The 70,565-nt window shown below is 49.0% G+C and overlaps 6 protein-coding genes across 6 annotated transcripts; 1 reads left to right on the forward strand and 5 right to left on the reverse strand.

Annotated features, from left to right (window-relative positions):
• Positions 1-1,542: 1,542 nt before the first annotated feature.
• LOC112118751 (interferon-inducible GTPase 5-like) lies at positions 1,543-2,983 on the forward strand. Its single transcript, XM_024217168.1, has one exon. It carries the CDS (start codon positions 1,543-1,545, stop codon positions 2,854-2,856), a length of 1,314 nt encoding a protein of 437 aa, XP_024072936.1. The 3' UTR covers positions 2,857-2,983.
• A 7,943-nt stretch (positions 2,984-10,926) lies between these two features.
• LOC112118747 (interferon-inducible GTPase 5-like) lies at positions 10,927-12,159 on the reverse strand. The gene has a single exon (XM_024217165.1). The coding sequence runs from the start codon at positions 12,157-12,159 to the stop codon at positions 10,927-10,929; it is 1,233 nt and encodes a 410-aa protein (XP_024072933.1).
• An 11,673-nt stretch (positions 12,160-23,832) lies between these two features.
• On the reverse strand, positions 23,833-25,074 carry LOC112118746 (interferon-inducible GTPase 5-like). The gene has a single exon (XM_026660414.2). It carries the CDS (start codon positions 25,072-25,074, stop codon positions 23,833-23,835), a length of 1,242 nt encoding a protein of 413 aa, XP_026516199.1.
• A 13,796-nt stretch (positions 25,075-38,870) lies between these two features.
• On the reverse strand, positions 38,871-40,103 carry LOC112118752 (interferon-inducible GTPase 5-like). The gene has a single exon (XM_024217169.2). It carries the CDS (start codon positions 40,101-40,103, stop codon positions 38,871-38,873), a length of 1,233 nt encoding a protein of 410 aa, XP_024072937.2.
• A 3,617-nt stretch (positions 40,104-43,720) lies between these two features.
• Positions 43,721-44,980, reverse strand: LOC112118748 (interferon-inducible GTPase 5-like). Its single transcript, XM_024217166.2, has one exon. It carries the CDS (start codon positions 44,978-44,980, stop codon positions 43,721-43,723), a length of 1,260 nt encoding a protein of 419 aa, XP_024072934.2.
• Positions 44,981-54,089: 9,109 nt separating this feature from the next.
• Positions 54,090-55,331, reverse strand: LOC112118757 (interferon-inducible GTPase 5-like). The gene has a single exon (XM_024217174.3). It carries the CDS (start codon positions 55,329-55,331, stop codon positions 54,090-54,092), a length of 1,242 nt encoding a protein of 413 aa, XP_024072942.2.
• Between the last annotated feature and the right edge of the window lie 15,234 nt (positions 55,332-70,565).

Below are 70,565 nucleotides of genomic sequence, written 5' to 3' on the forward strand. Positions count from 1 at the left end.
GTTGGAGTGGGGGAGGTGCTGGGGCAGAGCTTGGGGGTCAAGCACCCCAGCGCATTAGAAAGTCGGCGCTATGGTCTTGTGATTAATGAACGGGCCTGGAGCTCAGAGGATTCTCGTCTGATGGTGGGGAAAATCTATGGGTCAGAATCTCCAGCTGGTGTGAACGGGCCATGGCTCCATTGGAATCAATGGGGCCAGATCCCCTGCTGGGGTCAATGGGCTATAGCTCCATTGGAGTTAATGGGGCCAGATCCCCTGCTGGGGTCAATGGACTGTAGCTCCATTGGAGTTAATGGGGCACTCAAACATCGTAAGCATTATTAATAATTATTTTATTCTTTAAAATATCAGTTTAATGAGATCAGCAGAGTTTTACACCAGAGGTGAATCTGGGCGAATCATAAAACTAAGAAGAACTTAGTGTAACACCAACAGACCCCTGTCGTTGGTGGGCGGGATCGAACCTAGAATCTCTGAAGCTTAGTGCATGAGCCTCTAGTGCATGAGCTAAAAGCAACATGTCCCTTATCTAAGACTGTAGAGCAGACTCATTAATCTCTCTCTAAGTGGTCTCAGTGCCACTAGAGAGGACAGAGCACCGCACCCAGGATGTGTGTGGGTTACATAAGCAGGGTTTGAGATGAGGACATGGGTGCTGCATGCATCCCAGAATGCTCCAGCCTATGTTATCTCACCAGCTCTGTGGGCTTATGGGTGTGATGAAGGCTGAAACTCCTCGCTCATTGCTACTGACTGCAGCTTATCAATAACTATTACGGTGGTTGAAAATTTGTCATCCAATCTGGTTTTGATCATCTGCTGAAAGAGTCAGATTTTCTTTTCTTAAAAACATCCATAATTACAAAAAAAACCACCCAAAATATTTTGTCTTGGAAGGGCAGCTGCACTGCCTCATAGGCATGCGTCTGACAAAAGTGGGTATTCACCCACGAAAGCTTATGCTTCAATACATCTGTTAGTCTTAAAGGTGCCACATAGCAGTTGTAGTTCATTTCCCTCATGTCCTCATTCTCCTCTATGAGTGAGGATCCCCGGCTGAACTACATCCCCCATGATGCACTATGGTGAGAGGCTCCAGTGATGTTCTGCCTCTCTCTCTCTCTCTCTCTCTCCAAGAGGGGAAAGTGTGGTGCATTGTGGGAAATGTAGTCCAACCAGGGAGTCTGGTCTATAATGGTGAATGGGGGCATGAGTCACCTGAACTACAACTCCCATGAGACATCACAACAGGATTTCTAAATCAAAATATTTTGGTTCATGATTTCTTTTGCAGACCACTCCCATTTACTAACCATAGTTATTAATTATGTATATTACAGTGGCACATACATAGATTAAGTTTGCATTGCGCTAGATGCTGTAGAGGAAGAGTTATAGCCCTTGACCTAAATAGACAAAGGGTAGAAAGAGGAATAGAACCAACGTCTTCTAAATCACAGTCTGACCCACTGGGCCATGGAGGGCCTGGTGCAATGTGACAATGACTACAATCTTTCTCTTCTCTTCCCTTCCCCCAGAGAGATGGATGCTACTGGAGAAACTTCGTCTGGTTTATTTCAAGATCGGGATGTTAAACTCCCTGGTATGTCCGAGGAGGATGTTGAAGAGCTAAAGGCTTTCATTGAAACAGGGAACCTTTCAGAAGCAGCTCAAAAAGCACAGGAGGCCCTGGAGCTGTCAAAAAACACTGAGCTCAACATCGCCATCACGGGGGAGTCGGGATCTGGGAAATCGTCCTTCGTCAACGCCATGCTGGGTTTAGCCGACGATGATGAAGGAGCAGCAGAGGTTGGCATCACAGAAATGACAACAGAGCCAACCGCTTATCTGCATCCCATGCTCTCCAATGTGAAGATGTGGGACCTACCTGGGATCGGGACTCCAACTTTCCGGCCTGACTCCTACCTTCAGCAGGTCAGCTTTGCCCGCTATGACTTCTTCATCATAGTCACTTCGAAGCGCTTCAGATCCTGTAATGCAGACCTAGCCCAGGAGATCCAGAAGATGGGGAAGAAGTTCTACTTTGTGCGCTCCAAAGTAGACGAGGACTTGAGAAACGAAAGTAGAAAAAGAAACTACAATCAGGAGACCACCTTGCAGACAATCCGAGACGACTGTGTGGAGAAGCTGAGGAGAGAAGGGGTAAATTCCCCGCAGGTTTTCCTCATTTCCAGGTGGGAATTCAACCAATACGATTCTCCCCAACTGCAGGAAACTCTGGCCAGTGAATTGGACTCTCACAAGAGACACATTTTCCTCTTGGCGCTTCCCAACATCTCAAGGCCAATCCTGGTTATGAAAAAAGAAGCCCTGAAGAGGCAGATCTGGAAACGAGCCCTGAAGTCATGCGCCATCGCAGCTGTTCCCATCCCCCACCTCTCTGTCTCATGTGACGTTGACATCCTGGTGGAATCCATGACCGAGTACTGCAAAGTCTTCGGTTTGGATGAAGAATCCCTCATTAAACTCTCCACACAGGTCAGGAAACCCGTGTCTCAGTTGAAGGATGTGATCAAGACCCCATTGGCCAAGGAAATATCAAGAGAAGATGCTTTGGAGCTGCTGAGCAAGGTTACAGGTACAATATGTCCATTCTTCGATGATCTCTTCCCTTTTAGTATTCCCTCGTTCAGCCTATGCGGGCTGATGGGTGATTCCATGATACATGTTAAAAAGTACATAAGCCTCGTACCAGTCTATGGAACCCTCCTAGCTGCAGAGCTCTCATTCCGAGCTACATACAATACCCTGCATTCCTTTCTGGAAGGCGTTGCTGAGGATGCTCACCGGGTGCTCACCGAGGCTCTGGAGGTGGCAGAGAAAAAGTCCGTTTAGTGGCACCGGGGAGGATGGCATTGCAGTCAAAGTGTTGGAGTGTGACTCAGGAGACCTGCCTCCACCACAGCCTGCCTGTGGGACCTTCATCATGTCTAGTCATCTCTGTGCCTCAGTTTCCCCTGCCTATAACATGGAGAGAATAATCCTTTGTCTACTTAGACTGTAAGCTCATTGGGGGCAGAAACTGTGTCTCCCTCTGTGTCTGGGCAGCGCCCGGCACAACGGGGCCCTGATCTGGGTTGGGGTTGTAGAGAGATGTTTGTTGAAGATTAGAATTTAGAGACGCTCCCACATAATGAACTGTATTATGAATGCAGGAATTTAGTGATGTGCCCTGGAAGCTGGGTTGAGAACCCAGTACAGCTGTGCACAGCAATTCAAAAACAAACTAGAAGCTCTTTAGTTTGTTTTATTAAAGTTGTATTCCTGTGCGTCACAGACGCACAGGACTCATGCTCTCTCGGCTTCGTACGATCCCTGGGGGGAACCGGCTTCAGTGTGACAGCCCTACTCAGGGGTCCGCTCTCTCTCGGGGGTAAAGCCCTGGACTCCTGCGCCTCCTGGAACCACACCTCTCTGAGCCTTCAGCAAACCTGGTTCTGCCGTGGGCCCCCTCAGGGAGTCCCCTCGCTCTGGACCCCCCGGGCCTCCACTCCCAGAGGGAATAATGCCACCCTGTTCTCTAGCCCGGAGCGACTCTCAGCCAACGTAAAACAGGAGGTTTATTGAGCATTTGAACTCAGCACAGGAAACTCTCAGGGCCACAGTCCTGGCCTCCCTCAGCACCATACATCTAGATCTGTCCTGCCTCCAGGTGGGCTCTGCCTGCTCTCTCCTCCTAGCCCAGAAAACCCTCCTTCCAGCTGGGCATCCGATATCACCGTCCCCCAAGCCCCGCCTCTGTCCTTTGTCTTCTGTCCCAGGTAAAAGGCCTCCTGGGTCTCCTCTCCTCTCATCCATCCTTTGTTCCCCACTGGCTGAAACCGGCTGGTCGGGTCACCAGGGTCCTCTCCCTGCAGCCCATTGTCCTCCCACATGGACCGAACCAACTGTGACTCTATAGAGCAATATGTTACATGGCTTTTCCTTCACCCTCCCACTTCCCTGCATAGGCGCCAACTTTCTTTGGTGCCGGTGGGTGCTCGCGCCCCCCCGCCACTGGCCCCGCCCTGACTCCACCCTTTCCCCACCCCTGGCCCTGCCCCAACTTCAACCCCTTCCCCAAAGTCCCTGCCCCAACTCCGCCCCCTCCCTGCCCACGTTGGATCCCTTCCCCAAATCCCTGCCCCGGCCCCGCCTCTTCCCCCAGTGCGCCGCGTTCCCCCTCCTTCCCCCTCCCTCCCTGCCCCGCGAAACAGCTGTTTCGTGGCACAAGCGCTGGGAAGGATGGGGGAGAAGCAGGACCTGGCGGCGCGCTCGCGGAGGAGGCGAAGGCAGGCTGAGGTGAGCTGGAGCTGGGGGCGGGGGGCGGGGCGGGGAGCTGCCGGTGGATGCACAGCACCCACCAATTTTTCTCCGTGGGTGCTCCAGCCCTGGAGCACCCATGGAGTCGGCGCCTATGCTTCCCTGGTTCTTGTTACGCAGACAGCAAGCAGCAAAAAACCAGCAGTCCATAGTGCAGACAATGTGATGTTTATTGGGGTTAATGTCCAGCAAGCATGATTCCAATTTCCCTTCCCCCCACTTCCTGTTTGACCCCAGTTTATATAGTAATATTCTCAGCTACACCTTAACCAATCATTTTACTGAAATGTAACTAACCAATCCTAACATACTGTATCATAATTCTCTAACCAATTATATCTCATTACCCTAATTAATTTACATCTAGCAAAATTAATTATACAGCAGACAGAAACGATTACAGATCCAGACAGATTAAGAATAGAAAAGTGGGGGCCATAAAGATAAAACAGACAGAAATGAGGGTTTCACAACCACAACCATTGAGAAGTGATTTCTTGCCAGACCGGATGCTATCCAACTAAGGCCTTGTCTACACTGCCACTTTACAGCGTTGCAACTTTCTCACTCAGGGGTGTGAAAAAACACTTCCCCCCCTGAGCGCAGCAAGTTACAGCCCTGTAACGTGGCAGTATAGAGAGTGCCCCAGCGCTGGGAGCTACAGGGGGTGGGTTTTTTACAGTTCTGGGAGAGCTCTTTCCCAGCGCTGGTGCCGCGACTACACAAGCCACGTTGCTAGTGAAGACTAGTCCTGTTTTCTTTAACCATCTTAAGATCTGTTTCTTTATCTGGTGGTGATGGGCACTATCAGGACAGGATCGTCTTCCTAACAGCCTGTGATAAATGAAGGGGGGGAAGGGGGGATAGCTCCCTTTTGTGGACACCCAGCCAGCCAGTAGCTATAAAATCCCTCTTAGTAGCTGTTCTCTACTTGCTCTACCTGTAAAGGGTTAAAAAGTCTCACTGCTTGCATAGATAAAAGGAAGGGAGTGGACCCCTGGCCAAAAGAGCCAATGGGAAGGCTCGAATTTTTTAAAATTGAAAAAAGACCCCCCTTTTGTCTGTCTGTTGTTGTTCTCCGGGGAGAGGCGGACAGGGCAGAGCGATGCTGTAAGAAGCTTGGGCCAGGTAAGAAAAAGTCATCAGTCTCATACCGAGAAACTGCTCATTTGAAACCTGAGATATGTAAGTAGATCAGGAAATGTCTAGGACGACACGATTAGGTTTAGCCCTTTTATTTCTTTATGGCTTGTGGATTCCTCTGTGCTAACCCCAGGTGCTTTTGTTTTGCATGTAACCTTTAAGATGAACCTGAAGAAAGCTATTCTTGGTGCTTAATCCTTGTAGTTGTTTTTTTTAAACCTAGCAATAGCCTGAGTTCCCAGATGTATTTTCTTTCTTTTTTTTTATTAATAAAATTTACCTTTTTAAAGAACATAATTGGATTTTTGTGTCTAAGAGGTTTGTGCACATATTGTTTAATTAGCCGGTGGCAACAGCTGATTTCCTTTGTTTTTCTTTCTCAGCTCTTCCCTGGAGTGGGGGTGAAAGGGCTTGAGGGGACCCACAGGGAGGAATTCCCAAGTGCCCCTTCCAGGGCTCTCAAAGGGGTTCTGCTCTTGGGTGGTGGCAGCAAATACCAATCCAAGGTCAGAGAAGAGCTGCAAACTTGGGAGCTGAATACCAGCCCAGAGTGGCCAGTATTAATTGTTAGAATCCTTGTGGGCCCCACTTCCTGCACTCGAAGTGCCAGACTGGGGAATCAGCCCTGACACAGCCCAATACCCCCTTATTTCAGTGTGGCGGGTTTGGGATGTGAGGATGTGACCGTTTGCTTCCCAGCTTATGGCTGCCCCTGCTGCTGAGCCAAAGGCCTGAGCCTAAGAACCAGGCCTCAGACTGTCCTGGTGAGAGAAGGCCCAGACACAGGCAGACTGAGATTTTGATTCTTTGTTTTATACCCTTGTCACTAGCTAAGTGCTAAAAATACACCTAAGTTCTTAAAGTCTAGGCCTGTACAGGCAGGCCTGAATATCTATAGCCTAACACGTCACCCCTTTCTTTTCTTTTGGGATCCTGCTGCCCAGGTATCCCTGGGAAAGCATAGGACATACGGCGACACATTTCCTGATAGGGCCAGGCATCGAGGAGGAAGGTGTCAATGCTCCATCTGTCCCACTGCCCCTTGTGTAGTACAAAGCCCTGCACCTTCTCTGGTACGGGCATACCACACCTATTCCAATTAGTGTTCCAGACTTCCCATTATAGTGGGCCTGAGAAGGTTGGGTCTGGGTTCTCTAGTACACTAGGGGGAAGGGCCTATTACATCACTTATAGGTTATAATTAGTGGCCGTTCTTTAGAGGGTTGTGCCCCTCTTGACTGTTCCATATGCAACGTAACACAAGTATACTTAACAACACACCAGTTGCCATGATAATCCACAGCAACACCGAGAGTCCTGACCACTGTAGTATAGTCCAACATCCCGACCACCACCAAAACCACTGCTTCTCCTCCTTTGATAGGGCGAAAATTCTGTCAACGCCATCCTGACGTGTGTATTGTAAGTGTGTCCAACTATTGGTGGTCGCGGCGAGTTGCTCCTGCAATCTTTGTGTACTCTGGTCCATGTTGTGTGTCCATTGAATATCCACAATGAAATTCAGTGCTGTCCGCACCAGTTCGACTATTTGGTATGGGATGGTGTAACAGGTGCTGGTTCGATTGTGCGCAGCAATGGGTTCCACAGATCCATTCGTGCACCGTAGTCCCGATGGCAGTGTGTAGATGTGTGAAACTGTGCCAGATGCTGGTGCAATTGTGTCCCCAAGTGTTGTGTACATTCCCAGCAAACATCCCAGACCCCATATATATCACCCCTAATGGCCCCCATTTGTAACAGGCCAATAATTCTGCCCCTCCGTGGCCATTGAGGAGGGACACATTCAGATATTTTATCTGGACAAACAATTACTTAACTGAATTATTGTCCATTTTACACCATTCCATCCTCCCCATCTATCTCCCAGTGGGTCCCAGCGAGCTCCTCCCTTTCTCATTATTCCCATAGGGCTCATGGGGACCCCCTTAGTAGCTGTCCCATTCCAAGGCACCACAGTAACTATTACACAGGAGCTAGCCCCAGAGTTGAGCGTTTTGTATCCCCATGCACACCTCCCCCTCCCAAGTTAGCCTTTTGAAGCCACCCCCCACCCATGTCATGAGGTCTCCTGTCCATTGAGTTAGCCGCACGTTCACTTTTGTGGCCCTTTTCCATCCCATTGCGATTGCAGATCGTTGCTGTGCCAGTAGCTCATTGATTTGCTGCTGCAATTTTACATTCTGGCTTATCAGTTACTCAACAGTCCCTCAGATTTCATACACCCAGCCCTGTGTTTCCTGCTGCCCACAAACCCCTTTTCCAGTGACAATTCCATGAATGTCCCCTCACCCACCAATTAAATTGGTGCTTCAACCCTTCTCTGTATGTGCTGCAGTTGGGGTGTACCCGGTCCACCCACCATTCTCTGGGGTGCAACACCCATGTTATGGACTGGAAAGACATGTTGAAAAGCGCTGATTGAACCTGCTCCCATGGTGGCTCTCATACGTTCGTGGGTCAAGGGGTATTTTTGGCTCCAGGCTGCGGCCAGCTTAGATCAGGATTCTTCCAGCTTGGCATCCATATTACCTGTAGGGTTACATCCTGCCAAGTGCTTAAATTGTCGTACCCAGCATCCCGGGGAGACTGTATGCTGGGAGGGGTCCCTGGGGGGTGCTGGAGGGGTGTGTGTGTGTACTGGGAGGGATTTTGGGGGGTGCTGGAGGACGTACCTGGGGGGTACTGGGAGAGGGTACCTGCAGCTTCACTTTGGAGGTGGGGGGCAGTGTCGCTTCCTGTCATGGTGGCAGATGCAGGCCCAGGAGGCAGCACCCTCCCGTCAGTCAGCACCTTCCTTTGGGCCTCTCCCCCTGCCCAGGGCGGGGAGCTGGGGCCTGGCCTGTCACAGCAAGGAAAAATCCCAGACCTGGACATTTCCTCATATTTCAAAAAGCCGCCCAGACAGAGATCGAAGGACCAAAAAGAGGGTCACGTCCAGGAGAACCCCAACATATGGTCACAATACCCCTCAGGAGTCCACCCTGGTTCTTCAATATCCCCCCTCAGGAGCCCCTGCCAGCCCCCCTCATTGTCCCTCAATATCCCCCCTCAGGAGCCCCTGCCAGCCCCCCTCATGGTGCCTCAATATCCGCCCTCAGGGACCCCTGTCACCCCCCCCCACAACCCCTCAATATCCCCCCCATCAGGAGCCCCAGCCACCCCCTTCACAGTCCCTTAATAACCCCGTCAGGAGCTTCTGCCATCCTGCCCCCGCGGTTCCTCAATATCCCCCCGCTGAAAACACCAACTCCCTCTATCTCCCCACAGCTCATCCTGGTATCTCCCTCATCGCACTTCCAACAGTTCAAAGGGTTTGGGGGTCGGGGGGTGTGAGACGGGGCAGCTTCCCCCTCAGTTCTTTGTGTCACCAATATTTGTTCCCACCTTTACCAGATTTCCTTAATAAGGTCCCCCTGGTACAGCCCCATGGTCCTCCGGCACAGCACGGCCGTAATCGGGATAGACCCCAATGGACACAAGCCCTAAATCCCTGGCTCTGGCTCTCTCTGTCCCATTCTCCTCCCCTCCCACAGATCTGCCCCCTCCATGTTCTCCAGGTTCTCTCTGTCTGTGCTGGGCTCCTTCCCTTCTCGGGACAATCCGCTCCATCCTTGGGACTCTCTCTTCCTCGCCCTCTCCTGATATCCTGCCCTTGACTCAGGAGGACTGAGACACTGATTTCGGGGTCTAGGGCAGAGGTGCTGGAACAATTTGTATAGGGGGGGTGCTGAGATTCATTGACTCAAACTAAACCTTGTATATAATGGAAACCACTTCAAGCCAGGGTGTGTGGCAGTCCCCCCAGCATCTCTAGTTCCAGCACCTATGGTCTAGGGTGGCTCAAGACAAGAGGTTTGAGTCTGGTAGTGCGCCCTAAAGTCCCAGAGCCAGAAGCAGTGACTAGGTTCTGCCCAGTCCCAGCTGGCTCAGAAGCACGTGGGACTCTATTCACACAGACCCCTGGCTGCACAGTGGGCGACAGCAGTGCCAGTTTGTAACAATCTACCCTGGTCTCTAAGAGCTGCAGATTGGCTTAAACACAGAAGCAGGAGGTTTAATAGACTTCCCAATTTTTTGTTAGTGTTAATTATAACTCTGGATTGTATAACTATCCAGTGCAAGTCTGCAGGGCTGAGAGGGAGATGGAGTCACAACTGGAGTCCAGCTGATGCCCCTCACTCCGTGTTTTCCTAAGAGCAATAAAAATCAGATGCACAAAGTGTCAGATCCAACTGACTGGGAGTTTGTTAAAAGAGAAAAGTATTTCTCGAAGATCGGAGGTGATGAGAAAACCAGAAGCAGTGAATACACAGAGCAAAGAGATGCAAGCGCATTAATTACTGACTGTGAAATATAGAGCAAATAATTTGCGATAGGCTGGGGTTTGGCATCATATTAACCCATCGTCATCAGAGCCTGACACAACGCAATTACAATCTGCAAATCCCAGGTGAATCTGAGCGGTGTGGGGTGATTCCCAGACTCCAGGCCAACCTAAACTCCACATCAAACAAGCAAATCAGCACCAAAAACACCATCAGCAGCAACTTAAACTGCAGCTCGGGCCCATAAGAAAAATCTCACATCAGTGATTTAACTCTTAAGCCTCTGATATGGGTTTAGCAGACAGATGCTTCCAAACCCTGATCAGGGTACAACTTAGTTACAGGGCTAATAACAGCCTCTAGCGTAAGGGCGGCAGACGGAGAAAAGAATCTTTAGCTAAACTCTGCTATGAGACCCGTTAAACGGATGTGCCTGGAAGGCCAGATCCCCAGAGTGGGTCAATGGGATTGAATCAATGGAGCTAGGTGTATTACTGGGGATCTGTGCTTGGGGGTTTCCAACCGAGTCTGTTTCCCTGGGGCGCAGGGACCTGCATTAGAGCAGCGTTGAGTTGAGAGCTGAGTCCATGGGAGCTGAGCAGGTTACAGGTCTCAGGTCGGTGTCTTACTGCTCAGAAGTCTATTTTTAATGGTGACCTTTTAATGAATTGTGTTCACAGGCTTTGGGTGGAATTGGTCTAACCCAGCATTGAATGGCAAAGGGAAAAGGACTCAGGGAAAGAACAAAAGCTGGAAGGAGCTGGTTCCGGTTTCAACTATTTTCTGATCACGTTTTGCACAGTTATTGCAGCTCTGCTGGCTTGTCACGGTCAGACTCTGCACCGGTTTACACCGCATGCAATAGGCCACATCTGCAGCTGGTGTCAGTCGCTCCATGGGACTCAAGGAATCTCCACTGATTTACACAGAGAAAGTTAAAGTATATTTTACATCTTTGTTTTTTAAAGCCCAAACTCTGAAGATTTTTTTCAATATTTTTTCTTTTGTTGCATTAGATTGGAGTGCAGAAGAATCTGCCATTGTCCTCTGGTTGGCTCCAAGCTCCATCTGCCAGAGGCGTGTATCCAGTTTACTGGTCTTTTGTTGCCGTTATTCATTTGTTTTCTCTCTCCAAGGCCTTAATAAGGACTCTTTGGGCGTCTTCAGCGACGTCATCCAAAAAGCTGTTCAGCATTCTGTATGTCACTGTGAAAGACCTCTCTGCAGCAAATATGGTCCCAGCCACCGGTATCATGCTGATAAAATGTTTAGCTAAAATTAGACCCTTTCCTGTAGCCTTTGTTAGCTGCTCCTTAGCGGTTTCTTTTGAGATATCTTTGACTAATGGCGACTTGATCACGGCCTTCAGCTCAGCGACAGGCTTCCGAACCTGGCTAGCGAGTGCATTGAGGGAAATGTCATCCAGCCCAAAGCTCTCACAATACTGTCTCATGTTATCCACCAGGATGCCAACGTCACAGTTCACCGAGAGAGCCGGGAGAGGAACAGCTGCGATGGCGCACGACTTCAGGGCTTGTTTCCAGATCTGCCTCTGCAAAGCCTTTTTCTTCTTTTCCAAGATTGGTTTGGAAAGGTTAGGCAGGGCCAGGAGAAAAATGTGTTTCTTGTGACTTTCCAGTTCCTTCAGCAACTTTTTCTGCAGTTTGGGAGAATCGTATTTCTGAAATTCCCTGCTCGACACAAGGAAAACCTGTGGGGAGCTCATCCCTTCTCTGGACAGGTTGTTGACGCAGTCATTTCTGATTTTCTCCAGGGTTCTCTCTTCATCAAAGTTTTGTTTTCTTTTCTCATTATACAAGTCAAAGTCCACCTTGGAGCGGACAAAGTAAAACTTCTTCTCCATCCTCCGGATCTCCTGGGCCAGTTTGGCGTGGTTGGCCCTGAACCGCTCCGAAGCGAGGATGATGAAGAAATCATAGCGATCAAATTTCACCTGCTCCAGGTACGTGTCTGGCTTAAAATGTGGGGTTCCGATCCCTGGCAGGTCCCAGAAGATCACATTGGGGTACTTGGAATGCTTGTACGGCTCTGGTTCTTTGGTCGTCTCTACCACCCCAGTCTCAGCAGATTCTTTGTCTTCATCTCCCAGGCCCCGGAGGGCGTTGAGGAAGGATGATTTCCCGGCTCCTGACTCCCCTGTGATCGCAATGTTGAGCTCAGTTTTTTTAAGCAACTCGTCAGACTTATGGGCCACATAAGCTGCTCCTGAGAGGTCTCCTGCTTCGAGAGCAGCCTTGATATCTTCAGTTTCCTTCTCAGACACACCAGGAAGTATATTTCTGTCTTTTGCAAATTTGTTTCCAGGGATAAATTTTTGTTCTTCCATTTTCCTATGGAGAAAAAACAAAAATTACACATAGTCTTTTTCCTCCCACAGAACAAAGTCATCTAGGAATTTTAATCTGAAAGGAGTAAAAACAAACAAAAAAAAATGTTACCTAGTGCTAGTGGATAGAACGCTAGCCTGGGACTCAGTGGACCTGCATTCTATTCCCACCTCTGCCAATGGTGTGCAAGTCACTGCTGTGTGCCTCAGTTTCTCTATCTGTGTGAGGGCGCTAATGGTAAGCACTTTAGAGCTACTGATGAAAAAGTATTACACAAAAGCTAGGTATAATTACATACAAGATAAGTATGCACATCCTCTACTTCAAGGGTCGGCAACGTTGGGCACGCGGCTCGCCAGGGTAAGCACCCTAGTGGGCCGGGCCAGTTTATTTACCTGCTGACACGGCAGGTTCGGCCGATCGTGGCCCCCACTGGCCGCGGTTCGCCGTCCCGGGCCAATGGGGGCGGCAGGAAGCCACGGCCAACACATCCCTCGGCCTGCGCCGCTTTCTGCCGCCCCCTTTGGCCCAGGACGGCGAACCACGGCAAGTGGGGGCCGCGATCGGCCGAACCTGCCACGTCAGCAGGTAAATAAACTGGCCCGGCCCGCTAGGGTACTTACCCTGGCGAGCCGCGTGCTGAACGTTGCCGACCCCTGCTCTACTTCCCTGGGTCACAAAGGCCTACATGAGCACTGCCCATCTACTGCACTTGGGCGTTCTGCACTTGGCAGCTTTCCGAGCATGGCTCTTGTATACGTTAGTTGCTCTCTGCCTGCATTCTGCAGGAGCTCCTTTTTGAAGATTTGCCCTGATAGCAAAGCTTCGGGTTTAAGTGCTGATATTTCAGTGTGTTCTAAGATCCATACGCAGACTCTGATTTTACTTTAGAAGGACTGTCAAGGAAAATAGCATTAATTTACTGGACAGAAGAGGAAAGACTGAAGGAAGCAGCAGCATGATGGGAATGGAGTCTTGGCCCATGCCCCTCAGCCCTTTCCTGAGCAATGGGATTGAGTGTGATCAAAGAAAAGACGTCTGAAGGAAATGTTGACACTAGAAAAGTTTTAGTCACATGGCCTTTCTTAAAACCATATTAGCAAAATGGCATTCCCTCACCCCAACCCCCAACCAGTTATAGTAAAATCAGGCCATTCACAAAGTACAGGAAACATTTAGAATGATACTCTAACCCAAAGATGGAACATGTGCAGACCTTTCCACTCCTGTTAAATCCTGATGCAACCATCACTAGAGGTGATACTGGCCCATCATAATACTGCTGTACCACATTAGGGTTACAGGTAGACTTTGTAGTGGAAATTGGGAACACCGGTTAAGGGGATCCAGAGATAGAACCCTTCCCACAATAAGCTCCTTATAATTTTCAAAGTGAATTATACATCCATGTGCATCTGTTAATTGCTTTTAAATCTGCTTTGCTACAACAAAGACTAGAGTCAAGCTTGTGGTGCAAAACTGGGCTCATTTGGTCAATGAGATAAAGACTGCTCAAAAAGTACCCCTTTTACCCTTTTCAGAGTCTTATATCTTCTTCTGGTAAAGAGTTAGAGAGAAACTAGGGCTCTGACCCTCATAAAATGTAAACCACTGGATTGCTCAACATCAAATAGTCAATGGTGTCTGTCAAGGCTGGTTCCCCACGCTGGCACATAGAGTGCAGAAGGTGGGGCCTGCAAGGACTCCAAAAATTAATACTTGCCACCTCCAGGCTGGTAATGCTGCCACCACCCAAGTGAAAACTGCCTTTTGCCAATCCAGAAAAACCCTCACTTGGGATGATTTTTTCTGAGGCCCTTCGGCTTTTCCACCCCCCTTGGGGCAGCCGAGAAAGAAAACAAAAGAAAAGAGAATCTCAGCTGTTGTATCAGCTGATTACCATATGCAACCTCTTTACCTCCTGAGACACAGAAATCTGATCATGTTCTTAAAAAGGGTAAATTTTATTGAAAAAAGGAAGAAAACACATCTGGAAACTCAGGCTGTTAGGGATTAAACACCAAAAATGACTTTCTTGGGGTCCAGTTTAAAGGTTACAAGCAAACAAAAACAGACCAAGAGCACCTGGGGTTAGCAGAGAGGAATCCACAAGCCCAAAATGAAGAATTAAATCTGATCATGTCTAACTAGACATTCCTGATCTACTTACATATCTGGGGTTTCAAACGAGTAGTTTCTAGGTATGATGCTGATGATTCTTATACCTGGCCCAAACCTTATAGCATGTTGCTGCCACGTCGGCTTCTGCCCGACAGCACAAAAGACCCCCACGCCCAGCAGTTTTTCCCAATTGGAAAGGGTACAGCCTCCCTATTGGTTCCCCTGGTCAGGTGCCAACTCAATTTAAACTTACCTCTTAACCCTTTACATGTATGGCAATTCGGGTATCGCTGCTAAGGAGGATTCTACAGCTAACTGAATAGTTGTGGAGTTACACAAGGGTGCTACCCTCCCCCCTCATTTATCACAGTGCCAAGGATCAGTTTAGAAATATTTCAAAGTTATGGCACTACGACAGCTTTAGCACCTCTGCTGTCGATTTGCCTCTCTGGGAGTTGTTACTTCCTCAGACATTCTTTTGTGAGCTCTGCACACCAGCTGCTGTACTTGCTCAGTGGCTTAGGGGAACAAGTGCTGTGCCTAGAAGCCACGGACAATAAATTCAAATCCTCTGCTAAGGGTATTTGAGTGCTGTGCACATTAGAGCGTTTAACCTTCCTTTGCGCTTGGTGGCTGGGGTTGCAATGGGGCTCCTTTCGGATGTGGGTGTGATGGTTGTTGCAAACACAGGCAATATCTCTGGGGAATATGGCTTAATTTTATGATTATTTTCTGGATCTTTGTGGTCCTATTGTATCGCCCTTGTAAAAGTTATCTGTATAGGAATCTGTCAGGAACTAAAATCAGTGGGGAAGTGGTTACTATGACTCTTGAGACAGGTAAACAGCTCCAGAGAAAACAACCCTGGGAAGAATTGCATAAACTGGTTCAGATTGGGTCTGAGAGGCCCAAGAGGGCTTTTTGCTTGGTATAAAAGGCTGAGTTTAAAACCAACAGAGGGGCCTTGATCCAACAAATGGACATGACCCTTTGACCAAGGCAGAACCAAACTCTGCTGAAGGATTGGAAGGACTTTGACGTACCAGACCCTCCAGGTGGAAAGTGAGAAACTCCTGGTGTGTTTAGATCTTGGTCCCTCCCCAGAGAGAGGTGTCGGTTGCAGGCCTGAGACCTAAGAGGGCATCCTGGAGCACACCACAGAGGGGGTCCAAGGTGTAGTGGGGATAGCAGGTGCACGTCTAAGTTCAGCAGCCCACAAATGCACCCCCGATGCCATCTGCCCAAGCCCTGCCCTGGCACAGAACAGCGGGCAGTGCTATGTCTGCGGTACGGGGCCAAGGTGCTTTGGGGGGGACTGGCTGCTACATGGAAAATGGCAGCACCAGAGTCCCAGCCAGGATGAACCAGGTCTCTGCTGACAGGCTTCCTGAACTGCTGCTGGACAGGACTGGCCACAATGCCCTGGGGCTGGGCTGGGCACTGGGGCAGGCAGCTCCATGCGGGGCACAGGCGCCCTGCTGAGACTGGCACAGAACCGCAGCAATGTCCGGCTGGAAGAGACCTCGCGAGGTCGTCCAGTCCAGCCCCCGCGCTGAGTCAGGACCAACTAAATCTAGACCAGCCCTGAGAGGGGTTTGTCCAACCTGGTCTTAAAAACCTCCAGTGATGAGGATCCCACAACCGCCTTTAGAAGCAGATTCCAGAGCTGAACTGCCCATTAGAAAGTTATTCCTAATATCAAACCTAAATCTCCTTTGCTGCAGATGAAGCCCATTGCTTCTTGCCCTGCCTTCAGTGGCCATGGGGAACAATTGATCCTGGTCCTCTTTCAAACAGCCCTTTAATACCAGCCTATTCCACTCAGATCACCCCAGACTTACACAATGTTCCCACCCTTTTAGCCCTGCCCTGAGGAGTTTAGATGTTGCTGTGACTTACCCCTCAGTAAACCCTGGAGACCACGGTCCCTACGCCACCAGACCACTGACAATCCCCAGGGCTAGAAGGCCCCGTGCACGGCGACTGCCGCAGGCTACCGAGCTCAGTGCTGGATCTCTCACGGTACGTCCACCCCTCTCCTCACAGCGACAGCGCAGCCCCCTTGCTCCAGCAACCCCGTCCTTCCTTCAGCCCAGCTGCACCTGCCCCAGCGAACGAGGTGTGTGCAGATGGGGGCTGGAATTCAAAACTGGAACTCAGCGCAAACAACAACATTCTTTTCAGGTTCCGGCACCACCCTTGCTCAACAAATCCCAGTGGGTACTGCCAGTTTCAGGGAGGCTGTTAAGGTGGCTACCGACCTCCTAACCCGTGTGTTCACACTCCACAGTCCACACAGTTACGCTCTAACCTGCCACATGACCTACTGCCATGGTCAGAGGCCTCCATTGTTTGCAGCTGTCTCTTCTACAGCAAAGAGGCTTAATTGCTATCTTCATTAAGTTTGAAAGAGAATGCTGGGCTTTTTTCCCCAATAGTTACTGTTTAATACTGGGGTTGTGAAGAAACTTTGCCAATGTCACTTTTCACAGCAGACTTAGCGCTCCTTGGCCACCCTTACTTCTGCGCTGCTGCTGGCGACAGCGCTGCCTTCAGAGCTGGGCAGCTTGTGACCTCCCACATAATAATCCTGTGACTCCCCTGAGGGGTCGCAACCCCCCCATTTGAGAACCCATGACCTAGACCAGGGGTGGGCAAACTTTTTGGCCCGAGGGCCACATCTGGGTGGGGAAATTGCATGCAGGGCCATGAATGTAGGACTGGGGCAGGGGGTTGGAGTGCGGGAGGGAGTGCAGGGTGCAGGGTGCAGGAGGGGTGCAGGGTGAAACGGGGCTCAGAGAAGGGGGTTGGGGTGCAGCAGGGGCCTCAGGGCAGGGGGTTGGGGTGCAGGAGGGGTTTGGGGTGTGGGCTCCGGCCCAGCACCGCTTACCTTGAGCGGCTCTGGGGTGCAGCGGCACTCAGCAGGGCTAAGCCAGGCTCCCTGCCTGCCCTGGCCTCGCGCTGCTCTCGGAAGCGGCTGGCATCATGGCCCTGCAGCCCCTGGGGACTGGGAGGGGAGGGAAGAGGGCTCTGTGCGGTGCCCTCGCCTACGGGTACCTCGCCCAAAGCTCCCATTGGCCACAGTTCCCTGTTCCTGGCCAATGGGAGCTGCGGGGGGTGGTGCCTTCATGTGAGGGCAGTGCACAGAGCCCTATGTCCCCCCCCTTCCAAAGGGGCTGCAGGGATGTAGTGCCGGCTGCTTCTGGGAGCAGCACGGGGCCAGGGCAGGCAGGGAGCCTGCCTTAGCCCCACTGTGCCACGGGGATGTCAATCCCGGGGGCCAGTTCCAAAGCCCTGACAGGCCAGATCCAACCCGTGGGCCATAGTTTGCCCTCCCCTGAACTAGACCATCCCTAACAAGTGTTTGTCTAACCTGCTCTTAAAAACCTCCAATGACCGAGATTCCACAACCTCCCTAGGGAATTTGTTCCAGTGCTTAAGCACCCTGACCGTTAGGAAGCTTTTCCTAATGTCTATATTTCCTTTGCTCCAATTTAAGCCATTGCTTCTTGTCCTTTTCTCAGGAGAGCAATTTATCACCTGTTATTTATAACAACCTTTTATGTACATGGAGAATATCAGGTCCCCCCTTAATCTTCTCTTCTCTAGACTAAAGAAACCAGTTTTTTCAATCTACCCTCATAGGTCATGTTTTCTAGGCCATTAATCATTTTTGTTGCTGTTTTTTTCTCCAATTTGTCCACATCTTTCCCAAAGTGTGGTGCCAAACACTGGACACAATCCTCAGCTGAGGCCTTATTAGTTCTGAGTAGAGTGGAAAAACCACACAACACTCCTGCTAATGCATCTCAGGATGATGTTCCCCCCATTTTTTTTCAAAAGTATGACACTGTTGACCCATATTTAGTTTGTGATCTACTTTAACCCCAGACCCTCTTCTGCAGTGCTCCTTCCTAGGCAGTCATTTCCTATTTTGTATGGGTGCAATTGACTATTCCTTCCTAAATGTGGTACTTTGCATTTGTCCTAACTGGATTTCATTCTCTTTATTTCAGACCATTTCTCCAGTTTGTCAAGATCATTTTGAATTCTAATCCTGTCCTCCAAAGTGCTTGCAACCCCTGCTAGCTTGGTATCATCTGCAAACTTTATAAGTGTAGTCTCTATGCCATTTATCTAAATCATTGATGAAAGGGGGGAGGGATAGTTCAGTGGTTTGAGCATTGGCTTGCTAAACCCAGGATTGTGAGTTCAATCTTTGAGGGGGCCACCTAGGGATCTGGGGTGAAAATCTGTCTGGGAATTGGTCCTGCTTTGAGCAGGAGCTTGGACTAGATAACCTCTTGAGGTCCCTTCTAACCCTGATAGTCTATGATACTGAATAGAACTGGACCCAGGGCAGATCCCTATGGGACCATACTCGATATGCCTTGACAGTGAACAATTGATAACTACTTGAGTACAGTGGTTAGGGTGCAGGTTTCCTCAGACTCCCACCCTTCTGTCTGTCATGCTGACTAGCGATGATGTGCAGATAATCAATTGTTCAGTTTGTTGGTGGCTCAGAAAAAGATTTAAAAGAAACATTTAGAATTTTTTTGAATTTTTAGGGGGAGTTGGGTGTGACTGAAACAATTCGCTGAAATCCACGTGCGTTCGTTAAGCATTTCAGTCAAACTGAATCTGCATTTTTCGACAAAGAACATTTTGGCTGAAACATTTCACCCAGCGCTAACACTGACCGATATTGTCTTATCATTTCCTTGTGCTCCTCCATCTGTCTCCATCTGTCATTGCTTGTCTTGTACTCAGATTGTCACAGCTCTTTTTGTTCTGTGTCTGTGCATTGCCAGGCACAACAGGGGTCCTGATCTCAGTCGAGGTCTGGGCAGTGCCTGACACAATGGGCCCCTGATCATGGTTGGGGTTGGGGGCACCACCCAGCCAAACGGGCCCTGATCTGGGTCAGGGTTGTAGAGATATGTTTATGGAAGATTATAATTTAGAGACACTCCCTTATGACAGACAATATTATAAATACCGGAATTTTAAGCTGCACCCTGGAAGCTGGGGTTGAGAACCCAGTGTATCTGTGCGCTGCAGTTCACCACATAGGCTCTCTAGTTTGTTTGATTAAAAGTTTTATTCCTTTCTCATTCATGGTTTGTTGTTTAATGAACCCCGAGGTCATTACATGATGTCAGTGCTGAACAAGGGACTGCACAATCGTTGTGAATCAGCACAGAATATCAGGGTTGGAAGGGACCTCAGGAGGTATCTAGTCCAACCCCCTGCTCAAAGCCGGACCAATTCCCAACTAAATCATCCCAGCCAGGGCTTTGTGAAGCCGGGCCTTAAAAACCTCTAAGGAAGGAGATTCCACCACCTCCCTAGGTAACGCATTCCAGTGCTTCACCCCCCTCTAGTGAAATAGTGTTTCCTAATATCCAACCTAGACCTCCCCCCCTGCAACTTGAGACCATTGCTCCTTGTTCTGTCATCTGCCACCACTGAGAACAGCCGAGCTCCATCCTCTTTGGAACCCCCCTTCAGGTACTTGAAAGCAGCTATCAGATCCCCCCTCATTCTTCTCTTCTGCAGACTAAACAATCCCAGTTCCCTCAGCCTCTCCTCATAAGTCATGTGCTCCAGCCCCCTATTCAGTTGTGTTGCCCTCCGCTGGACTCTTTCCAATTTTTCCACATCCTTCTTGTAGTGTGGGGCCCAAAACTGGACAAAGTACTCCAGATGAGGCCTCACCCATGTCAAATAGAGGGGAAGAATCACTTCCCTTGATCTGCTGGCAATGCCCCTATTTATACAGCCCAATATGCCATTGGCCTTCTTGGCAACAAGGGCACACTGCTGACTCATATCCAGCTTCTCGTCTACTGTAATCCCCAGGTGCTTTTCTGCAGAATTGCCGCTTAGCCAGTCGGTCCCCAGCCTGTAGCAGTGCATGGGATTCTTCCTTCCTAAGTGCAGGACTCTGCCCTTGTCCTTGTTGAACCTCATCAGATTTCTTTTGGCCCAATCCTCCAATTTGTGTAGGTCACTCTGGACCCTATCCCTACTGTCCAGCATATCTACCTCTCCCCACAGCTTAGTGTCATCCGCGAACTTCCTGAGAGTGCAATTCATCCCATCATCCAGATCACTAATGAAGATGTTGAACAAAACTGGCCCCAGGACCAATCCCTGGGGCACTCTGCTTGATACTGGCTGCCAGCTAGACACCAAGCCATTAATCACAACCCATTGAGCCTGACAATCTATCCAGCTTTCTATCCACCTTATAATCCATTCATCCAATCCATACTTCTTGAACATGCTAGCAAGAATACTGTGGGAGACCGTATCAAAAGCTTTGCTAAAGTCAAGATATATCACGTCCACCGCTTCCCCATATCCACAGAGTCAACTCCTGTGTTTGAAAAATACTGACTAAATTTGATGAGCATTTCATGCCAAAAAGGAATGAGACCTTTGAGAGAGACAGATTTTTTACATGCATGCAAAAAATTGATGGCACCGCAGAGCAATATGTCACAGAATTAAGGCAACTCAGTAACACCTGTGACTTAGGTGAGTTGATAGAGTCTGGCACCTCTGGAGGTGTGTGGTACAGTTGGGGGATGCTGAACAGGTGTTTTGGGGGGCTGGAGGGGTGTGTGTGTACTGGGAGGGGGTATTTGAGGGGTGCTGAAGGAGGTACCTGGGGGTACTGGGAAAGGGTACCTGGGGGGTACAGAGAGTGTGTACCTGGGGGTGCTAGAGAGGGTACCTGCAGCCTCACTCTCAAGGTGGGGGGCAGTGTCGCTGCCTGTCATGGTGGCGGATGCAGGCCCAGGATGCAGCGCCCGTCCATCAGTAAGCACCTCCCATTGGGCATCTCCCCCTGTCCAGGGTGGGGAGCCAGGGCCTGGCCTGTCACCCCTCCCGGCCTGTCTGGGTTCTGAGGCCCTGTGCTGGGGCAGGCGGCCCGGTGAGAGGCGCTTGGCAGCTCCGCTTACCTGGTGGGCTGACTTCACCCTGTGCACCTGTCAAATCCTGAGCACCAGACACATCTTTCTGCAGTACCTCCTCGTTCCTCTCTGCACTCGATCTGTCCCCCCCATGAACCAATGTCCCCTGCTGCATCTGCATCCAGTTGCACCTCCCCTGGTCCCCTCTGCACCCTCTGAGCACTGAGACCTCTCCCCTCTGCACCCAGACTCCCACAGTCTCCCCGCTCTGCTGCCAGTCCAGCCCGCCCTCAGTATGGCCAGCCCCACAAGTTGAAAAATCATGAGCCAGACCCCCACAATCATGAGAGTTAATTAAAAAAAGGTTGTCTCGTGCTTTTAGGACTGTCTTCTGATTGTTTAATGCCCTCGAGTGTGTTGCCAACTCTGCTAACTTTTCTGGCCATCGCTAGGGGGACCCAGCTGAGACCAAATTACCAAAATTGGTATAAAATGTTTCCTGGTGGTGCAGAGATTCCAGCTTCACTAGCCCCGGAATTCTTATGAATTCTGTGCCCCACCAACCCCACATCTGCCTGATCACTCTCCTGTCTGGTCGCACCCCTGACCAACACAGCTATGCTGATAGAACTTTTTAGTGTAGATGGTGCCTTAGACTCCTACGTGGTGTGAGATCAGGCCAGGGGAGGGGGCCTTGTGTTATTTTCAAAGACCTGAAACTATCAAGAGCTTTGTAGCAAAGTCCTGGGGGTCCTCTGTTGAGCCTATGTTCCTAGCTTTCCAGCCATGCTATCCCCGCAGATATTCATGGATTCCTAGGCCAGAAGAGGCCTTTGTGATCTTCTAGTCTGACGTCCTGTATAACACAGGCCAGAGAATTCCCCCAAAATAATTCCTGCAGCAGATCTTCTATAAAAACGTCCCATCCTGAGTTAAAAGTTGCCAGCGATGGAGAATCCACCACGCCCCTGGGCAAGTCATTCCGATTGTTAATTACTCTCACCGCCGTTAAAAAGCCCAGAGCCCCCACAACCTAGGTGCTCCAGCGGCATGTGTATAAGTGACTGGAGCACTCAGGTGGGCTCAGACACTGATTTGGGGTCTAGGGTGGCTCAAGAGAAGAGGTTTGAGGCTGGTGGTGCACCCTGGAGTCCCAGAGCCAGACACAGTGACTAGATTCTGCCCAGTCCCAGCTGGCTCACAACTATGGGAACTATCCAGTCCAAATCTGCAGAGCTGAGGGGGAGATGGAGTCAAAGCTGGGGTCCAGCTGATGCCCCTTGCTCCGTGTTTTCCTAAGAGCCACAAAAATTAGATGCACAAAGTGTCAGATCCAACTGACTGGGAGTTTATTAAAAGACAAAAGTATTTCTCTAAGATCGGCAGTGATGACAAAACTGCAAGCAGCGAATACACAGAGCAAAGACATGCAACCACTCGTTATCAGAGCCTGACACAATGCGATTACAATCTGCAAATCCCAGGTGACGCTGAGCGGTGTGGGGTGATTCCCAGACTCCGGACAATCTAAGCTCCACATCAAACAAGCAAATCAGCACATCAAACACAGCAGCAGCAGCTCAAACTGCAGATCAAGGCTATGAGAAGACTCTCACATCAGTGATTTAACTGTTAAGCCTCGGATATGGGTTTAGCAGCCAGATGCTTCCAAACCCTGCTCAGGGTACAACTTAGTTACAGGGGTAATAACAGCAACTAGCATAAGGGCGGCAGATGGAGAAAAGAATCTTTAGCTAAACTCTGCTATGAGACCCATTAAACGGATGTGCCTGGAAGACCAGATCCCCAGAGCGGGTCAATGGGATTGAATCAATGGAGCTAGGTGTATTACTGGGGATCTGTGCTTGGGGGTTTCTAACCGAGTCTGTTTCCCTGGGGCGCAGGGACCTGCATTAGAGCAGTTTTGAGTTGAGAGCTAAGTCCATGGGAGCTGAGCAGGTTACAGGTCTCAGGTCGGTGTCTTACTGCTCAGAAATCTATTTTTAATGGTGTCCTTTTAATGAATTGTGTTCACAGGCTTTGGGTGGAATTGGTCTAACCCAGCATTGAATGGCAAAGGGAAAAGGACTGAGGGAAAGAACAAAAGCTGGAAGGAGCTGGTTCCGGGTTCATTGTTTTCTGATCACATGTTTGCACAGTTATTGCAGCTCTGCTGGCTTGTCACAGTCAGACTCTGCACCGGTTTACACCACATGCAATAGGCCACATCCTCAGCTGGTGTCAATCGCTCCATTGGACTCAAGGAATCTCCACTGATTTACACAGAGAAAGTTCAAGTATATTTTAAAAATCTTGTCGGATGTTTTTAATTAACATAGATCAGGACTTTTTGAGCTGGTATTTGCCCTGATGCTGTTCCTCAACTTTCCCAGCTGGGGGCTTAAAAAAAATGGTGGGGCCAGGGGACTGTACTTATTTTTGCCTATTCCCCAGCATTGGAAATACATCTTTGTTTTTAAAAGGCCAAACTCTGGAGATCTTTTTCAATATTTTTTCTTTTGTTTAATTAGATTTGAGTACAGAAGAATCTGCCATTGTCCTCTGGTTGGTTCCAAGCTCCATCTGCCAGAGGCATGTATCCAGCTTATTGGTCTTTTGTTGCTGTTATTCACTTGCTTTCTCTTCTGTCTCCAATGCCTTGATCAGGACTCTTTGTGCGTCTTCAGCAACACCATCCAAAAAGCTGTTCAGCATTTTGTAAGTCACTGTGAAAGACCTCTCTGCAGCAAATACGGTCCCAACCACTGGTATCATGCTGACAAAATGTTTAACTACCATTAGACCCTCCCCGGTAGCTTGTGCCAACAGCTTCTCAGCCATTTCTTTCGATATCTCTTTGGCCAATGGGGACTTGATCACATACTTCAGCTCAACGACAGACTTCCGAACCTGGCTAGCGAGTATAATGAGGGAAATGTCATCCAGCCCAAAGCTCTCACAATACTGTCTCATGTTATCCACCAGGATGCCAACGTCACACTTCACCGAGAGAGCCGGGAGAGGAACAGCTGCGATGCTACACGACTTCAGGGCTTGTTTCCAGATCTGCCTCTGCAAAGCCTTTTTCTTCTTTTCCAAGATTGGTTGGGAAAGATTGGGCAGGGCCAGGAGGAAAATGTGTTTCTTGTGACTTTCCAGTTCCTTCAGCAACTTTTTCTGCAGTTTGGGAGAATCGTATTTCTGAAATTCCCTGCTCGACACAAGGAAAACCTGTGGGGAGCTCATCCCTTCTCTGGACAGGTTGTTGACGCAGTCATTTCTGATTTTCTCCAGGGTTCTCTCCTCATTGAAGCTCTTTCTGTATTTCTCATTGTAGAGGTCCAAGTCCACCTTGGAGCGCACAAAGTAAAACTTCTTTCCCATCTTCCGGATCTCCTGGGCCAGTTTGGCGTGGTTGGCCCTGAACCGCTCCGAAGCGAGGATGATGAAGAAGTCATAGCGACTGAATGTCACCTGCTCCAGGTAAGTGTCTGGCTTAAAATCTGGGGTCCCGATGCCTGGCAGGTCCCAGAAGATCACACTGGGGTACTTGGAATGCTGGTACCGCTCTGGTTCTTTGGTTGTCTCTACCACCCCGGTCTCAGCTGATCCTTCATCCTCATCTCCCAGGCCCCGGAGGGCATTGAGGAAGGATGATTTCCCGGCTCCTGACTCCACTGTGATCGCAATGTTGAGCTCAGTTTTTTTAAGCCTTTCGTCAGACCTCTGCACCACATACGCTGCTAATGAGAGGTCTCCTGTTTCGATGGCAGCCTTGACGTCATCAGTTTCCTGCTCAGACAGACCAGGCAGTGTATTTCTGTGTTTTGTAAATACCTTACCATAGATAACTTTTAGTTGTTCCATCCTCCTATGGAAAAAAAAAAACCACCCAAAATTAAGTGTCAGTCTTAGTCTCTTTCCTCCCACAGAACAAGTCACCCGGAATTGTAACATTCAGTGAGTAAAAAAGAGTGTTACGTAGCGGACAGTACACTAGACTGGGACTCAGTTTCCCCATCTGTAATATGGGGATAATGAAAAGCGCTTTAGATCTACAGATGGAAAAGCATGATGGAAAAGCCAGGTATTATCATTTATCATACGTGTCCTGTACTTCCCGTGGGGCTGGCACGCTCTCCTCTTTACCCAGCGCCTCCGAGAGCCGACAGTTCTTGTCCAGCTCCTGACCCGAGCCAAGCTCCTGGCCACCCCCAGCGTAGCCTGTTTGCCCTATTTCCCTGCACCGCCCTCCAGCTCCTGGGCCTCCCCCTTTGAAACACCCCATGTCAACACTCACAGCCGGCCCAGAGTTGGGATTAAGCCTCAGGCTGCTGCTGCAGACGGATGTGTAGAGTCTCTTCCCAGATTGGGGGTAGGGGACTCTGCATCTCCACTCGATGACTAAGAATGACGTATCTGGGTGTGAGGGGAGGGAAATGGAGGCATCTGTACCCTCCCCCCATAGATACCCCTCTCCCTTCAAATCCTCCCCATGCTGGTGTCCCCTCTGCTGCCTCCCCGGTCAGGGGCAGGGACCCACAAGTCCCCACCTTCCCCATACGGTGCCCAGCCACAGGACAGGTCCTCCAGGCTCTCCCTTCCTGCCCATTCCCCCCGATTCGGCTGCTTCAGGTCAGAGCTGCGCAGTAGGAGATACAGGAGGAGGATTCAGCTTTGCTCCTCCAAAGCCCCGTGTCTCCACGTGCCCCCATCTCTGTGCCCCCTTCCAAAAATGCCCTCGCTGACGCCATGTCAGTCCCTGCATCCTCCTCCCTGGTCCTCAGCCCTGACAATGCCTGCCCCTCCAGGCCCCGTGGCAAGAAGTTTCCATGTGCTGCTTCTGCCACAGCCTACCGAGCTCAGCGCTGGCTCTCTCACGGTACGTCCATTCCTCTCCTCACCTCACAGCGACAGCTCAGCCCCCCGCTCCAGCGACTCCGTCCTTCCTTCAGCCCGGCTGCACCTGCTCCAGCGAACGAGGTGTGTGCAGATGGGGGCTGGAATTCAAAACTGGAACTCAGCGCAAACAACAACATTCTTTTCAGGTTCCGGCACCACCCTTGCTCAACAAATCCCAGTGGGTACTGCCAGTTTCAGGGAGGCTGTTAAGGTGGCTACCGATCTCCTAGCCTCTGTGTTCACACCTCACAGTCCACATGGTTCAGCTCTGACCTGCCACACGATCTACTACCGTGGTCAGAGGCCTCCATTGTTTGCAGCTGTCTCTTCTAGAGCAAAGAGGCCTAACTGCTCTCTTCGTTGAGCCTGAAAGCGAGTGCTGGGCTTTGTTGGGGAGCCCTGGTTCCTGTCCTCCCTACTCTAACCACTAAACCCCACTCCCCTTTGTACTCAATCCCACCCAGGGGCGGCTCTATGTATTTCGCCGCCCCAAGCACAGCAGTCAGGCAGCCTTCGGCAGCATGCCTGCGAGAGGTCCACCGGTCCCGCGCCTTCAGTGTACCCACCGCCGAATTGCCGCTGAAGCCATGGGACCGGCGGACCTCCTGCAGGCATGCCGCGCTCACACCGACTGTCAGGCCGCCCCCCCACGGCTTGCCACCCCAGGCACGCGCTTGGCATGCTGGTGCGTGGAGCCGCCCCTGATCCCACCGGTGTCTGGCACCCGTTGCCCTTCTGGGGAAGCAACGCTGTCACGGATACTCAGGGTGAAAGCTGGATCAACTCTGAGAGCCGGGGCCAATTGCTGCAAGGAATCCCTGCACCAGTCAGTGCAATTGCTCTGAATGCAGCGAAGGCCACTGGAGCGAATGCCACTGAACAAGAAAACACAAGTCTTTGGGTGATAACACACCACATACAATGACACTTCAACAATATCTACGCCTCCCGCAGCCCTAAACTAGCACCTCCCCGAACGACGTTAGCTGTGACCACGGGAACCCTCATCCGTTGGCATGGCTGCGTCTGCACTGGGGCTTTTGTCAGCAGAGCTACGTCAGCCAGAGATGGGATTTTTTCATGTCCTTGACTCATGCTCAGACTCTGTGTCATGGGTTTTCTCTGCAGTCTACTCACAGTGTGTCCCGAGTGGCGCTTGCCCGTTGACTGTCGCAGTGGAGGGGGAAAGCTGGCAGAAGCAGCTCTGAGCACGACCCTGAGAAGAACCAGGAGACAGAGCCTCTGGAGCAGAGATCTCACTGTAGTCAGGCTGGGGGCATGTGTAGTTTATTGGACATGCAAATGCTAGACAGGTGAGAGGGGTGCCATTTGAGTCGTACACATCCACAGAATCATAATTTCAGTGGTTTCCCCTCTGCACTGTGTGTGTGTGGGGGGGAATCACTGCCCCCCCCCCAGCTCCAGGTGCTCTGGTTGGTGGAAATGTTGATAATACAGTGTCACCGTAAGTGGGTCGATTTGGGTATCACTCAAAAACCCTTTCCCCCAGACACAATGTGGGCAACCATGACAAACCTAAAATAATTATCTAGCTTCATAGACTCATAGCAGTAGGACTGGAAGGGAGGTAGCTAGGTCATCTGGTCCAGTCCTCTGTGCTGAGGCAGGATGAAGCTTTATCATTCTAGACCATCCCTGACAGGTGTTTGTCCAACCTCTTCTTAAATACCTCCAGTGATGGAAATTCCACAACCTCCCTAGGGAATTTGTTCCAATGCTTAACCACCCCCGACAGTTAGGAAGTTTTTCCTTATATCGAAGTGGAATCTCCTTTACTACAATTTAAGCCCCTTGCTTCTTGTCCTCTCCTCAGTGATGAAGAACAATTTATCACCCTCATCTTTGTAACAACCTTTTACATTCTTGAAGCCTGGTATCATGTCCCCCGTCATTCATCTCTTCTCCAGACTAAACAAATCCAGTTCTTTCAATCTTCCCTCAAGGCTCATGTTTTCTAGATCTTTCATCATTTTTGTTGCTCTTCTCTGGACATTCTCCAATTTGTTCTCATCTTTCCTGAAGTGTGGTGCCAAGAACGGGACACAGTCCTCTAGTTGAGGCCTTATCAGTGCTGAGTAGAGCGCAAGAATTACTTCTTGTCTCTTGCTTACAACACTTCTACCAATACATCTCAGAATGATATTTGCTTTTCTTGCAATAGTATGACATTGTTGACCCATCTTTAATTTGTAATTGACAATTGATTTTTCCTTCCTCTGTGGAGTACTTTGCATTTGTCCGCATTGCATTTCATCCTGTTTATTTCAGACCATTTCTCCAGTTTCTCCAGATCATTTTGAATTCTAATCCTGCCCTCCAAAGCACTTGCATCCCCTCCCAGCTTGGTGTCATCTCCAAACTTTATAAGTGTACTCTCTGTGCCATTATCCAAAGCATTTATGAAGATATTAAATAGACCCAGATCCAGAACAGATCCGTGTGGAACCCCACTCGATATGCCCTTCCAGCTTGACTGTGAACCATTGATAACTACTCTCCGAGTACCATTTTCCAACCAGTTGTACATCCACAATAATAGATTCTTCTAGGCTGTATTTCCCTAGTTTGCTTATGAGGAGGTCATGTGAGGTGGTGTAAAAAGCCTGTATATTCTAGGAAATGTTTAAAAATCAACGTTGATTTAATTATACTTTAACACAAGTCAAACATGCAGCCCTCATAAATTTAAATTGTGGCCCTCGGCTGGCAGTGCGGTGTTAGCAGTTAACGCTCGGAACACGAGACCTGCTGAATGTCTGTAATGTTACAGATCACTGCCTGTGGAGGGAGAGCTTCAAACTGGTTTGTCATCACCAGCAAAACAGAAACGGTTCGGTGGTGCAGATTAGCAACTTTGTGTATTATGCCAAAAGAGAAAGTGCTTGAGATGTCAGCATCCAGCCAGAAATAACCGGCTGCATGCTAGAAATTACTGGAATCTGTCCATAATAGACACAATTACATAACATACATGTAACATAAGACAGCGTGGCTGTTTCTGAACATGGAAACTGGCTGCTGTTGTTTGTTTCTCCTGTGTCTAGAGAAACTGGCCTTTGTACACACCTGCAAAGCTACCCGCTTATCCCCCTTCACTCCTACCTTCACATTCTCCTTTGCCATCCTGCCTACAAACAGCCTGACAATGGTTAGGGAGCAGGGGTGCTCAGACCCCACCCCCCCATCTCTCATGCTAACTGGCATTGTGCGGATAATTGTTTGTTCAGTTTGCTGGTGGCGCAGAAAAAGAACTAAAGGAAACGTTTAGAATTTTTTTTTGCATTTTTAGGAGGTTTTTGGGGTGTGACTGAAGCAATTCGCTGAAATCCACGTGCGTTCGTTATGCGTTTCAGTCAAACTGAATCTGTGTTTGTCAACAACATTGTGCCCAAAACTTTTCACCAGCACTAACACTGACTGATATTGTCTTATCGTTTCCTTGGGCTCCTCCATCTGTCTCCATTCATCACCGCTTGTCTTATACTCAGGTTGTCACGGCTCTTCGGGGCAGGGACCAAATGTTTATTCTGTGTTTGTACAGCACAATGCGGGTCCTGGTCTGTGACCAGGGCTCCTGGGTGCTACCATAATACACCTAATAAATAGCCATAATAATGTACAGCACCTAGCGCAATGGGAGACCTGGTCCGTGGCTGGGGCGCCTGGAGGCTACCGTAATACACCTAATAAATGACAATAACAATGTACAGTGCTTAGCACAGTGGGATCCTGGGCCATGACTGGAGGACCTGGGTGCTACCATAATACACCTAATAAAATAGCAATAATAATGTACAGCTCCTAGCACAGTGGAATCCTTCCTGGGTGCTACCCCGATATGACTAATAAATAATAATAATAAACACAAACATTCTCATGGAAAGTATTTTCTTTCCTCAATTTCCCCCTCTCTTCCCTCTCCCCCAGGAAAATTGAATACTGAAGATTTTGGCCTGAAATCTGAATTTTTTTCAGTGTTTGGTAGATTTAGGATGAAGGATTTGAGGCGATCGGTGGGGGTGGGGGGTTGTCTCATTTTCTGTTTTTGATGAAAATTGGATTTTCCACTGAAAATTTTGAGGTGAACCAAACATTTTCTGCAGAACCCCTCTCCATTTTCCAACCAGCTCTCACCGAGAACGATGCAGTGACCATCGGTGTCAGCTGACCGCGTTAGTCACCTTTCGGTTCCTTAGACAAAGCTTCCCGGGGCACAGAAGTTGTTGTCGGCTCTAAAGAACTATTTGTTTTAGTGGGGGCAGCTCCCAAAGTTGGCATGATAAGCCCCATCGAGTGCCAGTGACGCTAACCAAAGAATGCACAGGTGTATTTATAGCTACACCGATGTTTAAATATAACTCCAGGTGTTGACTTGCTAGACTGGATGATGTGAGTGTGGTACAGAGGCCATGTGACCTAGTCGATAGGAAGTCTGAGTGGGAGTCTGGGTGATATTCCTGGCTTTGAGCAGGCAGCCAGGACTCCTGGGTTCCTCCTGTGGCATTGGGAAGAGAGAGGCCTTGTGGATAGGGAATGGGAGTCAGGACTTTCAGCCCTGGGATGAAGTGGTTAGAGTAGGGGGTAGCTGGGAATCAGGATTCCTGGGTTCTATAACAAGGGGTGAGGGGTCTAATGGTCAAAGCAGAGGGGATGGGAGCCAGGACTCCTGAGTTCTATCCCAGCTCTGGGAGGGGAGCCGGGGCTGGTGGTTAGAGCAGTGGGGGGGGGGGGGGGGGGGAGCCGGGACTCCTGGGTTCTCTCCCGGGCTCTGGGAGGGGAATGGGGTCTGGTGGGTTAATGCAGGAGGACAGGGGTAGCTGGGAGTCAGGACTCCTGGGTTCCATAGAGAGGGGATTATGGTCTAGTGGTTATAGTGTGGGGGAGGGGAGAGACGGTCAACATTTTTCAAATCTACACCCAGCTCTACCACTGACTCTCTGCACCACTCGGGAAAAACCACACTCTGGGCTAGACTCAGCCTTGCAAAGCTCAGCTTTGACACGTCCAGGCTCCCCGTGCAACACATAGGGAGAAGAGGGCCTGAGAGTGGGACCCACAAAGCCAGCCTGCCAAGTGAAGGAAATGCCGAGGAGAGGAGTGTGGCCTAAAGGAGTTAGGCTCCTCCCTCTCCATGGGATTCACAGCCAGGAGCCTTCTCCTGGGTGGCGTTACCCAAAGGGCACAGGCTGAATCGCTACCACACACCCCAGCACTTAGGCTCCCGGAGTGAGTCCGTGGGGCAGAGCAGAGAACCTGGGGCTAAATCTGTGGAGACAGTTACCCCCGGAGCTAAGCTCTGGCCCCAGGGAATAGGTCCTTCCAACCTGTCTGTGCATCCCAGAGCGTTACACTCGGGCGCCCAGTCCCTTGACTTCTGGACATTGATTCACTGCCTCTGTGCAAGCAGCATCCCCCCGTTTGCTAGCTTCCCCTCAGTTCAACCCTCTCCTCAGCCCCGGCGCTTAGTTGTGTCTAGAGTAAAACCAAATAGATGTTTATCAGATACAGCTTAAAAATAAAGATTCCAATAGAGGCAAGTCTAAGGATCAGACCCAAACGCTTACAGATAAAAGCAGAATGTAAAACCCCACCTAGGGCCTAAACTGATTAACAGGATCCTCTCCTATCTAATAGGACAGGGGTAGGCAACCTATGGCACACGTGCCGAAGTCAGCATGCAAGCTAATTTTCAGTGGCACTCACACTGCCCGGGTCCTGGCCACCGGTCCGGGGGGCTCTGCATTTTAATTTAATTTTAAATGAAGCTTCTTAAACATTTCAAAAAACCTTATTTACTTTACATACAACAATAGTTTAGTTATATATTATAGACTTATAGAAAGAGACCTTCTAAAAACGTTAAAATGTATGACTGGCACGCGAAACCTTAAATTAGAGTGAATAAATGAAGACTTGGCTCGCCACTTCTGAAAGGTTGCCGACCCCTGTAATAGGCTGTTTCTCACCCAAAGGTCAGTCCGTACACTGCTCATCCCGGCGAGCTAGCTGGGATCCGTTGCTCGTGAGCCACCCACGCTGGCAGAGTGTTACCTCCACAATGCTCCAAAATCTAGTCAATGATTTATACAAAGTGAAACAGCTTCACCAGAAGAGATGGAGAGAGATTACTAGTTTGGTTGATAAAAGTAACAGTGTTGACATCATATAATTTGGCTTGGCAGAATTAAATTTTTATTTTTTTATAATTTTCCCGGATAATATTCGTGTTTATTTTTAAGCATTTCCCCCCAATTTTTATTAATCAAAATTTTAACGTTATCAGGAGATTATGGGGGTGGATTCAGACAATAATTATTTCATAACAGTAGATGCTGAGATTCAAAAAGTTAAAGCTTAATAACCCGTTAAAACAGGGATGGTCACTATCAGCATCCCCTGTTGAAATATACAAAGTAAATAGCCGTAAATCAAACCCGAATAAGTTCTCACTTTTCTTATTTTTCTGACTTTGCCTGTCTGTACATTTTGATTACCATGGATGGGAATATTTTTTCATCAGGTTGTGTGTGTGTGTACGGTGAAATCGATACTTACCAACATTTACTCATAAAACACTAATCTTTTCAAGTGTAAACATACCCCAACTTCTGTAGGGCATCTGACCTGGTACTGCATGGCATTCAGATTAAAAACACATTAGAATGATACAAAATTAACACGGCACACATGATATGGATTAAAAAGTGGCTGACAGCTCTCAAAACGTAATTGTAAATGGGGAATCAACTTCAAGCAGGTGTGTTTCTAGCGAGGATCCCCCCTGGGATCGGTTCTCGGACCTACACTATTTAACATTTTTATCAATGAAGAAAGCATGAAATCCTCACTATAAAGTTTGCAGATGGCACACGGATTGCGGGAGTGGTAAATGAAAAGGACAAGTCACTGATACAGAGCTATCTGGATCACATGACAAGCTGGGCACAAGCAGACAATATGTGTTTCAATATGGCTCAATGTCAATGTGTGCAGCTAGGAACCAAGGTTTGCGGGTCATGGTGGATAATCAGTTGAACACGAGGTCCCAGTGCGATGCTGTGGCCAACAGAGCTAATGCGATCCTGGGATGCTGGGACAGAATGTACCCTGTGTTCACTGTCGGAATGATCTTTGCATAAAGCAAGCCTTGTGAGGTATCATTTGAGAACTCATAACCTGCTAGTCATTATTATCCTGGTAAAATGTGGGTGGCAACATTGCATGCAAAGGTATAAAATTCCACTGGATGGTGCTGTTAACACATGTTCCAAACACAGCCCTGCCCAAACAGCAGTTGGCAAACAGGTCTGTCGCAAACCAAAGGGGGTGTGCTTCATAAGTAAGCTGTCGATAAAGTCATCAAGCAGGAAGGATAGACAAAGAAACCACAAGCCGGTTAGGAAAAACTGCAGGAAATATCCTCTCCTGTAGAGTCTCTGTTTCCTGAATCTCAGCTGGAAGTGTTGCCCAAGGGAGGGACTGACCCTATAAAAGGGGGACAAACACCCCCTGGCACTCCCTCCTCTCTCACTCGCTCTAATCATTGATTCACTGTGTGAAAAGGGGCAGGGAAGCAGCCACTGCACAGAAGAAGGGGGCCTGGCTTAAGGAGTTTGGCCAGTAAGACTGCTGAGAACATGTGATGAGAAAAAACGTTGTTTTGAATTGAACATCGTTTGTGAAGTTTGGCACCAGCTGTGTTTCATCTTTATTTTTCTTGTAGCATTTCTGACTTTAGTGCCTCATTTCATTGTGTTCATTTAAAATCTCTCGCTTGGCAGTTAATAAACTTGTTTTATTTTTGTATCTAATCCAGCGTGTTTGAATTGAAGTGTTTGGGAAACTCCATTTGAGATAACCAGGTTTGTGCACATCATTTCTATTAATAAATGGAGGGACTTTATAGGAGCTTGTATTAGCCAGGAGAGGGCTGGGCAGTACAGGATGTAAATTTCTGGGGAAAACTCTGGGGCTGGGAGTGTGCTGGGGTCACCCTGCAGGGTAATTCAGGCTGGTAAAAACCCAGGCGTGACTGAGAGTTTGCAAGTAAACACAGCTGGGTGTGGCTTGCACACTGGAGGCTGTGAGCTGGGTGGCCAGGAGGCTACAGCAGCAAAGCCGTGTAAAGGGCACTCGAGGGTAGAGTGCAGGGCTGACACAGTTACTCACTAGTCTAGACTGTACTCACAGATGCATAAACAGGGGAATCGCGAGCTCACCTCTGTATTTGGCACTGATGCGATCGCTGCTGGACTCCTATGTCCAGTGGGTGCACCAAGCAAGCTCTGTCAGGCTAAACGGAAAGAGCTATTAAGCCCTTGTATGTAGAAAGACCCCTTAGCACCAAAGCCCATCCTGTCCACACCCAGCCTCCCACATCCTCCCCACTCTGCATCCAGTCCAGCCCGCCCTCGGTAGGGCCGACCCCACAAGTTGAAAAATCATGATCTTTATTTTTTTTTAAAAGATCGGCTGGTGCTTTTAGATCTGTCATATGATTGTTTGATGCCCCCAAATGTGTGTTGCCAACCCTCCTAACTTTTTTGACCCTCGTTGCAAGAGCTTTCGCTAGAGAGACCCAGCTGAGCTCCAAGTGCAACCATTAGTACAAAATGCTGCCAGGCAGTGCAGAGATTCCTGCTCCACTGCAAGCCCCACAGTTCCCATGAATGCTGTGTCCCACCAGCCCCACATCTGCCTGCCCCCAACTCCTCAGATAATGCTGCTCCCAAAATACATCTACCCATTCCCTCGCCTCCTCTCGTCTGCATCAATTCACCCTCTCAGCCCCACATTTCAATTAATTCATTCCTGGTCCAGTGTCAGTTCATTACCCAGGCTGCCACTCCCTCGATGTGGAGAGGACACGCACCAGCCTTTGTAACTCGAGCTGAGCCACTCCACGCACTTCAACCAAACATACTGTTTAGGTAGGATATAAAACAGGTTTATTAACAGAGAGATGTTAGCTGATTATAAGTAGCGAGCGTAGAGATCACAGTTAGTTACCCAAGAAATAAAATAAATCCACAATCTGAGTTCTATAAACTAAACAGGCTTTGAATCAAGCCGTGCCGCACCCTGACAGATGGTACTAACAGGTCCCAGAAATTCTAAACGCAGGCTGGGACTCTCCTCCAGCCAGAGACCACCCTCCCCAGTTCAGAGTCTTTGTCCTCCAGACGTGTTTCCAGGTATTGAGTTGTGGGGGGAGTGAGGCCAAGTCATGATGTCACTTCCCTTCTTTTATGGTTTCTTCCAGCTGGCTGAAAAGATCTATGCTTGTGACATGAGGGTCCGCCCCCATTGGTCAAGCAGTCTCCATTGCCTACGTGCGCTCTCTGAGAAGTCTCCATTTTATCCAGTTCCTGGGATAGTGGATTCTCTTTAACGGGCCAGTGACAGTGGTGAATATGGGGGTCCCAGGGTGCTACTCTGAGGTACAAAGTGCCACACCCAATATGGCCGTCCTTATGTTCTCTCCCTTGCCTTACACCTCCCCTCCTGCCCTGCCCCTCTTTTTCATGGGAAAATGTCAATTCAGATGCATTATTTTCTCTTGTCATCAGGAAATTTCAAAATTAAACATTTATTTTAGATATTCAATAAAAAATTCTGAATTTTTGGTGTTTGGAAACTCGCAAGAGTTTGGTTTTCTATTTCTGATATTTGGCTGTTCGTTTTTTCTTATATTTTAATTTTCCCTTCCCTTTTCCCAATGGAAAGGTAAAAAAACAATGTGAGGAAGGAGAAGGAAAACTACTTTTTTCTTAATGATTTAGAACAGGAAAAAGTTGGGCAAAAGGAAGAGCTTGTCTACAAACATTAGATAATGGGTTCTCTAATCTAGCAGAAAAAGGTCTAACAAGAGCCAATGGCTGATCATTGAAGCTACGAGACAAATTCAGTCTGGAAATAAGGGGCACATTTTTAACAGTGAGGAATTAACAATTGGAACAATTTACGAGGGGTCATGGTGGACTTCCCATCACTGTCAATTTTTAAATCAAGATGGGATGTTTTGCTAAAAGATCTGCCCTGGTTCAAACAGGAATTAATTCAGGGAATTCCCATGGTCTGTGTTATCCAGGAAGTGAGACTAGATTATCACAATGGTTTTTGCTGGATTTATAATGTACGAATACATACAAATTTACACTAGTTTAATGAAATCCGTTAAAACTAATCTAAATAAATGAGGACATACCCTTGTGTGAACAGTATTATGCTGATGTAGAAGTGGCTTATTCTGGTTAGTTTAAATCAGCTGGGAATTGGTTTAAACTCAACTGAAAGAAGCTATTTTCAAACCAAAATGAGGCTGTTCACACTGAGATCTGCACCAGTTTAATTAAAGACCAGTGTTCCTTTTTACCCCTGCCCTCCTCCTGAGTATGTGTTATGCTACAGCCGCTAATGACAAGATTACAACAAGACTCTGCTCTCATTTAGATTATGTCTATATTGGAATAAAACACCTGGGGCTGCCCTGTGTCATCTGACTTGGGGTCGTGCGGCTCGGACTGGGGGGCTATGTTTGGGCTCGGGCTGGAGCTCTGGGACCCTTGGGATTCAGCCAGAGCCTGAACATCTACAGTGAAAATTGATAACTGCGCAGCCCAAGACAGTTGACACGGCTCAGCCACGGGTATTTTATTGCAGTACAGGCATTGTGACATTCCCCAGGGTATAACCTGGACTGCTGTGTCCCCTCAATTCTCTAACCTGGAATGCTTTGCTGTGAGAACAGCCATTTCTGGTCTGCTCACACATGACCTCCAGCAGGTAAATTACTCCCAGCTATACTGTCTGAATGCTAAAGCCAGCCACTCACGGCTTACACTGTAGGGCGACACCAGCAAACTCCCGCCCCGGTTTTATCGCAGTAATGTGCATCTTATATTGCCCAGCATCTTCCTGGACAACACAAGAAAGTCTGTCATTTCAATAATATGAAATTATATTCACACATCTTGTTATCTCAAGTGAAGGTTCCCAAACACTTCAGTCCAAACACACTGGTGTAGATAAAACAGCACAACAAGTTTATTAACTACAGAAAGAAAGATTTTAAGTGACTACAAGTAATGGGGGTATAAAAGTCAGAATTGGTTACAAAGAAATGAAAGGTAAAACATACACTAATACCAAACTTAATGAGCTAAGTGAATTTAAAGCAAAAAGGTCTCTCTCACCATATGCATATAGCAGGCTGGCTGAGTTCCCTCAGGCAGGACCTCTCCCCCAGTTCAAGGATGTTTCCTTCGTCTTTCATACATTGTTGATGCTGTGAGGGGAGAGAGGTAACCTGGGGCCATTACTTTGTCCCTTCATAGCCCTCTCTCTTGTGCAAGAGTCATTTCCAGCTGGGCTCTGGGACCCTGAATGTCTGAGTCCTTTCTCACATGTAGATTTCTATCACTCTCGCCTTCCTTCCAAAGAATGACTGCTTAGCCAGGTGATAGTTTATTTGCTTTAGTTGACACCTGGTTGAGGCATCAGTTTGTCTTTATCTCTGAAGAACTGCTTTGTGCCTCCTTTTCTAAACTTGAAATAAGTATTATCATATAGTAGAATCTTATAATTTCACATAAAATGTTGCCACACATATTTCACCAGGACAATAATAATCAGCAAATTATGAGTTTTCAAATGTTCCCTTACAAGGCAGACTTTGTACTAAATGTATCGTAGTTTTGTAAAAATGGAGAAGATAAGGATACAGACTGTCACAGGCATACCCTAACAGTCCTGATTTCAATGATGAGAACATGAGCTGGCATTAAACCTGAGCTAGAAAACAGGAAGGTGCCATCAGTGTCCTCTGTGCACCAAGCAAACATCTCAAACTCTGGGCTCTGTTGTGTTCATAGCACACACAGAGAGAAGTTAGATAAAGAGAACCCTTGTGACTTTGTTTCTTCAATTTCAGAACACACAGGAACCCGGAAACAGAGAGAAAATCAGGCTGCTGCCTTAAACAAGCAGGCACAGCTCATCTGACCTTGCTTTAAACTGCCTGTCTGCAAACCGACTGTGCTCTCACAATTTAATACAGAGCCCCTTAGCTGCAAGCAGGACAGCGGTACCCTCCACCCACTCTTAAAGTGATAGCTTTCAATTCCAATGGAGTCCTTAATACACCACAGGCTCTACAGATGATCACTCCAGGTTATTGATCTGTCCATCTTGCCCCCAGATGCCAGTTCACCTCCCCCATCATCCCCTATCTCTTGCCATGCACCCTCTGTCCAGTTCGGCATTTCATACACCACCACTCCCGGGGAACTGGCCTAGATTAGTAACATTCCCCAGGTTCAGAATCCCACCCACGTTTGGGAGCACCTGCCACTCCCCTTGCTAATCAAGAGGAGAAGCCACAAAGAAGGAAATAGAAAACAGAGCACAGTGTAAGAAAGCAGAAGCCCCCCTCCTGGTATGTTTGTGTTTTAGCAACACTCAATTTGCATCCCTGCTTATATGGGACACAGGAGCAGATGGACCCAGTGGTTCTGTATGACTGACAATCGGGTCCTATATGTATTCCTATGTTCCTGCTGCTTAGACAGAAAGCATGAGTGCTGTAATCAAAGAATTCACACACATTGCATGTGCCTCGTATCCAATACTTTTTCCATAGTGGTATCAGGTTTGAGATGCTGCCTTCTCTCCAGTGGATTGGGGCCTTTGTCATCTGATCTCTTTGCTTGGGCAGTATTGAACTTTTGATGCTGTTACATTTAATTTTTCTCTTCTGCCTCCAAAGCTTTGGTCAGGACCCTTTCGGCATCTTCTGCAACATCATTTAGAATGCGCTTCAGTGTGGCGTATGTGACTGGAAAAGACCTTAATATTACAGGGATACTGAATTGAAATTTCTCACAGAAGACGTGCTCATTGAACGTCAGGTAATGATTTTCAGCCTTGCCCAGAAGACGTACAATAAAATGGAATGACATTTCTTCTTCTAGCGGAGACTTTATCACTGCCTTCAAGTCTGCAATGGGCTTCCCAACCATCTTGGAAAGGTTAACCAGGGAGTCATCATCCAAGCCAAAGTTCTTGCGGTAACTTGCCATGCAGCGCCTCAATAGACAAACATCATAAGCAAAAGAAAGACCTGGAATAAGAAGTAGAGAAAGGATGCAGGACACCAGCCATTGTTTCCAGATCTGACTCAGCAGGGCTTCCTTCTTCCTTTCCAGGATGGGTCTGGAAATATTGGGCAGGGAAAGAAGGAAAACATGCCTCTTGTGAGAGTCAAGCTCATCTGCCAGAGTTTCCTGCAGTCGAGGAGAATCGTACTTGCCAAATTCGCATCTGGAGACAAGGAAAACCTGCGGTGAGGTCACCCCTACTCCCTGCAACTTCGTCATGCAATCGTCTCTGATTTTCTTCAGGGTGGTCTCCTCACTGAAGTTTTTCCTTCTTTTTTCATTATACAAGTCTACATCCACCTTGGAGCGCACAAAGTAAAATTTCTTTCCCATCCTTTGGATCTTCTGGGCCAGGTCAGCGTGTGTGGATTTGAACCGCTCGGAAGCAATGATAATGAAGAAATCGTAGTAGGCAAAATTGACCTGCTGGAGGTAGCTGTCAGGCCGGAAACTCGGCGTCCCAATTCCCGGAAGGTCCCACATGGTAACATTTTGGTGTTTGGGATGAGGATAAGGAGTTGGTTCCATTGTTGTTTCTGTCACATCAACCTTGGCTGCGTATTCGTCATCATCATCCAGACCCAGCATGGCATTGATGAAGGACGATTTCCCACATCCCGACTCCCCCGTGATGGCGATGTTGAGTTTCATGTTTTCCAACTGCTCTAGGTATTCCTGCGCTTTAGAAACCATTTCTGAAAGATTCCCTCTTTCAACAGCGGCCGTTAGCTCTTCGAGATCCTCTTTGGGAATAGTGGAGAGACTAAAATCCGTATCCTGAAATCTATCATCCAAAGCACCTCTTGGTAACGCCATCTTTCTGGGGGGAAAAAAAGAAGGATGTCAGTCAGTGTAGAAAGAAAGGGGAAGGCAATGGGAAACAGAAATTGCCATTACCAAGAACTTCATGAGTCCAGAATTGTTCCTGTCTCTTCATAAGGCTATTATAATGTCAATAGAGAGAAAATGTATCAAGAGTAATGGTTGATTATCAGTGTCACACTGTCTGAAGTGACTCACCACTGAGAGTGCCAATCTCAGGTCAGACTGTCAGAAAACAGGGCAGACACCCCAAACTGGTCCTATATTCTATCATTAGATTTCATCAAGCCCGTAATAAATGTGAACTCCTGGATCACTATAGCAGTTGTACCATGGAGCCACAGACAGTCCCCTGAGACTCTCCAGCCAATCTTACCAGTCAAACTGGACTTTGTGATAATGGTCCTTTATCCCAAATATCACATCACATTAGGTTACTCCCAACCCCAAAGGATACTCTCGATCTCACACCAAACACAACATTGGCAGCCAATTTCTCTAGTAAACTAAAAGTTTATTAGCTAAGAAAAGAAATGAACATTATTGAGAGGTTAAAGCAGGTAAATTACATTAACAGGTGAGCCTAAGATTGTAAATCCAAAATGACAGCAGAGATGTAGTAATCTGCTAGTTTTGCATAAGTCTCTCAGGGTACCCAAAATGATTTTGGGGATCTCTGTCCTGCATCTGGAGTGCTTCCTTGTGAGTGTTCGAACAGTCCAGAGATGCAGGATCATTCCCTCAAACCAATATTTATAGATCCTGCTCACAGAAGAAAATCTGAACAATGTCTTCACCCACATGAGTTTTGATGAGTAGCAGCTGCAGAATGAGTTGTGAACTTCCATTGTTGAACTCAATGACTGTGGCTTTGAAGTTAACATTCTACTTCCTTTGCATACACAGGTAATTCAGTTACAGTGATATATGGGTTTAAATTTTTTTACAGGTTTAAACATTTGTATACAATTGCCTGCCATTACATTATAATAGGGATAGATAAGTGAAAACAATGCAAGTATCATTCATTAGTATTCATGAAGTTCTAACACCTGAATATACACACACTTTGATCTGGGGTTATTTAATTACAGGGTCATACATAATGTAATGTGATAGCAATCAATAGGTTTCTAGATAAGTTTGAAGACAATGCCATTAACATTCCCTTTGAACTAAACTAACACAAGTGAATTGTTGTGCACACATACTTAAACATTTCACACTTTGTTGATATTCACACACAACTCAATTGGTCTATTGTTCTGACCTAAGCTGGTCTGTCAGTGTTACAATCAGCACTCAAGACGGGGGGGGGAAAGAGAAGTGAGAACAAGTCATGCCTCAGAACTCTGTGGTGAAGAAAGTAGCTTGTGAAGAAATAAAGGGTTTTTTTTATTATTTTGATATTATGCATCATTTCTGAAGCAAGAAAATGAATAAATCTCTAAGAGCTTGGAAGAGATTTTTCTGCGCATGTTTTTCACAGGCTGGTTTGAGTTATCCCAGTTTTAATAATAATTTTTTCCCTTCCATATTAGAGGCTAGATTTTCAAAAAGCATCACTATGGACCAGCTTGCAGTTGGAGATGGTCAGAAATTTTCCATCAAAGCATTTCTTTTTCATGGAAAAATGTTAATTTTAAAAAAAAATGTGTTGGGGAAAAATCTAAATGAAATGTTTCACTATTAAATTTTGCATTTCTGCCTGAGCAGTCATGACTGAGAGCTGTAGTTCAGTTTCTTCATTCCCCCCATTTCCCCTTATTGGCTAAACTCCCCAGCCAGACTACCTTTCCCATGATGCACCACAGTCATGGGACTCCCATGATGCACTGTGCAGCTCAGGAGGATGCAGATTACTGTTGAATTTCTCCAAAATGTTTTGACATTTCCTAGACACATTTTTTCATTCTGCAAAGCTTTCCAGTATTTCAACTTTTCATCCTGATTCAGCATGACAGCAAATGCTGAAATATTGGAATGACCTGTGAGACAATTTACCTTTTTGACCAGTTCCACTCTCAATAGGGCAAAGGCAGGGCCTCTCCACTGTTCTCAGTGGGATCTGAATCTTTTTAAAAACTGGCTCTTAAGGCATAAATATTCCAGTGGGCCTCTGATCTTCACTGCCTTGTTTTTAGTGCCTGTTTTTCAGAAGTGTGGAGTGGCTCATAGCCTCTGAAAATCAAGTTCCTTGAAGAACTCTCAAGCTAGGTACCCAAAAATGAAGGCATTCAAGGTCAGGCAGTGTCCATGTCTTAAAATGAAGGCCTAAATGCCATATTTTGAACTCAGTTACTCGAGTGAAAACCAGGAACTACCACACCCAGTGACTCCAAATTCACACTGACATCTCTGAGGAGGGAGGACACTCATTCTAGTCCAGAAGCTCCGATGTGCCACACAAATTTGGTGGCCTCACAATTGCATTGTTGAAAATTATTAACATCATAAATAAAGTGTCTAGAAAGATCTGTTTGCATTGACAAAAAGAATCTCACCAAATTTTAAATTTCCTGCACGAATTTTGTTTCCTTTATTGTGGGTCTTTCATGGATTGATCCTCAGCCCTGTGAGGCAAGGAAGATTTAATGAAGGTTTTTTTAATGTAATTATCATCATCTTTATTACAGAAGCTCATAGAGGCCCCAACCAAGATCATGGGCCCCAGTGTGCAGGGTACTGGACAAAATTAGCAAGAGACAGTCTCTGTCTCTAACAGTTTACAGGCTAAATAGACAACACAAAGGAAGGATTCTTCTCCACATTTTGCAATGGGTAAACCGAGGCACAGAAAAATTAAGTGACCTGCCCAAGGTCACATTTAGGCTATGTCTCCACTTACACTGCTACCGTAGCACAGCTGTAGAGACAAGAATCCTTCCATCAACCTAATGCTCTCTATACCAGGGCTTATGTCAGATTAACTACATTACTCCGGGGTCTGGCTTTTTCACACCGCCGAGCGATGTAGCTGGGTCAACCTAACATTTAATGTAGACCTGGCCTGAGACTCTGTAGCACAGAAGCAATTAGCACTCAAATCTCCTGATTGCCAGTCCAGCACCTTAACAATAAGCCCATCCGTCTCCCATGGAATCAGTGATAGATATCTGGTAGCAAGATATTTCTAACTCTTCTTGCGTCACGTCTCAATAAGAGTGACTGAAGAGATAGTCATGTCCTCTTGCTCAAGCAATTCAGCAACTCACATGTAGCCTTAACTGAGCTCCCAGTTGGGAGAATGAGGAGAACAGGCCAAACAATACCATAAGAGGCCAAACCATTCCACAGATTTCGTCCATGGTCCGCTTTGTTCAGGCTCTCTTTCCATTAAGTCTCACATGTTGTCAGAGCTAGCAGTTTCACTTCAATTTTGTTGATTTTCCAGTATACGACAATAATTTTGGATCAAATATAAAGCCCAACAGAGCCCTCCAGAAAGCGGAGTCAGGATTTTCCTCTTTGTTTGCCATATAAAACACACAAAAAAGGAAAATCCTGCCTTCTGTCTCTTTATCTATACAATAGACACCCTCAGGTTATCTGCCTTCCCTACAGTGACAGGTCTGTGGATTACGTTGTGGTTATCTTGAAGTTGTCCCTTCTTATTCCAGGGCTTTCTTGCGAATTCTCTTTGCATCTTCGGCAACTTTATCCAGGAAGCTTGACAGTATGGAATATGTGGTAATGAAAGACAACGCTGCTGCAGCTACGGTGCTAATCACGGATACCAGCTTAAAGCGACGTTCAAATGACCTGGTGATGCCGCACCCAACCCTGACACATTTCTTCAGTAAGAAGTCCCTGGTGAGTTCTTCCACCTGCGGCGATAGGATAACAGCTTTGAGCTCTGTGACGGGCTTTGCAGCCTGCCTGGCAAGCTTAGCCAGGGAGTCATCATCAAGGCCAAATCGCTTGTAGAAGGCGATCATGGAGACCAGCAGGATTCCAATGTCACACGCGAGAGAGACTCTCTCAAGGGGAACAGCATTGATACAAGCAGACACCAGGGATATTTTCCATAAATGCTTCTTCAGGGCAGCTTTCTTCTTCTCTATGATTTCAGGGGAGAGGTTGGGCAAGCTGAGCAGAAACACAAGTCTCTGTAGACTGGGGAGGTCCTTCTCCAGCGTATCCTCCAGTAGGCGAAAATCATACTGGTCGAACTCCCAGTTGGAGAGAAGAAAGACCTGTGGGTTGGACACCCCTTGGTGTCTCAGATGTTTCTCGGAGTTCTCCCTGATCCTCTGCAAGACACTGTCCTGACTGTAAATTTGGGGATGAGCCCTTCTTTCATTGGCCAAATCTTCATCCACTTTGCAGCGCACAAAATAGAACTTCTTCTCCATTTTTTGGATCTTCCAGGCCAGGTCGGCATGGCTGGAACGGAACCGCCCTGAGGCGATGATGATAAAGAAGTCATAGCGACTGAATTTCACCTGCTGGAGGTACCTTTCTGGCCGAAAACCCACTGCCCCAATCCCTGGCAAATCCCACAGTGTCACGTTAGGGTAGGTAGGATGCGGATAAGCAGTTGGCTCTGTTGTCATTTCTGTCACACCAGTTGGGGCAGCCCTTTTGTCCTCAGTCTCCAGTCCCCGGATGGCATTGATGAAGGATGATTTCCCTGCACCCGTCTCTCCTGTAACAGCAATGTTGAGCATCGTATTTTCAAATGACTCCAGCGCCTCCTGAGCTTTCAAAGCAGCTACCTCAGGGCTTCCATCTTTGAAGAGATGCATGAATTTCTCATATACTTGTATAGCTGCATTGAACGATGCCTTTGGGTCTAACTCTATATCCACATCCTTCATGAGTGCAGAGAGAGACTCCATGGACTCCATGAGAGATTTGAAAGATGTCATCTGGCCCAGAGAAGGAAGAGGAAAAAGGGAAATTTCATTCAGCGTTCGCTAGAGTTGGTCAAAACTCAGAATTTCCATTTCGCAGGAAATTCCGACATTTCAAAATTTCTATTTGTCCCAAATCAGAACAAAAAGTTCAAATTTTGAAATTTCCCATGTAACAAAAATTCCAAAACAATTAGTTGTGAAAATATCCACAGGGCTTTATTGAAATGACCTTATTTTAATAAAGTGCTTCATTTCAACTATTAATTGTAATATAAATATAATAGACTATATAATTATTAATTAATTTTTTTAGATACCCCTTTTGACCTATCTAGTTAAAGTTTAGGGCCATTAGGAGGAGAAATTGATAGCATCCTTGCTCATAAGTCCAAATTCTTTTCATCCAGCACTCTTGATTCAAAAAACTTTCTCTAGGCTTTTCCCAGGACCCCATGACACTTCCAGGCTCTGGCTGTCTCTCTGTGTCTTGTGCTTCTCTCTCTCACATGTGTGCATGCTCTTAGAGTATGCCTACAATAGAAATGCTACAGTGGCACAGCTTCAGCTACAGAAGGGGTCCTTCCATCACTGTAGTAAATCCACCTTTCCGAAAGGGGGGAGCTCGGTTGATGGAAGAATTCGTCTATTGACCTAGCAGAGTCTACACCAGGGCATAGGTTTGTTTAACTATGTCTCTCAGGGCAGTGAATTTTTCACACCCTTGAGCATCACAGCTAGGTCGACCTAACTGTAGTGTAGATCAGCCCTTAGCCAAAACAATACTGAGCCAAGTCCCTCCACCCAGTTCATAAATTCCTGAGCTAACTCAGCCCTTTGTTGTGGGAGGCAACATGTGTTTAATTATCTCTTACAGTTACCTTTGAAGGGCGGTGGTTAAACTCATAACTTTAAAATACTTAATATAATGTATACAAATTTAAATAACATTGAAATGAAGTGCTTTGAACTTATCAAAACAAAATGTTTTGATCCTTTTTTGGTCAGATATTTTGGTCAGATATAGCTCCACAAAGTTTTGATTTTGTCCAATCAGCATTATCCAATGGAAAACTGTTCTGTTGGGAAATTTTCCACCAGCTCTAGTGGTTTGTTTTGTTTTTTACAGGGAACATAAAATCATCAGCTCATTTTTGTAACCTACAGAACCAGGACTAGATTCTCCTCCACTGACACAGAGTTTGCAAAGTGCATCTCTGATCTCTTCACCTCTAGCATGTGCTACGTTCAGGAGTGTGATGTGTGCACCAGGGAAGGACAGATGTACATTTCTGACAGGGAGAACTGAGGTGTATTTATGGATAGAACTTGGTACAAGTTACACCTGGAGCATTGCAACACCCTTGACCCTCATCGGTACTGCCCTCTTGTGGAGCTTTGCTGGCCAATTTCAGGTCTATTTGACAAAACAGGAAGTCCTGCTTTAGCTCCACCCCTTTTCTGAGCCAATGAGAAGACTTCTTTGGGCAGCAGAGCACCCTACTGGAGCCCTCATTCTCTTCCACGCCAGCCATGAAACTTGTGAGTCCCTCAATTCTCCATTGGACATTTTAGAAAAAGTCACCAAATCCTTTAATAAAATAACAGTGAACAGAAATATGATCTGTCCTTTGATTTTTATATCTGGCACATCAAGATTTCAATTACTATCAATAATCAAAGGCAATCAGACAATCAAGTGCCTTTAAAATATTTGCTAACTGTATGTGTAACCCACTGGGCAATTCAATCCCCATTTCCAGCCAAGATGGGACCAACACACATGCCAAGTACTGTGGTGCTCAATGGGTGACATTCAGGAGTCAAGTGGGGGAAGGGTTGCATACTTGGTCCTGTCTTTTCCTCTTTTCACAACAAGTGTAATATTCATTTACCACACAGATGCAAGCAGAGGATGGGGGTGGGGATCCCTTGTGTGGGCTTGGGAGGTTGGGGGCAGAAGAATGGGAGACAAGGGATGGCTTGAGTAATAGTGAATCATGAGGGTAGGAGCTCTGACTGCCAGAAGCTGGGACTGGACGACAGTGGAGGGTCACTTGATAATTGCCCGGTTTTATTCATTCCTCCTGAAACATCTGGCACCAAACACGCTCAGAAAACAGGATACTGGGGTAGATGAGCCATTGGTGTAGGCCAGCCTGGACGGTCTTATGTTCTAATCCGCAACCCATTAACCCTCCTTTTTTGTCCTATGCCTAAAGATGTGTTAAATGGCCACTTCACCTTGAATGGTCTCTTACAACCAACATGTGTTCCACCTTGCATTTAGCTGTGGCACGGAGCCCCTTTCCCAGACTTGAAGAAAGAGCTCGGAGGAGCTTAAAAGTTTGTTTCTTTTACCAGCAGAAGTTGGTCCAATGAAAGATGTTTCCTCACCCACCTTGTCTCTATCATAAATTTAAGCATCATTTTCTTATTTTTGTCACATTTTCCCAGGTGACAAAATGTAAAAAAAAAAAAAAGTCAGAGAGAGTAGGGAAATCCCCACTTTCCATCAATTTTATCCCTCTGCCTGCCATACTCACGTGTTGGATCACTCAGACAATTCAACAAAATGGTGCCCCCAAAAAGCCTATCCATATGTCATGGAGTGTGGGGGAGTCAGGGCCCTGCACTCCCCACGATTCACCAAAACTCTCAGCCAGCCAGTAAAACAGAAGGTTTATTAGATGACAGGAACACAGCCCCAAAACAGAGCTTGTAGATACAGAAACCAGGGCCCCTCAGTCCGGTCCATCTTGGGAGGCAGGGAGCCCAGACCCTCCCTTCGTTTCCCCAGCCAGCTCCAAATTGAAACCCCCTCCAGCCATCTAACCCAGCCACACCCCCTGGCTCCTCCTCCAGCCTTTGTCCAGTTTCCTGGGCAGAAGGTGTCACCTGGTCCCAACCCCACACCCATGTATCATCACTCAAATGAAGTCACACTCTGATATCCCACCACCATCCAGCACCAATGCAGACAGTACCAGTAAAACTCCCGTGCAACATTACCAGGTTAATACTCCCTATTCCGTCACACCATAACATCAGACAATGGGCCACAACGCCTCCCCCATCATCCCTTGCTCCCCAGGCAGGGGAAGCACAAACAAAACCACCCGTGTGTGGGGGTGGCTGGTCCCCAAGGGAATGCAGGGGGGGGGCCCCCAAAGCTGCCTGTGCCTAAAGCTAAAGGAAGCCGTTAGTGGTTGAAGCGTGTCCAGCACCCAACAGCAAGCTCCCCTGTCCTGTGGCAGCATCGTGGTGCAGCCGATCTGGGGACGTACCTTACACAGCCTGTGCTGATGCACCGTCCTTCCTGGTCCTGGCGGGCCTGGTGCGCCGGGGGGGGGGGGGGGGGCAATCTTTGCTGCTGGAGCAAAATCAACTGCGGGGGGAAACTCCCCAGGACTTTGCTTCAGGGGCTGAAACGAAGAGAAGGGACGGATTTTCTCTAAGGATTAAAGAGTTTTCAGTTTTAGTGAGCACGGGTCAGGGCTGAGCAGGGAGAGGTTTCTTGTAGCCTGGGGTGGAACAGGATTCGGTCCCTCCCCTATTGCGAAAAGATCCTAAATTAACCCTGTTCTGTTTTTCTGATATTTTCCCCGTTCTCTCCCCACAGCTGCAGTGTGAATCATTCCTTCCTCAGCCATTGCAGGCCCTCTTCTCTTCTCCCCAGCGCAGCCCAGTAACCCCTTCTCCGGCCCTTTGCCAAGTAGAGCCTATACCTGAAACCCTGAACTCTCTGCCCCCAACCCCCGCCTGGTGCACAAAGAGACACATGGGAAATTGTTCCCCTCCCATCTGTCTCCCCACTTGGGAGATATACTGAGATCAGGCACTGGGCGGATTCTCCACCATGTTGTGTCGTCATTTACACCAGTGCAAAACGAGTCCAGAATGCTGCTCTTCTGGATCACTAGAGCTGCACACCCGCTTTTCACAGGTGTGAATGAGTGTGCGAGGTGCAGGCAATGGAGAATCTTTCATCACTCAAACAGCCCCGTCTGATTCACAGGGAGCTTCGTGACAGGCTCAGGAGCCGGTTTGGATCCTGTGCTCCTGGAAACCGAAAGCAACAGGCTGAGCTGCCCCTTTCCCAGAAATGGGAGGAAGCCGGGAAGTGGGGCTGGCTCTGAGCCACCAAACTGCAACCCAAATTCCTACAGCCCTTATCTCTTGCAAGGACACACAGGCGAGGGCCTGGCATGTGGAGCTGATTAGCTGGCAGCCACCCGACAGCAGCTTGAAGGCTTGTCTCTCTCCCCAACAGAAGTTGGTCGCCAATAAATATATTCGCTCAGTCACCTCATCTCTCTCAGAAACGTTATGTAAGCGGAGAATGGTCCTGCTATTGTGGGGAACTTTCCTGGCTTCTGCTCTCCCGGCTCTGGCCCCGCAGCTCTCAGCTGCAGTTTGGACCCATCCACACGGCCGGTCTGCGCTGCCCCAGCTCTCCAACTCCAGCTCTTCTGGCTCTGTGCTGCGGCTCACCCCTTAGCTCTGCCCTGGCTCAGGTAGCCCCAGCTCACACGTAGCATTGGACCGTGGGCTCCTGACTCCCTCATTGGCCTGCAGTCCTATCTAGCACACTGACCTGGAGCGTTGCCCTCTCCTCATTGGCCCCAGGGTCTGTCAGTCTTGTCCTTGTCTCATGTGAAAAAATGTAAAAAAAAAAAAAAAAAAGGGCAGAGACAGTGGGAAAAACCCACTTTCCCTCAATTTTATCCCTCTGCTCTCCACGCCCATGTTGTTAGATCGCACAGACAATTCAACACAAGGGCTCTCCAGAAAAGCCTCCCCATAAAATCAGACAATGGGCCACAACCCCTCTCCCACCGCCCCTTGCTCCCCAGGCAGGGGAAGCACAAACAGAAGCCCCCATGTGTGGGGGTGGCTGGTCCCCAAGGGAATGCAGGACCCCCATAAGCTACCTGTGCCTAAACCTAAATGGAACCGTTCGTGGTTGAAGCGCGTCCAGCACCCAACGGCAATCTCCCCTGTCCTCTGGCAGCATCGTGGTGCGGCCAATCTGGGGACGTACCTTACGCAGCCTGTGCCGTTGCACCGTCCTTCCTGGACCTGGAGCCCCTGGTGGGTCGGGGGAACCAATCTTTGCTGCTTCTTCTGGACTTTGCTTCAGGGTCTGAAACAAGGAGAAGGGACGGACTTTTCTCTAATGATTACAGAGTTTTCAGCTTTAGTGAGGAAGCGCGGGTCAGGGCTGAGCAGGGAGAGGTTTCCTGTATCCTGGGGTAGAACAGGATTCGTCCCTCCCATTCTGGGAACAGATGTTAGATTAACCCTGTTCCGTTTTTCTGCTATTTTCCCCTTTCTCTATCCACAGCTGCAGAGCGAATCATTCAGTCCTCAGGCATTGCAGGTCCTCTTCTCTTCTCCCCCAGGCAGCCTGGGAACCCCTTCCTCAGCCCTCTGCCAAATGAAGCATATACCTGAAACCCTGAACTCCCTGCCCCCAACCCCTGCCTGGTGCACAAAGAGAAACGTGAAATTGTTCCCCTTCCAAGCTGTCTCCCCCTTTTGGAGATGAGCTGAGATCAGGCACTGGGCTGATTCTCCATGATGTTGTGTCGTCATTTCCACCAGTGCAAAATGGGTCCAGAATGCTGCTCTTCTGGATCACTAGAGTTGTACACCTGCTTTGCACTGGTGTGAAACAGTTTGCAATGTGCAGGCAATGGAGAATCTTTTATTGTGCACAGGCACAGCGATGGGGGGACGAAGGGGCAGGTGCCTGGGGCCCCAGGGCTTTAAAAGGGCCCCGCTCCCAGCCGCTGCCACTGCTACCATGGTAGCAGGCAGAGCCCCGGGCCCTTTAAATTACCACCGGAGCCCTGGGCGGCGCATGCCCAGCGGTGCTGAAGGGCTGGGTGAGGGAGGCTAGCCCCCCGCCCTGCCCCTTCTTCCCGAGGCCCTGCCCCTTCTGGGGGTACGGAGCCGGCCCCCCCAACCTTGCCAAGGTATAACAAACAAAATAATGAGACCCCCAAATTCATCACAGGAGTGCAGGGGGTGGGGGTTGCCTGGGGGCAGGAAGTTTTAACGCAGGAGCATAGGGGGAGCTGGGATGGCTCAAAGCAAAGGGGGATCACAAGGGTGGGAGCAATTGGTTGTTCCAGGGGCTGGGCCAGGAGGACAGTGAAAAAGTTGTGTGTGTGTGTGGGGGGGGGGGAGAGTTTACAAAGTCTCCAAACATGTGGGTGGGTGGGGGAAGGGAAGACTTTTCCAAACATAAAAAAACCCCAACTTTTCAACTGGAAAAGGTGAAAAAGTTTTAATTCTTTAGAAAAATCTGTATTTTGGGGTGTGACATGGGGTTCCTGGGGCAGCGCACACGGAAAATGCCCAGGGCAGGGCGGGCTGCAGAAAAGGAGAGCAGATTCTCCCACAGCTGGAGGTTCACACGGTCGTTACATTCACCAGCCAGTCACACATGGGGAAAATAACAGAAACTGAACAGGGTTAATCTAGGATCTGTTCCCAGAATGGGAGGGATGAATCCTGTTCCAGCCCAGGCTACATGAAACCTCTCCCTGCTCAGCCCTGACCCACACCTCATTAAAACAGGAAACTCTGTAATCAGTAGAGAAAAATCTTCCCCTTCTCTTGGTTTCAGCCCCTGAAGCAAAGTCTAGAAGAGTTTTCCCCCAACAGATGTTTTTGTTCCAGCAGCAAAGATTGGTTCCCCGAACCCACCCACCAGGGACCAGAAAGGACAGTTCCTCAGCACAGGCTGCATAAGGTACATCCCCAGATCGGCTGCCCCATGATGCTGCCAGAGGACAGGGGAACTTGCTGTTGGATGTTGGACACATTTGAACCACTAACGGCTTCCTTTAGCTTTAGGCACAGGCAGCTTTGGGGGCCCCTTGGGGACCAACCTGCACACATGGGTGGTTCTGTTTGTGCTTCCCCTGCCTGGGGGAGTAAGGGGGTGGTGGGGGAGGGGATCCGGCCCATTGTCTGATTGTATGGGGAGGCTTTTTTGGGGACCCCTTGTGTTGAATTGTCTGTGATCCAATACATGGGCGTGGAGAGCAGGGGGATCAAACTGAGGGAAAGGGGTTTTTCCCCCACTGTCTCGGACTTTATTTTACATTTTTTTCATCTGGGACAATCTGAAAAAAGAGCTGACATCTGGGTCGCTGAGCAGGCTACAGCTCCCAGGTTGTTATTGTCTTGCTGTTAAGAATATGGATGTGACGGATTGTGGAAGATTTGAACCAAGTTATATCAGCCATTTTGTGTGTCTGTGTCTGCTATTCACCCTCCATTTTGTATGTCTGTGTCAGCTATACTCCATCCATTTTGTTTGCAGGCTTCCATGTTGGATTCTGTTCGCCATTTTGAGGCCTCAGTTCAATCCAGTTTAATCTACTTTATGCACAGCCTGTTGTGAGGCAATACCGAGACATCTCCGCTGCTGGGAGGGGAGCGTAACACCCCGTCGAGCACTAGAACAGAGAGCTGTCGAAATGACAAGCAGGGTCTACTGACTTTGTAATGACTTTTAACGGTTGGCCCACCCCTATGAAACAGTCGGTGTGGGGCGGAGTTTCACAATCGGATCACAGATTGCTGGTTGGTGTCTGTGGTTAAGAATTTTCTTTGCTTAAACCTGTGTGTTTTGCTTCCCAGCCACATGTTCCCCAAGAGGTTAAAATATAAGTTCAGAGTTTCCACAGCCTCGCTGGAATTCTAAGGTTGTTTCCATGCTGACATAGCTACAGCGATGTAGCTACGATTATATACAGTCTCCATAGTGCAGACAGACCCATACATCCAGTACTGTTGCCGCAGTGCCATAGTACAGACGCTTTCTACATTAATGAAAGGGGTTTTCCATTGATGTCAATCCTCATTTCCAAGAGACAGGAGCTAGGTTGATAGAAGAATTCTTCCATTGATTTAGCCGCATCTACACCAGGGGTTAGTGACATTTTTACACAGCCCTGTGCAACATGGGTAGGTTGATCTAACTGTCCAATGTAGGCTAGACCTTAATGGTGCTGAGAATTCACACCTTTGCCCGGTGCTATTAGTGACACAGGTGAGGAGTGTGTGTTTAATATGGTATTTCATCGGACAGTGTCCCCTTTTCCTGTGGGATGATCAGAAGTAATAGCAGACGCTGGGAATTCAACCTCAGCTTTGTCTGTTTCCAGCCTTATTAAAAATCATCTTCATTTAACAGAAAAAAACCTAGCTGTTCCCTCCCCTCCCCACATCTTAGTCAGTCAATCTTTCTCTCGTCTGTCACATTACATGTGAGAAGGAAGGAAACACCACCTCCTCTCTACTCAGATCCAGTCCCCACTTGCCATGGGGTTGGCAGCAGACATGTTGCTCTTTTGTTCATTGTCACAGGATGTCTGGCCCCTGTGACTGAAGTGGGTCCAACCTCCCCCTCCCTCCCTGTGCCAGAACAGGAGCTCCCAGCTGGGACAATTAAGGGATGGGCTGCACTGGGTAATACAGGTCCAAGAAGGTACGTCTACACTGCATTGTAAACCTGGGCCTGCGGGACCCGAGCTTGTGGACTCAGTGTTTCCAAGCCTGCACTTGAGTGTCTACATTTCACTGGACACCTGAGTTTACAAGTGCTGGACCCAGGTCTCAGGGCTGTGCTAACATGTCCACACTGCACTACGCAGAGCTTCTGATTGGGTCTACAGCTTGAGCTGTGTCCACCCTGCAGAATGACAGGGGTTGGACCTGAGTCACAGCAGGACTTGGGCTCTGACCCCACCCCCCAGCAGGGTCCTAGGACCCGCTCCCACGTCAGACTGATTTGGGTGTGGAAGGAACAGAGGTTGAGTCTCAAACCTGAGTCAGAGTCAAGGCTTGGTGTGCAGTGTGGACAGACCCTAGAGAGCACCACTGAGGGGGGACTGGCTGAGAGAGAGGCAGGAATCAGGAGCAACAGGACTGCCAGAGACCCCTAGAAGCGGAGGCAGTGAAAGTCGGTAATGCAAGGGTGAGCCAAGAAATGGTTTTGGCTCTTGGTTTGTTTAAGTTTGGGACAATGAAATTACAGAAAGGAGACTCAGGTTGCGGCAGTTTATCCTGGGAATCTGGGGAAAAGCTCTGCCTTGGGACACTGTTATTGGTTATTCTCTGCTCCCTCCAAAGCCTTTTTCAGGACTCGTTGAGCATCTTCTGTAACTTCATCCAAAAACCTATGTAGCATTTCATAGGTGACATTGTAAGATCTCTCTGCTGCTATCCCAGAACCAATCAGTGGTATCAGGCTGATAAAATATTTAATTGTCATCATATTTTCCCCTGTTGCCTCTCTGAGCCGCTTCAAAGCCTCATCTCTTGTTATATTTTTGGCCAGAGGGGACTTTATCTCAGACTTCAGCTCATCAACAGACTTCCCAACTTGCTTAGCGAGTGATTTGAGGGAAACATCATCCAGGCCAAAGGCCTTGCAATACTGCCTCATGTTCTCCACCAAGAAGTAGACATCACAGTTAACCGAGAGAATTGGCAGAGGAACAGCAGCGATAAGGCACGACCACAGGGCTTGTTTCCAGATCTGTTCCTGCAGGGCCTTCTGTTTCTCTTCCAAGATTTTTTCAGAGGTGCTGGGCAGGACACAGATGAGAACATGTCTCTTGTGAGTGTCGAGGTCATTTGCAAAAGTCTCCTGCAGTAGGGGAGAATCATACTTGTGAAAGTCCCATCTTGACACCAGGAAAACTTTTGGGGAGATGATGCCTGCTTCTTGCAGGTACCTCATGCTGTTATTTCTGATTGCCTGTAGAGTTCTCTCCTCTGAGAAATTGCTTTTTTGTTGTTCATTATGCAAGTCCGCATCCACCTTGGAGCGGACAAAATAAAATTTCTTCCCCATCCTCTTGATTTCTTTGGCAAGTTTGGTATCAAATTCTGTGAAGCGCCCGGCTGCGATGATGATGAAGAAATCATACTTATCAAGGTTCATGTCTTTTACATATCTTTCTGCTGGATACTTTGGTGATCCAATCCCAGGTAGATCCCACAAAATCACATTTGGGTCAATGGGATGGGGGTAAGAAGTTTTCTTCTTTGTTGTTTCTTCCACCCCAGTTTTAGCTGCACAACTCTCATCATCATTCAGGCTTCTTATGGCATTGATGAAAGACGACTTTCCAGAGCCCGTGATTTCTGTGATGGCGATGTTGACTTTTGTATTTCTGAGCAACTCATAAGACTTCTTCACCACAGAAATGGCTTTTGAGAAGTTCCCAGCTTTGACAGCAGTCTGGAATTCTTCAGTTTCCTCCTCAGACAGACCGGGAAGTTTACTGCCCCATTTTGAAAACAACTCATCCCAGTGAGTTTTTGAATCTTCCGTCATCCTGGGAGAAGAAATATAAATTCCAGTCAGGGCTAGGGGTTTCCCCCCAGAGCTATTTACTATCAGAACTGCATGTGGAACAGGCTGGTCTGAGTGGGAGCAACAGCAGCTGGGGAAGGAGCCAGGGCAGAGGGGCGCCAATGAGAGACATTGACTAAGCCTGGCCTGGAAACCCACAAGCTCCTGTTTGCTGGAATAGAGACTGGAGTGGCGAGGGCACCCCAGGCACTGATCCTGAAGAGCCCTGTCTGTCGGCGGCACTGCTCCAGGGACTCAGACAGGAACCACAACCACCGTGGCTCACTCTGCACTGTCACAATTTAACTCTATGTACCTAGGGTCTCTGAAGCCTTTCCCTTTCTGGTCAGCCCTAGTAAAAACGATTCCCTCAGCCACGTGTTGGAGTCATTACTGGGACCCACCAGGATTCACATCGACAAAGCCTAGCTGCAAAAGCAACTAAAGTGCTGGAGTTGGTGTCGGGGATCACGTGGCATGCTACAGGCACCCTAGGGGTCTCATGTACTTGGGGAAACCACAGTAATTACACTGGTGTCCAAGGTGGGATGCCGGCTGGCAGATTTGGCTTGCAAGGCTTAAGGAGCCGGTACCACAGGTGCGAGGGCTGCTTGTTGGGTGGAAATGACCAACCCTGACAATCAAAGTGTTCCCCTGAGCTCATAGAGCAGATATAGTCAGGGCAGTGCAGGTGGAGAGATGTGGCTGCCCGGCTTCATGTCCGGAGCTAATATGGGGGTTGTTCAGGGGTGGGCCGGCTGAATCAATCTGTCTGTGTGAGCTGCCCAAACAAATGGCTGGGGTGAGGCTGCCAAGGTGGATTTCCTTGGCTTGCTGCTCCAAGGCAAAGCCCAGGAGGTATTTGAAGGACTGACACATGGTACCGCAGGGAATATATCTCTGTTAAGGCTGCCCTACAGCAGTCTTTGGATTGGACCATAGATCCTGAGTGGAACCAAGTGTAGCAGAGAGATAGAGCCTGGAGTACTGGGCCTTGTGCAAGATCTGAGGCCTGAATCAGAGGCTGGGAACCACAGTCAGGCCATGTATTAAAGGAGATAAGCATCCAGTATAAATTAAAGGAGATATCCTTTCTCCTAGAACTGGAAGGGACCTCGAGAGGTCATCGAGTCAAGTCCAGCCCCCTGCCTTCACTAGCAGGACCAAGTACTGATTTTGCCCCAGATCCCTAAGTGGCCTCTTCAAGGATTGGGCTCGGAATCCTGGGTTTAGCAGGCGAATGCTCAAACCACTGAGCTATCCCTCCCCCCTTCAATTGAGGCTAGTGTACAATGCAATAGGTGTTTACATAAGTATATTTCAGCTAGTACAGGTACATCCCAATCTAGTACAAGAAAAGGTGTGTTGTGAGCAAGACACGAGAAGTAATTTTCCCCCTCTACTCTGCGCTGGTTAGACCTCAACTGGAGTATTGTGTCCAGTTCTGGGCACCACATTTCAAGAAAGATGTGGAGAAATTGGAGAGGATCCAGAGAAAAGCAACAAGAATGATTAAAGGTCTTGAGACCATGACCTATGAAGGAAGGCTGAAAGAATTGGGTTTGTTTAGTTTGGAAAAGAGAAGACAGAGGGGACATGATAGCAGTTTTCAGGTATCTAAAAAGGTCTCATAAGGAGAAGGGAGAAAACTTGTTCACCTTAGTCTCTAAGGATAGAACAAGAAGCAATGGGCTTAAACTGCAGCAAGGGAGGTTTAGGTTGGACATTAGGAAAAAGTTCCTAACTGTCAGGGTGGTTAAGCACTGGAATAAACTGCCTAGGGAGGTTGTGGAATCTCCATCTCTGGATATATTTAGGAGTAGGTTAGATAAATGTCTGTCAGGGATGGTCTAGACAGTATTTGGTCCTGCCAGGAGGGGCATGGGACTGGACTCGATGACCTCTCGAGGTCCTTTCCAGTCCTAGAATCTATAAGATTGTTTGGCAAAATAATGAATGGGGAGGTAACAAACAGATGTCAAGAAATATGCATGTAGTCCAGTCATTTGTCTCAGCCTATAAATATCAGGTTACCTCCCCTTAACCCTGTGTGCAGCTGAGGGGACGGCAAAAATTCCACTCCTGACTGAGACACTCCTTGCTACTAGGCACTCAGGTGTCAGTGTACCGGTAACCATAGAGCCAGGGTGCTCTGCCTAGGGGGCAAAAAACCTGCCAGAGTGCCTTGTCACTGGACATAATGGTCTGCTGAAGGAGTAGGCTGCCTTATCTGCTTTTAATAACACTGGAGCTCCAAGGACCGAAACACTGGACATGCTGGGCAGCATTACGACCACAACGGCATTCCAGTTAGGGAATCCCATTGCAGCAATGCCATTCACTATGACCTGCACATTTCCCAGGGTCACTACCCTTGATAGCTGCAGCTCAGTGATAGCATTGGCTACTTGGATCACAGCAGCCCCCACAGTAGATTTGCCCAGTCCAAATTGATTCCCGACTGACCGGTAGCTGTCTGGCATTTCAAGCTTCCAGAGGGCTATCGCCACTCGCTTGTGAACTGTGAGGGCTGTTCTCATCTTGGTATTCTTGCGATTCAGGGCAGGGGAAAGCAAGTCACAACGTTCCATGAAAGTGCCTTTATGCATGTGAAAGTTTTACAGCCACTGGGAATCATCCCAGACCTGCAACACTATGTGGTCCCACCAGTCTGTGCTTGTTTCCTGGGCCCAGAATCGGTATTCCATGGCATAAGTCTGCCCCATTGCCACCAGGATGTCCAAATTGCCAGGGCCCGTACTTTGAGAGAAGTCTGTGTCCATGTCCTCATCACTCTCGTCACCGCGCTGCAGTCGTCTCCTTGCCTGCTTTTGCAGGTTCTGGTTCTGCACATACTGCAGGATAACGCGCGAGGTGTTTACAATGCTCATAGCTGCCGCAGTGATCTGAGCGGGCTTCATGCTTGTCGTCTGCAGGAGAGCAGAGTTGCAGTGGAAGTGATGGCTGACAATAGATATTTATAGAGAATGATGAGAGGACCTGTGAGGTGGATTCATGAGAGCAGAGTTGCAGCAGAAGTGGTGGAGGACGACGGTTAGCAGCACCAAGATAAAACAGCAGCGGTGTTGATGAGCTGAGCGGGCTGCACCCTTGCCATGGTATGGCATCTGCGCAGAAAAAAGGTGCAAAACGATTGTCTGCCGTTGCTTTCACGGAGGGAGGGGCGACTGACAACATGTACCCAAAACCACCCGCAACGATGTTTTTGCCCCATCAGGCATTGGGAGCTTAACCCAGAATTCCAATGGGTGGCAGAGACTGTGGGAACTGTGGGATAGCTACCCCCAGTGCCCCACTCCATAAGTTGATGCTAGCCACGGTGGTGAGGACACATGCCAGGCTCGAGCACCTTGGGAGTCTGAGCACCTGCAGCCATGGCATCAGGGAATGGGATATCAACAGTAGGGCCCCCAACTGGATGGGAAGGAAGCTGCCGTGCATCAACAGGGGGCAGTCCCAATGGCCAGGGCCCAGTTGTTTGGCACCAGCTGTCGCCTCAGTGGGCTTGCTGGCCATGAGGTGCCATCCGTGGCCAGGCAGGTGGATGAACCTGGAAGTATCCCAGGAGTAAGAGCAGGGACAGAGGTCAGAGTAAGGGGAAAGAGCTGAGGAGCGGGTGGCATGAAGGAACCGTAACCCAGATCGAGGTCCGCTGGCAGGGGGTCGTCCTCAACCCTGGGTGACCGGGGTCAGACCCAGGTCCTTGATCTCCTCAAAAATGGAGCAGAAATCCTCAATTGCTACCCCAAGGTCCTTCCCACAAGCGACTGAGGCAACACTCACCTTGGTGCTGATAGGGGGTGCAGATGTCAAGGGGGTGGTGGAGCTTCATCCGAGGCCCCCCACAATGAGGGACTCCTGAAGGGGAAGGCGGTACTGCTCCTCACTGCTGCTACGACTTCCCCAGCTGTATTTAGGTGTTGGGCCCTACCAGGGGGCACAACGGAAGGCTCGGCCCCCCGTTGGTGTTGTGGGGGGTCTCCTCCCCTCTGCATCGAGGGGGACATTGAGCTCATGCCTTCTTTTTGCCCCACTTCCCCAGGACAGGAACCCAACCCTCTGAGGTGTTAGAAAGGAAAAGGAACTGTGGGTCCTGGGGGCAATTCGGGGTAGCAAGGGGAAGGGAAAGCTCCTCCTGGGACAGGCCCTCTTTCACTCCCAGCAGTGGCTCTACCACCCCCTCCTCTGTGGGCCCTGCTGAACTGCAAACAATGGAGGCAGGGCCCACCTGCCCAACTGGATATTAAACGGGGCCACCCCGGGTCCTGAGGGGAAGCGGTGGCAGGCATGGGAGAAAGGGGGTGACTACCGGAGCCGAGTGACCAGGGTTGCCAGTGATGACAGGGCCAGTGCCCTCCCGCAGCTTGGCAGTCCCAGGCCTCCCTCTGTGCCAGGCCAGGGGACAGTCCCTCTGGATGTGCCCCATTACCCAGCAAAAGTAACTGGGCCTTCCCCAAAGAGTAGTATACCTGCTAACAGGCCTCCTGGTGGGGCACCCAAAAGGACACCTAGAGCGCATCCCCCTCATGCACCACTGGTGACAGTTGAAGCTGCACCTGCCAGCAGAAAGACAGGATGCAGGGTGGGATCCTTGCATCCTAGTGGGAGAAGGCTAATCACCAACAGGGACTTCTCCAAGGTGGAAGGGGAAGGCAAAAAGGCAGCACTGGGAAGGAAGGGCAGGATGGAGGTGAAAACTACCCACACACCCAGGTCCTCCAGGGGGACTTACACCACCCTCACTGACAGACCCTTCTCTACCGGCTCCTCGACTGTGGCCTGAGATGCCAGGAAGAAGATTACCTTCCCGTACATCTTAGAGGCCACCACCATGGCCATGGCCCCCACCACCCTCACCAACACCTGCACGTAGGTCTCCACGTGGGGTGAGGTGGGCACTAGGAGGCAGCACCTGCCGTGCTTCCTGGTTAAGGTGGGAAAGGGGCTTAGGCAGAGGGCCTGCAGCAGGGTCAACACCCGTCATGTCCCCCACCATGCTCCAAAGGGATGGGGATGAGGGGAAGGGGAGAGGCCAACCACTTCTCCCAGTTAGGCTGTGGAGGAGAGTGCCAAGAGAGGGGGCACGGGGTGTCAGTCAAGTCAGAGAAGGGGGACACATGTACCAATGCAGGACAGGAATATTAGCTCCTCTGGCTGCACTTGAGAAGGGAAGGACTACAATATCACGGGGGGGGGGGGGGGGGGGGGAAAAGGGGGGCGCAAAAAAAAAGGGGAAGGGGCAAAACTTAGCACATGGGGGCACAGAAGGGGGGGGCTGGACAAGGGGGGGGCAGCGGAAGGCAAGGGGAAAAAGGGATGGGCTGAAAGCAGACTGGGGGCTGGGCAAGAAGAGCTCAAGGGACTGGCTGCAAGGGCAGGGCAGGGCAGGGCAGACAAACAGCCAGGGGCTAGGAGGAGACAAACAAAGAAACAGAAAAACTGCCAAGGGACCAGGATGGGTGTCGGTAAATACGGGCAACAAGAACAGGGGTGGGGTCACACTGCTGCAGAGAGGCTGGTGGGCAAAGCAGAGGGTGGGGAGGTTCACCAGCCAAAAGCAGCAGAAGAGGGGAGGGCCAGTCCAAGGGGGAGGGAAAAGCCACGTGCACCCACACGTGCTTGTGCTCTCAGTCTGTGCTGGCTGCTGCAACAGTCCCAGATGGTGGAAGAGGGTGTGGCAAGCAGCTGAGTGGAGGTCGGTGGGGGTGGTGGAGGGGAGGGAGATGGATCATGGGGAGGGCTCCACGCTGCTCCCCCATCTCCCCACAGGAACAGTAATTACCCCCACCATGAGAGCAAAGATGAAAACAGTCACTCAGTCCTGCGGCAAGTCCCCCCACAGTGTCCTGCAGGTTCCTTCCCACTCCCCCAGCAGTGCAGGCCCTCCTCTTCCCCCCCTCATGGCAGAAGCAGGCTTCCAGGCAGCAGCACCCAGGAGTCAGGCAGGCAGTAGAGACCCCACAGATGGTAGCACAGTCAGCAGTGGGGTCCCTCACTTCCCCTCTGGGGAGGAAGCCAGCAGAGCCCCCCACACAGCAGCCAGGTGGACCACCAGCTGGCAAGGCAGTGGTGGGGGATGGTTGGCCCAGATGACAACTGGGCCAAGTACTCTGGTTCCCAGCGGCAGCAGCTCTACACCCACCAGAGAGCAGTAAAGACAGGTCTGTTAGCCCTGGGGTAAAGGCCCTTTTCCCTATGAGCTGAAAAGGAGTTCCCTCAGGTCAACTAGGGACACCCGAGTCCAGTTAAGGGCTGTCTGAGACCTTAAAAAAAAAAAACAACAACAACCACCACCACCACCACCACAATCTCCTGTGGTGGGACAGGAGGAGTAGGAGAGAAGCTGCTGCAGGGCTAATGGCAGCAGGCAGACAGTCTTCTCCAGGGGGAGATGCTGTTCTCTTTCCTACAGGAAAAGCAGACAAAAGTGGGGCCAATAACAGGACAATCCTCCCACCCCCCATGCAGCAAAAGGTTAGGGAACATAGCCCCTTTTTTATGTGGTTGTAAATTTCTCTCTTTTTTTGGTTTGGTGGAGGAGTGCTCTATAGCTTGCCCCAAACGCCTACCTTCAAAATACCAATAAGCAAACACAGAGGGGGAAACCAAACAGTGTCCAGAGGTGAGCTGATATACCCCAGGCCCTGACACCACCAGAAGGGGAAGTGCTAAGTCTGGCAAGATGGAGGAGGTGCCTTGCCACAGGAGGAAGTGGGTACTGCCATCTAGGAATGCCATTTCTCTCATTAAGGTAGGTGAGAAGATTCATGCAAAGGCTAAACCTTGATTGTTGATTAAACAGAGTTTCTAGTTCCTTAGTCTCAGCAAGTTCTTCTGCTGTAATAGGATTTGCATCGGGATTTTCTAGGTAACGATGAAATGTGGGTATTGTGCCATCCTCTAATTCTGCTCCTCCAAGATCTGGATTTGGTTCCTCTCCCACAACCTTGGTGTAGTGTGAGTAGGTTTTTCTCCATCAGGCATAGGTAAATGTTTTCTTGTTGTTTTGTAATAGGGTAGGTCATGCTATGCTACTGGAGCGAGATGCCTTTAGCATCCCAGGGACTGCAAAGGGTGTTAAAAAATGGACTAGGGGGAAGACAGTAGGAAGCATAACTTCTCAGTGTTTAACACGTGTAATTCCACAGTTCAGACCATCCACTTTTAAATATAATTTCCTGCTCTCCATGGACGCTCTGGCAAAAAGGGCCACTCCTCACCTGCATAGGTTACACAGGAGACCAGGGAAGGTTTGTCTTGTTTATTGTGGGGCTTGGACCAGAATGAGCTGGTGCCTGCTCCTCTCTGTGCCAGGGGAGCATCAGTTCATTCCTTTTGGTTTCCTTCCGAGTCAGATGGATTTAAAAATAACCTGGCCGCCCCCAGCCCCATTCCCAAGATAGTTCAGGTGCCAGAGCTCCCAGGGGGAGCCAGCAGGGTCCCACAATACAGTGGGCTGGGATCCATTGCCCCTGGCAGCCTGCTGGAGTCACCAGCTGGGATCTCACCCACTCCCTCAGGCAGGCATTTGTCCCTGGCCTTGTGGGAATCTCCTTTCCTCGGCTAGTCCTTGAGCCCCGGGAGGGTCTGCAGGGCATGGGGCTCTGATGGGGTGTGTAGGGCAGAGGCTGTGATGGACTGTGCATGCTGGCTCCTCTGCTTGGATGGGGGCAGGAAGGGATGAACTGACAGCTTAGGGATGTGGGGGAAGAGGTTAGCCCTGCATTGGAGAAACTGCCCATCCACTCCTATCTGGGAGGGAGTCTCTCACCTGGCTGTGGTGCTGAAGAATGAGGAAATCATTAAAGGCCAGGTAGGGTGAAGTCCGGGTCTGTTCCAAGGAGGAAAGGACTGAAACTTGCCCCACGCAGGGCTGGAGAGAGCAGGGAGTTGCTTTCACAGACAGTTAGGAAAACCCCTGAGCCCTGTTGGAGGAACAGACAGTCAGGGACCAAGTTCCCCTTGGAGGGGAGTTGACTCTTCTCTCCTTTACCCTGAAGCCAGGACCTGGGCAGAGGGTTTCACTGGTCCTGTCCTACAAGCCTCAGACAGGTTTGTTTTATGACAACCAGTGATTTCAGCTGCTCCCTGGAGCAACGCTCAGCACTTGGGTCATCTACTGCATTGGTGACACAGCCTGACACAGGTATGGTACCACATGGGATGCAGGGGGCAGATCAGGTGGTGGGGGGGGGGAGGATACATATATTGTGGTTTAAATCCACAGCAGCCAGGCGGGAGGAGGGGCTGTGGAAGGCTGGAGAAGCTCTAGGAGATCCAGAGAGGCAGAATAAGTATGTATGTAGGGATGATCCTGTCCCCTTTATTCTAATAAAGTTCCTTGTTCAGTGCTAGTGTACCAGGAGAGTAATTGTTGTAGAGACTCATTCACATTTTTATTATATTTTTGGTGAGATTCTGGATGAATCATCTTCTGAGCTAAACCTAAACTTTGACACACTAGTCTATGTTGGGATCTGCTTTAACTGTGTGCCCTCTTTGTACATGAAGATAACTCTCCATAGGAATGATCAGGGTATAAATTTCAAGCTTGTTTGTAGGTGGTGTAGGATTGTAAATCTCAATAGATCATTAAAGAGACAGAAACTACATTATAAGACACTGTAGCCAGGCAATCATTGCCAAGGAGCCAGAGGCAGTGGAGGGGGAGAGATGGACTGCAGAACATGGGGGTACCGAGAAATTATTTTTAAAAAATGCCAAGGAAATTAACTATGCCAAACCTATGTTAGCACCAACTTAAATTTTCCCAGGATGCTGAAAGTGGCTAAATTCAGAGCTCTGAAATTCAGGAAGTAAAAAGCCAAGATCCATACCATCCCTGCAACGCGACCTTTACTTTGCCTGATTTAGTGATGCCCCAGCTTGCCAATGACACACAGTCTAACGCTCTTTCCCTTACAGGTGCTACAGATCACTCTGGGGGCAGCACAGGAGCATGTAAGACAAAGCCCTTGGTCATGTCAAGACGGTGCACTCACTGGAAGGGCAGAGGCAGGCTACGACAATGAAGGAATACTTTGAGGCTGTCTTACAGGGCTGGGACACTCTTAGCAGAGCTCAGAACAGAGCTAAAAGAGCCCAACAACCCCCTGGAAAATTTACCCTCCCCCTAACTGCATAGGCAAGTTGCTCTGGGAGCCAGAGAGTGGACAGAAGAACCAGCAGAGTTGGTACAACTTTTGGGCATTGAAGAGAAAGATGGAACCTTTTGCCTGTGTGTGGACCCCAAAATTCAGTACGTCATAGGGGAACATGTCCCCCTGCCTACAAGGGGAGGAATGCCAGGGAGCATGGCTCATACCAAATATTATTACAGGCTGGATACATCAGCAGGGTTAAGGCAGGTGCCCTCAGGAAAATGGAGCACACATCCTGTGACAAGTTCAGTCAGAGAGACCCCCTTGGGACTGTCACCTGACGTGCTGAAATTACCTCTGAGCCCGTTTTACCAGCCAGCCTGGGCCTCCAGAACCCTGCCTTGTTGAGCCAGACACACTAGCCTGCTACAGCACAGACCCAGGGACAGGATACCTGTCTCCAGCACTCAGACACCTAGCTCGCAATGGGCTCTAAACCCCAAATAAATCAGTTTTACTCTGTGTAAAGCTTATACAAGGTAAATTCATAAATGTCCGCTCTCTATATCACTGATAGAGAGAGATGCGCAGACATCCTCTCCCCAGGTATCAATTACTTAACTGGGTTTATTAATAAACAAAAGTGATTTTATTAAATATAAAATGTAGGATTTAAGTGGTTTCAAGTAATAACAGACAGAACAAAGTAAGTCACTAAGCAAAAGCAAAAACAAAACAAACACACAAATCTAAGCCTAATACATTAAGAATGATTGCACACAATATCTCACCCTCAAAGCTGTTCCAATAAGCTTCTTCCACAGACTAGACTCCTTCCTAGTCTGAGCCCAATCCTTTCCCCTGGTACAGTCTTTGTTAGTTCCAGCAGACATCTCAGGTGGTAAGCAGGGGTTCTCTCATGACTGGCAGCCCCCTTTGTCCTACTCCACCCCTTTTTATAGCTTTGGCACAAGGCAGGAGTCTTGTCTGTGTGTGGCCCCCACCCCTGCTTCTGAATGGAAAGGTACAAGGATTAAGATGGATTCCAGTATCAGAGGATATGGTCACATGTCTCTGTATGACCCCAGTCTCCATTACCCGTGGACTGGTCTACACATACACAGGAAGGCTTTCAGGTAAACAAGGCCATTTACAGCCAGCTTTTCTGGTCAAAAGGGAGCCACCAAGTTCCTAATGCCCCATTGATGGCCCTTAGCGGGTAGGACTACATCAGTAATATAAGTTCATATCTTATATTTCTAACTTCAGCTAGAAAAAGGATACATGCATACAAATAGGAAAACCAAATTCAACACATAATAACTTTTTCACTCCTAACCATCTAACAAGTACGCCTATATTTTTATGACAGCCTTTTGAACTGCATGTAGTCTTTCACACAGTCTAGGGCTATGTCTACACTACAGAATTAGGTCGGATTTATAGAAGCCGGTTTTATAGAAACCGGTTGTATGCAGCCGATTGTGTGTGTCCTCACCTAAAATGCTCTAAGTGCATGAAGTCGGCGGACCGCGTCCACAGTACCGAGGCTAGCGTCGACTTCCGGCGCATTGCACTATGGTACCTATCCCACAGTTCCCGGAGCCTCCGGCGCCCATTGGAATTATGGGTTGAGATCGCAATGCCCGGATGATGCAAAGCAGTGCCGCGAGGGGTTCTGGGTACATTGCGTCAGGCCCCTCCCCCGCCGTCACAGCAACGGCAGACAATAGATTCGCGCCTTTTTACCTGGGTTACCTGTGCAGACAACATACCACGCCAAGCATTGAGCCCGCTCAGCTCAGCTTACCGTCACCATATCTCTTCCGGGTGCCGGCAAACGTGGGACTGCATTGCTAAACAGCAGCAGCAGCTTACTGCCTTTTGGCGGTAGACGGTGCAGCATGACTGGTAGCCTTCATTGGCGATCTGGGTGCAGGCAGCTGTGGGGCTGGCAGCCGTGGTGCTGCATTGCACCAGCCCCTTGCCTTTTGGTAGAAGATGGTTTATTACGACTGGTAACCGTCGTCGTCGTACTGCAGTGGCTGTCGATCATGGGCACCCGGGCAGACAATGATGGTTATCAGTCATAGTATGCTATTTTCTGCCAGGCGCCCTGCTGGCTCATTGCACGTTAGCAGAGTCGTAGTATGCTATTTTCTGCCAAGTGCCCAGTATTGTCTGCTAAGCACCCAGAAGAGGCCGATGGTGATCTGGGTGCTGGCAGACATGGGGCTGGCAGACGTGGGGCTAGATTGCTACACAGCAGCAACCCCTTGCCTTTTGGGCAGAAGATAGTATATTACGACTGGTATCCATCGTTGTCACACTGCAGTGGGTATCATATTGTGCAGTAGACCTGAAGGCTTACTGCCAAGCGCCCAGTATTTGCTGCCAAGCACCCAGAAAATGCCAAGGGCTATCAGTCATGCTGCGCCGTCGTCTTAAGATGTAAAAAATAGATTTATTCTCCATTCATTTGCTTCCCCCCTCCCTCCTGCTAAACCCAGGCTTTTGAGTTCAATCTTTGGGGGGGGGCATTCTGTGTGACACTTGTTTGTGTTTCTCCCTGATGCAAACCCACCTTTCTTGATTTTAATTCCCTGTACCTGTACGCCATGTCGTCACTCGCCCCTCCCTCCCTCCCCCTCTCCCTCCCCTGGTCCGTCAGATATAAATTTTATTATAGAATATTTAAAAATAAACGGTACAAAAGATTTGAGGAGTCAGTTGTCGGTCATTGGGGGAACATACAGAGTATGGGGAGGATGTTGTTATGTCAGGGTTGGCAGCACACATAATACATATAGACTGTGATGTCTCGCCTTTTTTCAGACCAGACGCCATAGCCAGCACTGGGATCATGGAGCCCGCTCAGATCACCGCGGCAATTATGAGCACTATGATCACCATGCCTATTGGAATAATGGGTTGAGATCGCAATGCCCGGATGATGCAAAGCAGTGCCGCGAGGGGTTCTGGGTACATTGCGTCAGGCCCCTCCCCCGCCGTCACAGCAACGGCAGACAATAGATTTGCGCCTTTTTACCTGGGTTACCTGTGCAGACAACATACCACGCCAAGCATTGAGCCCGCTCAGCTCAGCTCACCGTCACCATATCTCTTCCGGGTGCCGGCAAACGTGGGACTGCATTGCTAAACAGCAGCAGCAGCTTACTGCCTTTTGGCGGTAGACGGTGCAGCATGACTGGTAGCCTTCATTGGCGATCTGGGTGCTGGCAGCTGTGGGGCTGGCAGCCGTAGGGCTGCATTGCACCAGCCCCTTGCCTTTTGGTAGAAGATGGTATATTACGACTGGTATCCGTCGTCGTCGTACTGCAGCGGCTGTCAATCATGGGCACCCGGGCAGACAATGATGGTTATCAGTCGTAGTATGCTATTTTCTGCCAAGTGCCCCGTAGTGTCTGCTAAGCACCCAGAAGAGGCCGATGGCGATCTGGGTGCTGGCAGACATGGGGCTGGCAGACGTGGGGCTAGATTGCTACATAGCAGCAACCCCTTGCCTTTTGGGCAGTAGATAGCATATTACGATTGGTATCCGTCGTTGTCATACTGGGTATCAGATCGTGCAATAGACCTGAAGGCTAACTGCCAAGCGCCCAGTATTTGCTGCCAAGCACCCAGAAAATGCCAAGGGCTATCAGTCATGCTGCACCGTCGTCTTAAGATGTAAAAAATAGATTTATTCTCCATTCATTTGCTTCCCCCCTCCCTCCTGCTAAACCCAGGCTTTTGAGTTCAATCTTTGGGGGGGGGGGGGCATTCTGTGTGACAGTTGTTTGTGTTTCCCTGATGCAAAGCCACCTTTCTTGATTTTAATTCCCTGTACCTGTACGCGGTGTCATTCGCCCCTCCCTCCCTCTCTCCCTCCCTCCCTTCTTCCCCTGGTCCGTCAGATACTACTTTCGCGCCTTTTTTCAGACCAGACGCCATAGCCAGCACTGGGATCATGGAGCCCGCTCAGATCACCGCGGCAATTCTGAGCACTATGAACACCACGCGCATTGTCCTGGAAAACATGCAGAGCCTCCTGGACATGCCAAAGCCAAACCAGGACCAGCTGAGGAGGAGGCGATTGCAGCGCGGCGACGATAGTGATGAGGAAATTGACATGGACCTCTCACAAGGCACAGGCCCCAGCAATGTGGAAATCTTGGTGTTACTGGGGCAGGTTCATGCCGTGGACCGCCGATTCTGGGCCCGGGAAACAAGCACAGAGTGGTGGGACCGCATCGTGTTGCAGGTCTGGGACGATGCCCAGTGGCTGCGAAACTTTCGCATGCGTAAGGGCACTTTCATGGAACTTTGTGACTTGCTTTCCCCTGCCCTGAAGCGCCAGAATACCAGGATGAGAGCAGCCCTCACAGTGGAGAAGCGAGTGGTGATAGCCCTGTGGAAGCTTGCAACGCCAGACAGCTACCGGTCAGTCGGGAATCAATTTGGAGTGGGCAAATCTACTGTGGGGGCTGCTGTGATCCAAGTTGCCAGGGCAATGAGAGACCTGGTGATATCAAGGGTAGTGACTCTGGGAAACGTGCAGACCATAGTGGATGGCTTTGCTGCAATGGGATTCCCAAACTGTGGTGGGGCCATAGACGGAACCCATATCCCTATCTTGGCACCGGCGCACCAAGCCGCCGACTACATAAACCGCAAGGGGTACTTTTCAATGCTGCTGCAAGCCCTGGTGGATCACAAGGGACGTTTCACCGACATCAACGTGGGCTGGCCGGGAAGGGTACATGATGCTCGCGTCTTCAGGCAGTCTCTTCTGTTTCGAAAGCTGGAGGAAGGGACTTTCTTCCCGGACCAGAAAATAACCATTGGGGATGTTGAAATGCCTATCGTGATCCTTGGGGACCCAGCCTACCCCTTAATGCCATGGCTCATGAAGCCGTACACAGGCAGCCTGGACAGTAGTCAGGACCTGTTCAACTACAGGCTGAGCAAGTGCCGAATGGTGGTGGAATGTGCATTTGGCCGTTTAAAAGCGCGCTGGCGCAGCTTACTGACTCGCTCAGACCTTAGCGAAAAGAATCTCCCCATTGTTATTGCTGCTTGCTGTGCGCTCCACAATATCTGTGAAAGTAAGGGGGAGACATTTATGGCGGGGTGGGAGGTTGAGGCAAATCGCCTGGCCGCTGATTACGCGCAGCCAGACACCAGGGCGGTTAGAGGAGCACAGCAGGGCGCGGTGCGCATCAGAGAAGCGTTGAAAACCAGTTTTGTGACTGGCCAGGCTACGGAGTGAAACTTCTGTTTGTTGCTCCTTGATGAACCCTCTGCCCCTCCCCCACCACCCTGTTAACTCTACTTCCCTGCAAACCAACCACCCCACCCTCCCCTACTACCCTCCCCCCTTCGAGCACCACTTGCAGAGGCAATAAAGTCATTGTTGCTTCACATTCATGCATTCTTTATTACTTCAGCACACAACTAGGGGGATAATTGGAAAGGTAGCCCGGGATGGGTGGGGGAGGAGGGAAGGAAAAGGACACACTCCAATTTAAAACTTTAAAACTTATTGCACTGGAAATCATCTAGGGTGGAGTGAGTGGGTGGCCGAAGGCCCCCCCACCGTGTTCTTGGGCGTCTGGGTGAGGAGGCAATGGGACTTGGGGAGGAGGGCTGCTGGTTACAGAGGGGCTGTAGCGGCGGTCTCTGCTCCTGCTGCCTTTCCTGCAGCTCAACCATACGCAGGAGCATATCACTTTGATGCTCCAGCAGCCGGAGCATCGACTCTTGCTTTCTGATTACAAGTTGACGCCACCTCTCCTCTTCAGCCCGCGTTTCAGCACGCAACTTCTCCTCTTCAGCACGCCACCTCTCCTCTCGCTCATATTGGGCTTTTTTAAAATCAATCATTGACTGCCTCCACGCATTCAGCTGTGCTCTGTCAGCGTGGGAGGCAGTCTGAAGTTCAGTAAACATTTCGTCACGCGTCCTTCGCTTCCTTCTTCGAATATTCACTAGCCTCTGCGAAGGAGTAAGATTTGCAGCTGGTGGAGAAGGGAGAGGTTGTTAAAAAAGATACATTTTAGAGAACAATGGGTAGACTCTTTCACGTTAGATT

This window comes from Terrapene carolina, unplaced genomic scaffold (assembly GCF_002925995.2).
Source record: "Terrapene carolina triunguis isolate 2854851 unplaced genomic scaffold, T_m_triunguis-2.0 Scaffold771, whole genome shotgun sequence".
Taxonomy (NCBI): Eukaryota; Metazoa; Chordata; order Testudines; family Emydidae; genus Terrapene; species Terrapene triunguis.

Coding starts and splice junctions, on each gene's coding strand:
- LOC112118751 (XM_024217168.1), top strand. CDS start 1,543: ATGGATGCTACTGGAGAAACTTCGTCTGGTTTATTTCAAGATCGGGAT.
- LOC112118747 (XM_024217165.1), bottom strand. CDS start 12,159: ATGGAAGAACAAAAATTTATCCCTGGAAACAAATTTGCAAAAGACAGA.
- LOC112118746 (XM_026660414.2), bottom strand. CDS start 25,074: ATGGAACAACTAAAAGTTATCTATGGTAAGGTATTTACAAAACACAGA.
- LOC112118752 (XM_024217169.2), bottom strand. CDS start 40,103: ATGGCGTTACCAAGAGGTGCTTTGGATGATAGATTTCAGGATACGGAT.
- LOC112118748 (XM_024217166.2), bottom strand. CDS start 44,980: ATGACATCTTTCAAATCTCTCATGGAGTCCATGGAGTCTCTCTCTGCA.
- LOC112118757 (XM_024217174.3), bottom strand. CDS start 55,331: ATGACGGAAGATTCAAAAACTCACTGGGATGAGTTGTTTTCAAAATGG.